This window comes from Mesoplodon densirostris, chromosome 12 (genome assembly GCF_025265405.1).
Source record: "Mesoplodon densirostris isolate mMesDen1 chromosome 12, mMesDen1 primary haplotype, whole genome shotgun sequence".
Lineage (NCBI taxonomy): Eukaryota > Metazoa > Chordata > Mammalia > Artiodactyla > Ziphiidae > Mesoplodon > Mesoplodon densirostris.
The window spans coordinates 539,235-609,622 of NC_082672.1; the positions used below are offsets into that span (position 1 = coordinate 539,235).

The 70,388-nt window shown below is 45.1% G+C and overlaps 3 protein-coding genes across 18 annotated transcripts; 2 read left to right on the forward strand and 1 right to left on the reverse strand.

The window, feature by feature from the left end:
• Positions 1-3,869: 3,869 nt before the first annotated feature.
• PDCD2 (programmed cell death 2) lies at positions 3,870-12,645 on the forward strand. Of its 3 annotated transcripts, XM_060114831.1 has the most exons (7): positions 3,870-6,131; positions 6,700-6,942; positions 7,311-7,442; positions 8,853-8,932; positions 9,398-9,501; positions 10,722-10,835; positions 12,095-12,207. In XM_060114831.1, exons 1-7 carry the CDS (start codon positions 5,837-5,839, stop codon positions 12,120-12,122), a joined length of 996 nt encoding a protein of 331 aa, XP_059970814.1. In that variant the 5' UTR covers positions 3,870-5,836; the 3' UTR covers positions 12,123-12,207. The 3 variants fall into 3 exon arrangements, with proteins under 3 accessions (XP_059970814.1, XP_059970815.1, XP_059970813.1); XM_060114830.1 differs by lacking the exon at positions 8,853-8,932 and having other exon boundaries at positions 4,560-6,131; positions 12,095-12,645; XM_060114832.1 differs by lacking the exons at positions 7,311-7,442; positions 8,853-8,932 and having other exon boundaries at positions 4,536-6,131; positions 12,095-12,645.
• A 4,086-nt stretch (positions 12,646-16,731) lies between these two features.
• Positions 16,732-32,793, reverse strand: TBP (TATA-box binding protein). Of its 14 annotated transcripts, XM_060114768.1 has the most exons (11): positions 31,146-31,462; positions 30,613-30,649; positions 30,459-30,524; positions 29,151-29,248; positions 27,706-27,909; positions 24,883-25,268; positions 21,920-22,007; positions 20,081-20,172; positions 18,872-19,039; positions 17,573-17,667; positions 16,732-16,876 (listed from the first exon to the last, which is right to left on the reverse strand). In XM_060114768.1, exons 5-11 carry the CDS (start codon positions 27,757-27,759, stop codon positions 16,797-16,799), a joined length of 963 nt encoding a protein of 320 aa, XP_059970751.1. In that variant the 5' UTR covers positions 27,760-27,909; positions 29,151-29,248; positions 30,459-30,524; positions 30,613-30,649; positions 31,146-31,462; the 3' UTR covers positions 16,732-16,796. The 14 variants fall into 14 exon arrangements, with proteins under 14 accessions (XP_059970751.1, XP_059970753.1, XP_059970754.1 ...); XM_060114770.1 differs by lacking the exon at positions 30,613-30,649; XM_060114771.1 differs by lacking the exon at positions 30,613-30,649 and having other exon boundaries at positions 30,459-30,527.
• Positions 32,794-32,862: 69 nt separating this feature from the next.
• Positions 32,863-50,634, forward strand: PSMB1 (proteasome 20S subunit beta 1). The gene is made up of 6 exons (XM_060114779.1): positions 32,863-33,040; positions 36,712-36,819; positions 39,906-39,987; positions 42,373-42,502; positions 49,202-49,308; positions 50,351-50,634. Exons 1-6 carry the CDS (start codon positions 32,928-32,930, stop codon positions 50,534-50,536), a joined length of 726 nt encoding a protein of 241 aa, XP_059970762.1. The 5' UTR covers positions 32,863-32,927; the 3' UTR covers positions 50,537-50,634.
• The last annotated feature ends 19,754 nt before the right edge of the window (positions 50,635-70,388 follow it).

Here is a 70,388-nt window from a genome sequence, read left to right on the forward strand (position 1 = left end):
AATGCAGAGTCAGGAAAACAAGACAGTATATACCCCGCTGTCTGTAATTTCCACCAATTCCAGTATCTAGAAGAATCCAGACAAGCCAGCATGGCTGTGTGCGTCTGGAAAAGTGGATTCTCTGCCCAACATGGCCTGGGGAAGCAGCTGTGGTTCTGCACAGAAGAATACACTCAAAATAATATGGGCTGGGGGACCAGAGACAAAGCATCAGTCCCAAAATACTCATCCTTCTGCTTTGCAACAGGAGCCAGTGATGACATGCACAGCCCGAGATTCCGATTTTAATTATATCCTATTTGAGTAAAATACTCTGTTATTTTAAAGTTTCAGAGTGTTGTGCTTTCAAGTAAGGAAATTCTATAAAATGGTTTGGTCACAATCATGCTCAAACCCTAGAACAGGTGGCGGTCTTGTGTGTTTTATTTCTAATAATAAATGTGTGTCTTTTGTTGCACAGCCCTATGGGTTAATGGCATCCACTCACGGGGACACACAGACACGCACACACACACACATCACACTCCAAGTTTCTTTAGGAGAATCATGGGGTAAAAGCCAATGGGAACACTCAAATGATCCAGCAAAGAGATCATCTCACATTTCAAAATATGGAGGACACACCAGAATCTACTCATCTAAATGCTCCTTTTGTTCACAAAACAAAGGGTCTCCCAGTGTTTTATGCACCACGTCCTAACAGTGGTCTTTCTCCTTTGAATGTGGCCCTGAAGCGGGACTTCGTTTGGCTGCCTGCTTTCCCACCTCTTGTGCCAGAAAGGGTGTGGGCTCAGATGCCCAGCTCAGCAGCTGCAGCTGAGCTGCTCCTTCCTCCGAGCTCCGGCCTCATTTCCGTTTGGTTCCCAGCTGCCCTCATCTGCTCAGACGCGGTCGCTCCGCCTGTCCCCACCCCATCCAATCTCCCCCGCTTCCCACCAGCCTCTCCCCGATGAGTCTTCTGTGAAAAGAAATTTGCACAACTACAGAGATTGCGCCCTGCCTGTCAGGCACCCCGTCCCTGAGAATCGCGTGTAGAAAGACTGACCGGCCCACGCGGGCCATGCTACACGTGCCCAGCAGCCTCTACTGCTTCGAGGAAAAAGGGCAAACGGCCGCTGCATTCCAACTACGACGGACCTACTGGATGTTTGCTGCACGTTCTCCATTACATCCGCTTTCTACTCAGTTGCTCTTTGGAGTAGTTTCCACAAAGCCCACTCGCAGTTCACACAGGCCTCCCGTCCCGCCCCCGGGAGCCTGCGCGAGGGGCTAGGAGGTCAGGCACTTGGTCGAGAGCCGCGGGAGCCGGGGTGGTCTGGTTGGCCGCCTGGACTGGACACAGCATCTCCTCGAGCAAGCCGAGAACACACATCCTGAGAGGCTGAGATCCTCCTATAGGTTTGATGTTTCACAGTCATGTTACCATTCCCTTCCCCGTTATTCTGGTTTTTTATTTTTATTTTCTGATCAAGTATATAGAGTCAACAAACGAGTGAAGGGTGTCGTGACTAAAAATCAAAACCAACAGCAAGAACGTGGTCCAGATTTGGTCCCCGTCAGGGCTGACCGTGTCTGGGAGGACAGAGCATCTGCGTGTGTTTCTAGCGCCTATTTGCCATTTTAGGTGCGAAGGGCGCCACCGGACTGCCGGTGCGCGGGGGCTGACGAGACCTGCTCGGTTTACCACCGACTCTGGCCTGAGGTCTCGCCCGCTCCTCTGCACCGCACGTTTGGATAAAGGATGATCCGCACAAGATCCAGCCCTCCTGCAAAACGTCCCCAGCACACACCTCGGATGCTGGGCCCTTCACCCAGTGCGGCTCAGCACTCACAGCCGCGTCCTGGGTAGGCTCTGAGCTCTGAGACCCAGGGAGGCAGCGCGGGAGGGGTAGAGAGGGAGCCACAGCCCTCTACAGACCGCTCCGCCCAGCGCGAGGGAGGAGACACAGGGGCGAGGCTCTCCTCCCAGGGCTGCTGCCCCCGCCTCAGCGCCCGAGCGCCCCGGAGCCCAGCGCGGATGATAAAACTCATCACCTGGGACGCGCCCGCCGGTCGCGGTGCGGCTAGCACCAGTGGTCTTGGTCGGGGTGGTGGTAGCTGTGCCGCCCGCGGCCGCCCCCGCCAGAGCTGAGCCCCAGAGTGCAGTGGTAGCCGTTGGGCACCCGGCGGAGGGGGTGCGACTGGGAGGTCAGGGAGCACACGTAGGAAGTCCGAGACGAGCGGCCCGAGTTGGTGGCCACGGCCTCCTCGAAGGTGAGCGTGTCCTCAGGCTGCGTGCGGGCAGCAGCCTCGCTGTCCAGACGCTGCCCCAGGTACGGGTCGGAGCCGATCCGAGAGCTGGGGGCCAGGGGCTGGCTGAGGGGGTCTCTCTGGAGCAGGGCGTTGTGTTCTGAAAGGCCACGGCTAAGCCGGCCGGGGGAGAAGGCAGGGAGGCTGGTCTGAGCCCCAGCAAAGTGGACGGGTGAGGAGTTGGCCGTCTTATAGGTGATGCTGGGACGGGGGGTCAGCGGGGTCTGGGGCAGCTGCCTCCGCCCGCCGGGGCCAGGGGTGCTAGCACCAGATGTTGGCAGCAGGGGGCTCCCGTTCGCTGAAGCACTGCCCTGCAGGAAACGGGAACACAGCAAACCCCAGTCAAAGGACAGGGCGAACAGAGCACAGCACAGGGGAGAGCCACGGCTGGGGGCGCGGGCGGGCAGCTGCGATGGACCCGGGGCAGCCCCAGGAGGATGGGATGGCAGTCTGGGGATGGTGGTGACAGCAAGGGATAGGCACAGGGCCAGGGACCAGGAGACCACAGCCCAGCCCACCTCTGTCAGAAGGAAAGCAAAGAAGGGACTGGACAGCGGGAGGGCCAGGGCTCCGCCCGGCGGGACGGACGGGCCCGGGGAAGTGAGGAGCACAGGCTTGGGCCTAGGAACCAGGACGGCAAGGGGCTCCCTCCCGGATCCCAGGGAGGGCGGGTGAGGCGGGGTCCTCAGGCCCACGTACCTGTCTCGGGGGTCCTGGCTCCTGCCCAGTGGTTGGCGACGCAGGGTGACCCTAACCCTAACCCTAACATGTACACTAACACTAACCCGTACCCTAACCCTAACCCATTGTCGTACCCTAACCTGTACCCTAAACTGTACCCATTCCCTAACCCTAACCATACCCGTTCCCTAACTCTAACTCTAACCCTAACCCGTAGCCGTACCCTAACCTGAACCCTAAACCGTACACTAACCCTAACCTGTACCCTAACCTGTACTCTAACCCATACCCCAACCCTAACCCGTACCCTAACACTAACCTGTACCTTAACCCATACCCTAACCCGTACGCTAACCCGTACCCTAACCCTTGGGTAGTGCGAGCTCAAAGCTCTCTCCTCAGGCAGGGCTGAGGTCTCTGGGGAAGGCAGAGCTGTGGTCTAGAAGATGCAGCTGTGGGGTCTTTTCCTCTGCCTGGTGACAGGTCCCCAAGGTGACTGTCTCAGGTTCAGGGCCGGTCTATGGGGATGACTGTGGCTGCAGGTGACTAAGAGGGACTTATTCTCCTTGTTCTCAGGTGTCCTGTCTGATCTGACACTGCAGAGTCTGGCCCAGGACTGGTGAAATCCTCACAGACCCTGTCCCTCCCCTGTGCCGTCTCCGGGGGCTCTGTAACCAGCAGTTACTACTGGAATCGGATCTGCCCACGCCCTGGGAAAGGGTTGGAGTGGATGGGGTACTGGACAGGGAGTACAAGCTACAACCTGCTTTCCAAGGCCGAATCTCCATCACTGCTGACACATCCAAGAACCAGTTCTCCCTGCAACTGAGTTCTGTGACCACCGAGGACACAGCCGTGTATTACTGTGCAAGAGAAAGTGAGAGGAAGTCAGTGTGAGCCCAGACACAAACCTCTCTGCAGGGAGACAGGAGGGGCTGGGCTGTAGGGGGAGCTCAGAGACTAGGCCCAGGAGCCGGTGCAGCAGGTGGCAGGGAAGGTGCTTTCGGTTGGGATCGAGAATTACCTCTCCACAACATTCAGCTGCCCCAAGGGACATTTCATGTTTTTTCTGTCTCTGAATTCTCGTATTCTCAGTGCAGCCAACAAATAAGAAAGTTACATTGTCTATTTGCAGATGGGAAATCATCAGTCACTAGGGATCTGTCTGTCAAGTTCCTATATCTTATTTATTTTTCTTGACAAAGAGAACATCCAGAAGACTCTCAGCTTCCCTGTGATCTGAAAACATTTCCACAAAGGGAGGTACCAGCACATTTCATCAACCCTGTGTCCAAACCCAACTTCGACCCCCCTCACGCACAGGTGGCCCACATATAGGACCTCCTGTCAGACAGGCACATATGACCTCAGGGGGTTATGATCAGTGCATCCCCAGGACCTCTCTCCACAGGGTCTCTCTCCCCCCAGGATATGTTAACCTCCTGCTTCTGATTTACTGGGGTGGATGTTGAACCCACCCCAACATAACGCTCTGCCTTCTACCTTTTAAATTCTCCCTCTACCTGTCCTAGACCCTGATCACTGTGGGGTTAGGGTTAGGGTTAGGGTTAGGGTTAGGGTTAGGGTTAGGGTTAAAAAAAAGCACACAAGATCTCAGAAAACCAAGTAGTGTTTCCCTCTGTGAGGGGAATTTATGAGGTAAATCTCCATTTGAAAGGGTGTCTCCCTCTCTGTACCAGGAATAGGGTAACTGAAGCTCAAGAAACTTTTACCTATGGAGAAGGCCTGGACTTAAATCTACATAACAAACATACCCTTGTATACTATGCACTGCCTGATGACCTCCTTTAACTGGCTTCCCCCCTCTCCCAACACCTTTTGTTTTTTTAACTGAAGATGGTATATAAGGGAGATTAGGTCATTTCCTGAGTTAGTTTTCCTGGTGTTGACCTGAAACAAACAGACGGCCAGATATTTCTCCAGCAAATATGGGTTTATTCTCAGGATCGGGAGAAAATCACAACTTGGAGGTCTGCAACCACAGCAAGGCACATGAGCATCCCCATGAGTCAAGGGAAGGAAAACACCTCTGTAGAAAGGAAGAGGACCCTGGAAAGGCTATAGCAAACAGAGTACACAACTTTTTATTGGCTGAGTCCTTGAGTCCTGGCTCAGTCCTTTCCTGAGGCCAGGAAATGAGAGTCTTTCTTTTCACTGTGGGGCTCCGCAATTGTGGTAACGCATGAGAGCTCTCCGTTCTGGTCTCCCAGTCCTATTTAACTGAGGTTTCTGCTTATTAATTTTTACAACACTAACCCCTAACTCTTAGCCCTCGGCCCAATCCCTAAACCCAAACCTAACTCCTAACCCTTAACTCTAGGCCCTAACCCCTAAGCTTACCCCTTCCCCACCGTCCTAAACCCTCTCCCTAACTGCACCCTTCATGCCACTTTCCTGGACCAACTGGGCCAATGACATTTCTGAATCCTTCAGCATCTCCACCCTGCCTCTCCCCGCCACCCTACAGCCCCGCCTCCAGGGCTCAGGAGGCGACTGGGGTCATCCGCCCCTAGGTGAGCGGATATGTACTCCCAGATCTAGAGCGCTCAACAGTGTCTGCAGGACGTGCCCAGGCCGTCAGGAAGTCAGAGGACCCGCGCTCCGCTGCACTTAGCTCACCTAAACGCCCTCCAAGACCTCCACGTGACCCCCGGGGACTCAAGCGGCTTCGCGCCCCTGCCCCAGGAACCAATCGGAAGTCAGGGACAACGAAGCGGGCCCACGCCAGGCCTCCCCATGGCCCCGCCCCCTCTCCACTGCCGTCCAATCGCTTCTGGCCCGCCGTCCTCCGCGCTTCCGCGCCGACTTCCGCTGTCGGCGGCGGGGCGGCAGTTCGAGGGGCCTGATGTCTGCGCCCATGGCAGCCGCGAGCGTCGGGCTGGCTGAACTGGGTTTTGTGGAGGCGGCGCCGGCGTGGCGGCTGCGCAGCGAGCAGTTCCCCAGCAAGGTGGGCGGCCGGCCGGCGTGGCTCGGCGCAGCCGGGCTGCCGGGGCCCGCGAGGCTGGCCTGCGCGCTGTGCGGCCGCCCACTGGCCTTCTTGCTGCAGCTGTACGCACCGCTTCCGGGCCGCGCCGACGCCTTCCACCGCGGTCTCTTCCTTTTCTGCTGCCGAACGCCACCGTGCTGCGCCGGCCTACGCGGTGAGCGGCCCGGGGCCCGGGTAGCGCGTGCGCGGTGAGCGGCCTGCGGCCCCGGTCGCGCGTGCGCGGCCTTGCTCGCGATCAGGGTCCAGGAACCGTGCAGCCTCCTCTGCGACCCTACCGCGGGCCTCTCCCCTGTACCCCGCGAGCGTTTCCGGGGGTGGGGGGGGGCGTTCCAAGGGCTCGCGCCTTCTTCGCCCCCAGTTTTTTGTTGTTGTTAATCAGTCGGTAGTAGGTGTTCAGATAATAGAACCTGTAATTTTTCGGAAACCTCGGTTCCAACACGTTGCTCATATGTATGTAGTCTGACTTAATGTTACTTTTGTTACTAATTTGAACAAGCTCAAAGAGCCTACTTAGTTGTATGGACTTTAAAAAGTTTATCGTTTTCACTCTTATTTTTTTCTTCCTTTCCAGAAAATAAGCTTTTTGTAAGCAAAAACTTTCTTCTATTTTTCTTTTTAAAAAATGACTGTCTTTTCAGCTCTGTGTGGAGTGAAGGCTCAAATACTTGAATTGCTATGTTGTTTTATTTAAAACATGTATAACGTTTCTCCTCTCTCCTTAGTTTTTAGAAATCAGTTGCCCAGGAGAAATGACTTCTACGCCTATGAGCCACCTTCTGAGGATCCTCCGCCAGAGACAGGAGAATCCGTGTGCCTCCAGCTCGAGTCTGGTGCTCATCTCTGCAGAGTTTGTGGCTGTTTAGGCCCCAAAACATGCTCCAGATGTCACAAGGCACATTACTGCAGCAAGGAGCATCAGACTCTGGACTGGAGATTGGGACATAAGCAGGCTTGTCCACAAGCAGGTCAGTCAATTCTGTTTTTATTTTTAAACCTCAGTTTCATAGTGTCTGTCAGGCCAAATCTTTCATTTTGAGGATAAACGTTAACATTAGAAAAGGAAAGGTGTAATACTTTTCAAAGCTTTGGTTAACTAGTGACTTAAACACCTTTATGAAGAAGGAACTGTGAGGTCTTGCCCACTCGCGTCCCAGCCTAGCTTTAGTGTAGTCATTTAGTTTATGAGCTATAATCTAAAATGCTGGAGCTACATATGTTACTTACTAAGGAAAACTGTTATGACATGGAATAAATACACTTCAGATACAGGAAATTATTTGACCTTCCAAACTAAATGATTACTAATGATGCTAGTTACCTTACTTTGTTTCAGGTGATTTGGACAGTACAGTTCCAGACCACAGCTTCCTTTTTCCAGAATTTGAAATTGTAATAGAAACAGAAGATGAGATTATGCCTGAATTTGTGGAAAAAGATGATGAATCAGAGATTATAGGTAGCATGGGTAAGGAATCAGTTTCAAAACTCATTCATTAAATATACACTACTATGTATAAAATAGATAACTAATGAGAACCTATTGTATAGCATAGGGAACTCAGTGCTCTGTGGTGAACTAAATAGGAAGGAAATCTATAAAAGGGGATATATGTATAAGAAAAAAAGGAAAAAGGTGGGGGGAAGAATAGTGAATCTAGTTGAAGCAGAGAGAAAGTAGAGGGTCAAGTGTCCCAACATTCCAGCCTCAAGGGACATGTTCTCACCCATCTCAGGGGACACTGAGGACCTGCCATGGAAACCTAGGGATTAGAGAACCAATTTGGAGACACCTGTCTTAGATCATTGCTAAGACAAAAAACGTTTTTCTTTTTAACTAATATATGAGAAGATTCAGTGCCAGATGTTTAAAAGCACCTAGGGAGAGGGATGCTATGTTTGTTGGTGGGTAGTAGTGTTAGAGAGTGTGCTTTGGGGAAGAATTCACTGATGAAGGAGTCTGATAGAAAATTTCCAATAACAGGTGAGAGAGAACTCCCTGTATTGAGTGTCCAGTGAAATGAAGCCATGCTGTATCTAGTCTGGACAGTGCATGCCATTGATCCACACTGTCTCTACTCCTCAGACATGGGGCCAATAAAGTAATAAGCAATAGAAATGTAAAAAAAAAAAAAAAGAAAACGCTTTCATTAAGTGATTAAATATAATGCTTGAAAGGAGGGGCTCAAAATGCCAAGAAGAGAAGCACTGATAGGAAAAGGCAACTCACTTGGGAGGCTGCAACCTATACTTTTCAAATATTGCCTCATTTGAAGATATCCTTTCTGTACTTCCCTCCTTGGTATACATAAGGTACGTTCTGGTTCCCGTAAAGGTGTCAGAGGAAGTATCCAGGTGGTCAGTTGGGTGGGGCTGCACAGGATGCTGGAAACTTGGAAAGTTTATCTGGCTCCAGGATTTGTTTCTCTGATTGAGATGGTGGACATGAGAGTGCCTAGCAGTGTTCGGTGGGCAGCAGGGGCCCTTTTATCTGGCAAGTTTCAGATACTTGATTTTGTCAGTTACCTCAAGGTTATGCTCTGGAGCAGTGCCTGTGCTGAGACTGAGCAGTAGCCAAAATTTATCCAACACTTACTCCGTACCACGGGCCTTTTGGGCATGATCTTACTAAAATCTTGACATCAGAACAATATGTTAGAAACTCTGCCCCATTTGGCAGTGAGGAATTTGAGGTTCTGGGTATAACTTGTTTGGTCGTATAACTGACTAAAGTTGTTAAGTTCTAGAACTGAAGTTTGAGCTCCTGTCTTATTGACTCCAAAACTTGAGCTCTTAACCACCACAAAATGTAGATTTCAGAATCTAAATTAAATTTTAGATTAGAATGTCAGCTTACTGGCTTACATTTCACATTCAGGGTATCAGAAATATCTTCTGAGTTACAAAGACTCGATCCTGTTGGGGATGGCGGTGTTTCAGGTGGCTGAGATTCCAGAGGTGAGTGTGAAGGAGTGAGCTGGTAGGGTTAGGGCGCGTGATAACTGAATGAGTGTAAGGGAAAGGAGAGATGAAACATGAAGAGATTGGAAATAAGAGTCCAGATGGGTGAAGGACACTAGTGATAAGCAGGGCTCATATTTTTGGGGTGCCCTTTTGTGTGCTGGGCACAGCAGTCCTCAGACTGGGACTTGGGGTCTGTTCTTTTAATTTGGAGTTTTAAAGAGAAGCTCTTACTAGGAGCCGGCATAGTAATAATGCTTCATGGAGTACCTGCAAAGTCAGATGGTCTTAAAGCACAAACATTAATGAATTAAAATAGGAAAGGCTGTGGAAACATCTGGCCTTCACTGTCTGATTTAACACTAAATTGGTTGTTTAAAACTGGCCTCCCTCAGCATGTGTTTATTGTCAAGACATGGAGATTATTCCTGTTGCATAATAGTTATGTTGATAATTTTTTAGGTGAAGCACCTGAGGAAGAATTGGATTCCATGGCAAAACATGAATCTAGGGAAGATAGAATTTTCCAGAAGTTTAAAACCAAAATATCCCTTGAACCAGAACAGGTAAAATAGAGTTCATATACAGCTCCTTCTGTTCTTTTCAGGTGGTGTTTTAGGGGTATAAACCCTGAGTAGGGAATTCCCTGGCAGTCCAGTGGTTAGGATTCTGCACTTCCATTGCTAGGGGCCCAGGTTCGATCCCTGGTTGGGGAACTAAGAAACCAGCCTGCCACATTAGCACAAAGACCACTGGGGTTTTGTGAAAAGAATAATGGGTTTTGCTGTTATGAAGAATTCTGGCTTCTTCAAGTACATATTGACCTTCTGATGTAATTGTATCTACAGTGTGGGGGAAAAAAAAGAGTGGTTTTGAGGATTAAGGTAGATTGTAGACTCACAGTAAGTATTCAGGAAATGTTTCCCTTTGCCTCTTTTCTTCCATTAACTTTATTCCCCTTAACTTCCCTCACCGTAAACATAAATCACTAAAGAAGACAGCTAAATTCCCATAAGCCAGTCGCTAGAGCAAATAACTATCCAGGGGCTTATAGGAAGAGTAGGTCTAGGTCCTAAATACTGAGAAGGTAGTTTTTAGCAACGCATATGCTTTTAACAAGAAATATTGAGGAAAGTCACTCATTTGTTGTATAAGATGTTATTATAACAAAATCTACTTGTTTTATTTATCTAAACACTGTGGCTCACTTGGTATTTGTTCCTTTAAAAATTGTTAACTTAGGTTCCTTATATCTGTGTGAAGGTAAGCACAAACCCTGGGCTGCATGTTAGATTGACAACCTGATAATGGGGAAATAGGATTATTGTTAGTCTTTTCACAAAATAGTCATAGGATTCAGATTCTAACCATACTGACATCTAAGAAAAATCATCTGGATATCCTGAATCAGATAAGCTGAAACAGTCCCTTTGATCAGGGGTCCCCATGTCCTGGGCCGAGGACTGGTGCCGTGAAGCTTCACCTGCCACTCCCCGTCGCTCGCATTAACGCCAGAACCACCCCCCTTCCCCCTCCCTGTCCGTGGAAGAATTGTCTTCCACGAAACGAAACCGGTCCCTGGTGCCACAAAGGTTGGGCACCGCTGCCTTTGATGACACTGAGAACGGTATTAATTGTGCCCAGTGGAGGGGCGCAGGGGGACAGACAGTAAAGTGGTTTTCAGATGAGCGTATCATCAATTCTAAGAGTATGTACAAAGCTTCTCTAGATGATCCTCAGATCACATGAGATGTTGGTGATTTAAACTGATCCTGATTGATTTTAGATTCTCAGATATGGCAGAGGGCTTGCCCCCATCTGGATCTCTGGTGAAAATATCCCTCAAGAAAAGGATATTCCAGATTGCCCCTGTGGTGCCAAGAGAATATTTGAATTCCAGGTATGACCTTAAATAAGTACTATTTTAGTATGTAATTACCCTGATTTATAATTTTAAGCATTAAAAAACTTTGCCAAAGTAAACTATGTGTATGGATCCCTATGGTATTATGGAAGGTTCCCTATAATGAAAATCAGTAGTTTCCTGCCCCACCTTAGGGCTTGTTGCAAGGAGGGAGTTATCTTTTACTGGTCATCTGGTAGTTATTTCTGTCTTTAAATAGCGTGCTTTTTCTGAGATTTATCAGTTTCCTCGTTTTTTAGACATTACCTGCTGACTGACTTCTGCAGTAGTGAGGATTTAAATGTAGTCACTAACACCATCTAGACCATCGCCCACTTCCCAGTGTGGTTAGGGTCAATATTATTTTAGTGCCTCTATCGTTACCTTTATAATTGAAAATAATATACCTTTTTTACGATCTTTGGCTCTCTCCTTTGTGAGAGTGTTTCAGAATGCTTACTCTGTCTAGTCTTGGTTTGTAGATTTGTTAGGAGAACACATTAACGTAATCATTAAAATTTTTTACCCCCCCCCCCCAAAGAAGTTGTTAGCATCAAAATCCATTTGGGTTGGGCGGAAATGCTCTTGAATTGTGGATTCACTAACCTTTTAAAGTGATATTTGTTTCTTAGGATAAAAACAGGACTTTTGTGGGCTGATGCAAAACGGCTGGGTTCTTAGTGCCGGAGCCCTGCCTGACGCCCGAGAGGAGCCGCCGGCGGTGGCGTGCAGCAGTCTGAGGACAGTGCCGGCACTGCTGCCCCTTACTCTTCCCAGGAGACCGCTGACTCCTAAGGCCCATTTCTAGTCGCTACAAACACATCAGTAGATGTCCTTTTTGTACTCTGCTAGGTTAGTGTTTCTTCAGAGTCAGAGAAACAGCATCTGCTATTCAGGTTGTAAATAACCCCAAATAAAAGTGGCCCAAATAGAAGCCTCATCCCTATTTTGTGGCATATTATTAATACAATACAATTAGGTTAACAGCCAGGTCAAATAGGTCAGCTGATCTTATTATACTTAGGAACTTCTTTCTTAAATGAAGAAGAAAGACACCAAATAGAGAGGGACTTGAAAGAAATGTAGAGTTGCAGAGTATTTTTAGATTGTTAAATATGTTAACGCCGTAATGTCTGTAATCTCGCTGTGGAGATGGAGGTGGAGAGACCAGGATCCCCAGGAAGGTCTGGTCTGTTGAAGGCGGACTGTGCTCCTCACTGCCAAGGAGCGCTCTGACTGTGCCATCCTTTCCCCAGGTCATGCCTCATCTGCTCAACTACCTGAAGGCTGACAGTCTGGGCAGGAGTGTCGACTGGGGCGTCCTGGCCATCTTCACCTGTGCTGAAAGCTGTGGCCTGGGCACTGGCTACACAGAGGAATTTGTTTGGAAGCAAGATCTGACAGATGCCCCCTAAAGACAATGGTGTAAAGCCTTAAAATATTCATCATCTCTTAGACTTTCCAATTCCATTTCTAGGACTTTATCCTAAGGAAATAATTATACCAGAGGTACACAAAGATGTTGTTTTAGGTGTTGTGTATCTGTCCAGCAGGAGGCTACACAGTCTTAATGATACAGACTTATATGCACATCAAGTAAGATAAAGATGCCAAGGTACCACTGTACATGGTACTCATAGTATGCTGTTTTTGTAAAAATATACATGTGTATGTACACCAAAAATATCTGGAATGATATGCACTAGATGTGAACCGGTTACCAGTGGGACTAAGTGACATGATCTTTTTACTTATATGTAATTTATTTCTATAATAAAAATGGGTTATGTGCCTGATTAAATCAAACCATCACTCAGAGCATTTCTCCCCTAAAATTTGCAAAGTTAAAACAAGGAGAAAAATATTTGGGTAAAACCCCAAGAGTCTTCCTGAGTTCAAAGAGAAGCTCTACTTCAAGACTGACTTTGGTCAGCCAGTGGGACTGCTTATAGACCAGAGACTGAAAGGTCTTCTCTCTCCATCTCCCCATCTCACAGCACTGTCCACATGGCAAGTAAACCCAAATAAGGACAGGGAATCAGCCACTGGAATTTCCCTGGGTCAGCCTGAGGGAAGGCTCTGAGGTAGCTTTCAAGTGAGGGATATTGTTTCCGATGCCTCTGTTTACACGAGCGGTTCCTAAATCAGTGCCATCAACCATGCTAAGGCTCCTTTCAGCCCCAAGTGATTTATACTTACCTTGTAATAATTCCCAGTTCTCTTAGTGCTGGGCAGGCTTCACTGCTGCGAAGGCAAACCTAGAGACATTGCTGTTGATCACTGCTTGAAGACCAGCAGCTAGTTCTGGTAACATCCCTGCTAACCCTGAAATGCACTGCCACCATAAACACATCTTTTTGGAGGTAATATCAGTTGCTAATATCACTGACTTGGCTATTTCACCAGTTTTATATCAGGAAATCCTGGCCTTTTAGTCCATATCACATGTGTGTGAATATGTATGTAATTTATATAAAGATACATAAAATACTGGACTAGTGGGGCCTTCATAGCCCAAACTATAAATCAGAAGTTTGCCCCAGTAGGACAGCATCCTGACTGCTAAGGACTTTTTAAGCAAATTGATTAGGGTCTGTCTATTTGGAGAGATCCCCAGATTATGTAGACATTCTTGCAGGCATGTTGGTAACCCGCCAAGCTATCCTTTAGGTGTGTATCCCTGCCAAGGTCTGGAGATGACAGCAAGTTCACCGGGCATTTCCATTTGGAGACAGACTTCCAGCACTGAGTTGGCAACCATGTCCAAAAAAAGCAACTAGTTGAAAATAACTAAAAAATAAGAAAATTTAGATAAATAAATAAAGCAACTCAGTTGCCTCTAGATATGTCAAGACATTTAAAAACCTTCATACCAACCATGAAATGATCGACACATCTCACCCAGCAACTGCTCCTGCGGAGGACATCAATCACTACTGCCAACCCATGCATGCTGTCCCTCAAACCTCTGCTTGGCCCAGATACTGCCTGACCAGGCAGCTCACCCTACTGGAGAGAGCAATGCATTCACCTGTCCTTTTTTATTTGATATACTGAATGCTGGTCATATCATCCTTTGACAATTCAGAGATCACAGCAAAGAAAAAATGTTTCAGTGCTTTTGATATTCATATTAGTGGTAGTGTTCTGTTATTCTAACTAACTCATCATCCCACGTGTCTTTAAAAATTAAGGGTTCTCAGCGTAAAATACTTACTATAGAACTGATCAACTAAAAAGCCTGTAGTCTGAATCTGGATTGGATATACTAGTATGAACTCATGAGGTATTTTATCTTGAAAACTTTTAAAGGGAAAGAAGCAAGCACTTATCCTGCTATGTGAAAGAAGTATATCACTATATAAATAAGTATTCTAACAAATCATGAAAATAATTAGAATTTTATCTTTTGCAACCCACTAATGAATTAGTGGCTCAATCAGAAGACGACAATAAGACATTAAGTTCCTAACAAACACTACTTACAGTCTTTACAAAGGGATCAAGCCTTCAGATGCAGTCACCCACCGGCGGGAAATGCAGAGAACAGAGGGATGTGCTGGCTGCACCATCCTGAGTTTGCAAACAGCACGATGGACTGTAAGAAACTACTAGCCAAACAGCCTCTAAATCTCCTTAAATGAGATGGCAGGGGAACTTAAGGAGTAAAACAGACATAAAAACGTATCAATTTATTAAAATGGAAGGCTAACCTATATTGGTGTTTAGGTAATTACTGTAAAAAGATAATGGTTATTTGGGTGGGTGGTGTGGCTGGACTGGTGCATAAGGAGTAAGAATAATTCAGTAAAGTGACTGGAAGTAAATCTATCAGCAAGAATTTTAAAGTCTTATTAAAAATGCCATTAATAACAAACTAAAATACTTAGGAATTAACTTTTATGTAATGTAAAGCCCTATAGAAAAAAATTAAGAAACTCTACTGAAGAACCTAAGACTCACACGTGGGGAAACAATTCTTTCTTGAATAGAAGGAGATCATATTGGACTGATGTCTTTCCAATTCATCCATACATTACTGACATCACTGATGATTGGAAAATGCAAGAAAAGGGCACTTAATACACCATGTTCTCTCTGGACTGTAATCTGGTATGGATCTATCAAAACCTAGAATGTATAAATGCTCTTAATACAGTGACTCCTCTTCTAGGCATGTTACTATAGAAATACCTGTACTTATCCACAAATACACATAAAAGGATGTTCCCTGCAGCACCTGTTTATAATAGTAAAACACTACAGATAACGTAAATGACCATAATTATGGAAATGGTTAAATACATAAACTTGTGTAACCATCAGATTACACCATCAGACTACATCATGTGGCACCATCAGATTCCATTTCATGGCAGTATGTTTGTCATGGAAAAATGTGTATGATATAGTGACTAAAAAAAGGAAGCTATAGAGGCTTCCCTGGTGGCGCAGTGGTTGGGGGTCCGCCTGCCAATGCAGGGGACACGGGTTTGTGCCCCGGTCCGGGAGGATCCCACATGCCACGGAGCGGCTGGGCCCGTAAGCCATGGCCGCTGAGCCTGCATGCCCGGAGCCTGTGCTCCGCAACGGGAGAGGCCACAACAGTGAGAGGCCCGCATACTGCAAAAAAAAAAAAGAAAAAAGAAAAAGAAAAAGAAAGGAAGCTATAAAATCAAACATATGCTTTACAATTTTTTCAATAGGATAACAAAAGCACCCCAAAAAGAAAAAAATCTGAACAGAAGAGGGCTGGGGAGGTACCCACCAATCTGGTAGTTAACCTGGGGAAACAGACAGACGGGAGAGGAAGGAAGAAACTTTCTGGTTATATACCTCTGAGCCATCTGAAAAAATATTTTTACAATTAAAAAGAAACACACACACCCGAACAATGAACCCCAAGAACTTACACATGCTCACCTGATGTTCATGAGAAAAACACACCTCACCGGTCGGTGGACGACCCCAGCTCTAACACTGAAGGCCTTTGGCTTAGAGCCCGTGTTTGCCACTTACGGGCTCTGTAACCTTGGGCAGACCCTCAGCTGGGGCCTACCTTGCCCTACTTGTGAAAGCGGAACAAAACCTAACTGCAGCTTTTGTAAGAAGGCAACGTATCTGGGAAACGGGAGGTGCTCAATGTATAGGACTTAATAAACACGTTTTGTGAGCAACTTAAAATTTTCAGACAATTCTTCCATTTTCACTGCAACATACAATGAAATGTTGATTGAAACAAACAACAAGCAAGCAAGCAAGCAAACACACTGAAATGGTTTCAGGCATTATATCTAAAATACAACATTTTAAACAGTATGATCACATGAATCTTACAAAGTTTCATTTATAACATCAATCTAACACTTTTATAAACAGCATTTAATGTACAGAGTACTCTGAAGGAAGAAAAATATGTACAGCCATTTGTTTTCATTAATACATTTCTATTCTGTCCTGCAATACTGAAAAGGTGGAATGTGGCACAAAAATAACCCATAGGAGTTACAAATTAGAAAACAACACTTTTAAAAAAGATTTTTACTTTTCTGGTAGAAATATAAAAACTGTGGTTTATGGGGAAGAAATTAAACAAAATAAAGTCCAATGGATTGTTGAGGTGGCTTTAACACTTAAAGTTTTGTCCCTTAAACCAACTTGTCAACAGCAGTAAGTGTTTAAAATCTAAATATAAATAAACGGGCAGCGCTGCCCAAATAGCAGCACAGTTCGAGCAACTTACAGTAACACTTCGGTGTTCTCTGTGCAGAAATAATACCCCCTCCCTGGTATCCCTACGGGGTACACATGCAGGAGAGCTTCACCTCGTGCTGCAACCTACAACCAGACATCCATCCTCTCATCACATGGGGCCATCCACAACACCACTAAATGTACCAGAACTGATTTGTTTTAATAAAACAAGTGGGTGGGGGAGGCAGGAGTACATGACAGCCATTACGTTGTCTTCCTGAAACCCTTTAGAATAGGGTAGATGTTCTCAAAGGCTTCATAAATTTCTGCTCTGACTTTAGCACCTATGAAGACAAGTTGGAGTAGAGAAGAGTCTGAAAAAACGGCATTTCTTAACATAAAACCACAAGCACAATTCTCTCCACACCTAGTAAGACAGATGCATTAAAACATTAACGATGGACCCTTGTCATAATCCTATTTTTGTTTTTAAGGTGGTTTTTTTTAAGTTGGCTTTTTAAAAAAATTACAAAAGTAGCGCCCCAGGTGACTCCAGCCTCCTTCCGCAGTCTGCCCACGTGACTGGTGCTGGTCTCTGGACTGGGTCAGAACCCAGCAGGGCCGCAGTGAGAGTGGCTGAATCTTATTCTCCCAATTGCTGCCTTCAAACAAGCTCTTTTGAATCTTCCTTTGTTGTCGCAAAATGATAATGGTGATGAACCCCAAAGTTTTAGACAATGGTACCCAACTTAAAACGCCACCTGTTATGTAATGTAATGCCCCCCTACCCCTCCCCCACCAAGGTCATGCTTCAGCTGGAGAACCAGCCGGGCTGCGCTCTGACTTCCCTTGGCTCACTTCCTCTGGTGGGTGTGTTCCCCATCAGAGTGTCAGGATCAGGGGAAGAGAAAAAAGGGGCAAAGCTGCTTTACAAGTCACCAGTCAACTGTCCCGACACTGCGATATTACTTCTCAGCACTGAGAAAATGCCATTCTTCACACTTTCAAAACTTCGAACACTACTTCCTGTTGCAACTTACCTGTTAATACAACTTTTCCAGAAACAAAAATAAGGAGAACAATTCTTGGTTTGATCATTCTGTAGATTAAACCAGGAAATAACTCTGGCTCATAACTAGAAGGAAAATGGCAAAAACAGTTTAGAAATTAACAGCTACTCATGCCTTTAGAAAAAACGGGGACCTGAACAAGGGAAAGTACTGGGTAAGCAGCAAACTGATGAGGAGGTGAAGCCCAGTTCTTAAGGAGCATCACAGGGGAGAGTGCTCAAGGCCAGGGAGGCCAACTTGTAACTGGCACATGAAGACCAACTAACTCTATTTCTAATGAATCTGGATTTCCTGACATAAGAACAAGAGCTTTATAAATATGTTCTATAGTCTCTGACCTTTATCAAGTTTCATTCTGGACAAGTTTACACCGACTTACAAGAGCCCAATAATCATTTATTTATAAGATCTGACAGTCACACAGTTTACCTTCTAATCATTCACATCTCATCTCCTTAAACTGAAATATCTCTAGCTGTTAACTTTGTTCAGGCAATTTAATCAAAGTGACTGCAAAGATACTAGTTGGAGACTGAATCTTTCCCTGACTATGTTGTCTGACTAAATGCACTATTGGTATGTTTTATTCTAATCCTAGTAATTTCATTTTCTTAGTTAGAGAGATTGAAAACAGGATGTGTGACTGTGTTTAACCTAGTGGAAAATTCAAGATAGGCTTCTCTGAGGAAGAGATGCTGGGGTGGATATGTGAAATGCCAGTGGGACTTTCCTAGGTGAAAAGTGAAATAAGAGTGTGCCAGGTATAAAAGTGGGATGTGCAAGGGCCCTTGTGCAATAAGGGCATGATAAGCCTTGGGGGTGCTATGAGCAGAGAGGCTGGAGAGGTGGGCAGGGACCACCTGCCTTCTAAGTCTTCATCAGGAAGTAGCAGGGAAAATAAATGTTGACTAGCACAAAAGATTCAAACAACTGGGGAAAAAATTGATACAAGAGGTTGTGGACTTTGTTCATGTATTTAAAATGTATTTAGTGAGCAATAAAATGATAAAACATACAGAAGGGAATCAATTTCATCCCAGTAAAGGGGAGTTTTGGGTGTCGTTAAGCGAAATGACAGGGAAGTAGGAGGCTGGTGAGAATAGGTGTTACCAAAGACATCAGGAAGAAACTTCAACGATAAATATACCTATAAGTATATCATTTGTTCTTACATACTAATTAGTTTGCACATGTTTTATCATGAACAATGTTTAAATAGATTATAAATTAATTGTTGCCAAAAGCAATCACAATCCATTTCAGACTCACCTACTGAACTGTTGGTGGGTAAGCACAAGGCCTTCTAACCTTATAGGGAACTTCACGTCACAGCTCCCCACCATGTTCTGAATCTTGAAGTCCAAGAACTTAGCTGGAAAACCCAACTTCTGTACAACCCTGGCATATTTTCTTGCTGCTAGTCTGGACTGTTCTTCACTAGGGAAAGAAAAAGTGAAATATTCATACGCTAAGACAGCTAAAATAATTATTTAGATGAAAAGCTTATAAGAAGTCCAAATTAGGAAAGATATTTTATAAAGTATAAAGTGGTCACCCCTTCCAATAAAGAAAAGCTCAACAGACATTAAGAGTTTTATGTACAAAGTATTCCCGTGTCCTTGACAGAAAGCTTAGGCCTACCAAAATGAATCCCTCTTCAATTCACCAAATTACTGATAGCCCTAGATTTAAAAAAAAAAAAAAAAGTTATTTATTTATTTGGCTGTGCCGGGTCTTAGTTGCAGCACACGGGATCCTCATTGCAGCACGCGGGATCTTTAGTTGCAGCATGTGGAATCTTTGTGGCATGCAAACTCTTAGTTGCCGCGTGTGGGACTTAATTCCCTGACCAGGGATCGAACCCGGGCCGCCTGCATTGGGAGCACAGTCTTAAGCCACTGGACTACCAGAGAAGTCCCGACAGCCCTAGATTTTATACATGTGAAACATAATATCATCATCACCATTATCATTAATATTATTGTATTTTAGCTCACAAATTTCTACTGAGATGAAAACTAACAAGCTTCATTTGGATAGGAAAACAATGATGAGACTTATACTCAAAGAATGCATACACTAATTCCTCTTTTATGTCAAGTCTTTCTTTATCCATTCCTAGAAGTCATCTCTTGGACAAAACTATGACTTAGCAGGGCAGGGCTCATGTAACAAAAGCATAATGAAAGCAGTATCATCGTCGACAAGAGGCTCTCAAGTGCAGGGTCATGAATGACAAAAATGAGGCATGCATACATGCTGAACTGTATGGAAATAAGGTGATAGCATACACCCTAAACTAATGCCTGATTTTAAGAAAATGAAGTTACTGCTGTCTAAAAGTGATGAGAATCAACTATTTTAATAAGAAAGCAACAATAACATTTTATTAAAGTATTAGCCTAACACCTAGAAACCATGACACAGCCATTTCTTTCGTAACATACAGACCAGGACAATGAACTCCTTTAAACCCACCTCTTGGCTCCTGTGCACACCATCTTCCCAGAACTGAATATCAGTGCAGTGGTCCGGGGCTCTCTTATTCTCATGATTACAGCAGCAAACCGCTAAAACAGCCAGAGACAATAGTTAATGATGTCATACCAGACTGCTGACTTCTGTCAGAACTAGACAATGAGAAAAAAACACCCCAAATAGTAAGAAGGACCTGGTACTTAGAAAGTTATCAAGATATCTGTCATGTGTTTCCATACAGGGCTCCCTTACATCACCATGTGCCACACGTCTTTTGCATACGGAGCAAACACACAAGTTGTGACTGCTCAGGCGGTTGGACCAAGATCTCTGTGTTCTGTCATACACATCCCAACAAGTGAAGACAAGGAATATTTGCAAAAATATCTTTAACTATAAATTTTGTTTTATTAATTTTTTTAGGCAAATCTACTGATAAACCTTTTCCACCTCCAGAAGGAATTAATAAATCAGATTACAAGCATATCAACGCATAGTGATGTTACCTCCTGTTTCCAATAGACTTTTAGAAACTGAATTGGTGGATCGGCATTTATATAAATGTAATGGCCTCAGTGACTAGGTTACATGATATAAGGCAAAAAATTAGTTTCAAAATAACTGAAATTTTAATATCTGCTATCTAATTACACATGAAAAAATTCATATTATTTCTAATCAAGATCATTCTTTGACAGATTAGATTGCTTTCACAATTTTAGTTTAAAAACTACTATATGTCTTCTGATTTTACCACCATGTAAAAATGCTAGCATTATATTCTAGTTTATACAAGTCCCAGGAAATGCCTAATTATTTTGCATTTCCTAAATTCCCTCTACTGGTTTTATTGCTTGGATAACTAATATAATTTCATTAGAAAAAATTATGTAAAATCATGTATTCAACTTAATAAAATTATGACAAAAGATTAATTCTTATAATGCTATATTCATATGGACTTGCCATATGCATTAGGCTGTTTTTTTTTTAAATAAATTTATTTATTTTATTTATTTATTTTTGGCTGCATTGGGTCTTCATTGCTGTGCACGGGCTTTCTCTAGTTGCGGCGAGCGGGGGCTACTCTTCGTTGCGGTGCACGGGCTTCTCATTGCGGTGGCTTCTCTTGTTGCACAGCACGGGCTCTAGGCGTGCGGGGCCTCAGTAGTTGTGGCTCATGGGCTCTAGAGCGCAGGCTCAGTAGCTGTGGTGCACGGGCTTAGTTGCTCCACGGCATGTGGGATCTTCCCAGAGCAGGGATCGAACCCATGTCCCCTGCACTGGCAGGGGGATGCTTAACCACTGCGCCACCAAGGAAGCCCTAGGCTGATATCTTAAAATCAGAAAACTTGTAGGTATTTTTCCCTTAATCTTTTTATTATTAAAAAATCGGCAGTTATACAAAGGTAGAAAATATAATAAACTTCTTGTACTTATTATCCAACTTTAACAATTATTAACTTTTGGCTAATCTTGTTTCATCCATATGCCCCTTTCCCAATTCTCCAACTGGACTATTCTGAAGTAAATTCCAGGTAGCATGGCATTCTGTTCTATATAGTTTTCAAAACATAAATGGGATCATACTATATATTTTCTTCTGTAACTTCACATGATCCCCTCACAATGGATATGTCAAACTTTATCTTGTGGACTGCTGTATTCCTAGAGTCTCTTACTTGGCAGCTATTCAATAAAAATGCTGCATATTTTGCTTTAAATCCTTGTTTTGCTGGTGTCAACAAACTTAAACACAACATATTCTTTTTGATCTAGAGACCTTTGGAAGAAAATTCTGTATTATTATAGTCTGAAATATATTAAAATTGTTCTGACCTTGGGATTATATTCAGCATTCCGGGCACGAAGTGCAATGGTCTTTAGGTCAAGTTTACAGCCAAGATTCACTGTGGATACAATATTTCTGTAAGAAATTAGAAAAGAAAACATGATTATTTACTGTTGGTGTTAGATGATTACTTAGAAGTTGTATTCTTTCATTAGAACTAATTTAATGAAATTTAATGAGATTAAATTAAACTATCTTAATTTTTTAAATTAAAATTTTAAAAAATTGCTGACATTTATTAAGTGTTTAAACAAGTACCAAACACCATGCCAACATTTTACAAAGATAATCTCACTTAATACTTACAATGCACTATGAAGTAATAACTATTAATACTGCCATTTTCAGATGAAGAAGCTGAGGCTTAAATGGGGGTAACTTGCTCTGTATACACATGGCTCCTAAGTGAGGTATGACTTTCTCACTTCTCTCAAAATAAGTATCTTTTGGAAGAACAAGAGTTCAATTATCTTTGACAAAGGAAGAAAACCAGCTTTTTCCTCTGATTAACCCTCAGTAAGTCAAGAAAAACAAACATCACCATTTATTACCTGGGTCCAATGAACACATTTCATTTTTTAATATTCTTATATAATTTTATAAATAACTTATAAATGAGTTGTAACATCACTCTCTTGTGAATACTGATCCCAGATTGCAAATACATCTCCAACTGTTCCAGCTCATGGCTGCTTCTGGGTCTTTTTTTTGCACTGTCAAAATGCAATACCTTTGAAAACTTGATGGCTCGTAATTAGGTTGAAAAGAGGGTGGGTGTCTTCTTTAATACAGTTGTAACGCCAGTTAGGATGATCAGCTCAACGTTCGCATTTCTACATCACCTATTTCCTTCCAATCAATTTTACATACACAAGTTCACAGAACTTTCTTATAATCTATTTTATTTCTGTAGAATTGGTAGTAACATCCCTACTTCCTTTTCTGATTTTAGTAATTTGAGTCTTCCCTTTTTTGTTAGTCTAACTAAACATTTGTTGATTTTTTTCAAAGAACCAACCTTTTGTTTCATTGATTTTCTCTACTGTTTTTCTTTTCTCTATTTCATTTATCTCTGCCCTAATCTTTACTATTTCCTTCCTTCTGCTAGCTTTGGGATTAGTTTGTTCTTTTTTCAGTTGTAACGTTAAGTCATTGATCTGAAATATTTTTGTTTGTTTGTTTTATTTATTTTTGGCTGTGTTGGGTCTTTGTTTCTGTGCGGGGGCTTTCTCTTGTTGCGGTGAGAGGGGGCCACTCTTCATCGCGGTGCGTGGGCCTCTCACTGTCGCGGCCTCTCTTGTTGTGAAGCACAAGCTCCAGACGCGCAGGCTCAGTAGTTGTGGCTCAGGGGCCTAGTTGCTCCGTGGCATGTAGGATCTTCCCAGACCAGGGCTCGAACCCGTGCCCCCTGCATTGGCAGGCAGATTCTCAACCACTGCGCCACCAGGGAAGCCCTCTTGTTTTATAATGTGATCATTTATAGGTATAAATTTCACCTATAGCACCACATTTGCTGCATCCCACATGTTTTAGTATGTTGTATTTTTGTTTTTATTTGTCTCTAAGTATTTTCTAACTGCCCCTGTGATCTTCAATCCATTGGCTGTTTAAAAGTGTGTTATTTGGACTTCCCTGGTGGCGCAGAGGTTAAGAATCCGCCTGCCAAGGCAAGGGACACGGGTTCGAGCCCTGGTTCAGGAAGATCCCACAGGCCATGGAGCAACTAAGCCCATGCACCACAACTACTGAGCCTGCGCTCTAGAGCCCAGGAGCCACAACTACTGAGCCCATGCACAGCAAAGAAGAGTAGCCCCCGCTCGCCGCACGCAGCAATGAAGACCCAATGCAGCCAAAAATATAAATAAATAAGTTCATAACAAAAAGAAATTAAGAAAATAAAAGTATGTTGTTTAATTTCTACAATCTTGTGAATTTTCTGGGACGCTTTGTGGAATATCAGAAATATTATGGTGTTGGCAAGAAACAAACACCCCATCTGAACTGGGTAGAATTTACGATTTAAACCAAAGGTGCAAACTTAAATGCACATAAGAGCCAGGTAAGTGTGCAAGACAATAGGGTATGGTGTTTATAGAGGTGAACTAACAAGTGCTTATCCTTCTAAAATCATTAAGTTTAAAATTATTTTGTTTTTTAAATTGTTTCAGATCAAACAAACACCCAAGGCAAGATTTAGGTCACTGGATAACAGTCAGGATCCATGGTTAAACATTACTTAGTTCTAAAAATGATCAGGAATGACTTACAAGAAAACTGGGTAACATAGTTGTTACAGATAACCCCTGATATGGCCATAAACTTCCTAAAGGCAAAAGCATATACTTCTCGGTGACAGATATTTAAGAATATTTGTTTGTTTTTCAGGCAGGAGAAATTTTCCCTACCCGTCCCCTACCCCCCAGTTCTGTTACATACAGGACCTAATTCAGTTAGATGGAAAAATACATTTAGGACAAGAACAGCCATCCTCAGCTTGTGGGAAAGGCACAGTTCTTCAAAAATTTACATGCAGCCCTTACAATAACCAATGAAGGAAAACAAGGACCACTATGAACTATAATGATTCCGTGACTAAGTAATTAATCTTCCCAAAGACTAAAAATATCACAAGGGAAGGAGACTACATAAAGCTTCATTTGGTAAATCAGCTACAGCGAAATGTCTATAATAACAATAATGCAATCTAAATTGGACTTCACTGGCCCAAACATATAAGCACAGCTACTAAATTTCTGAAGATGCTATGAGAGCCTTTTACTGGGGACACGGACTCACTAAGACAGCTTTCCTTTTCTTTTTAAAGCAAGTTTTGATGCATGATCACCATTAGTGCTACACAAATAAATCAATCCATCTGAGAACAACGAACAGCAGCACGGTTCCAGGAGACGCCTCCAGGGCAGGGAAAGGACATACAACAAGTACTCACTGCAGCTGCGGCACAATCCCAGAGCTCTCCGAGGCTGGCGTGGCAGGGGTAATGGGGGTCATGGGGGTCATGGGGGAGGGATACAGGGGAGTGGTGCCCGGCAAGGGTGCGGTCGTAAGAGTCTGTGAGTGGAAAAGCTGTGGTGTCTGGCCGGACGCCCCCTGGGTTGCCTGCTGGGAGGTCGACTGCTGAACGGCTGCCACTGCCGCCTGCTGCTGCTGCTGCTGCTGTTGCTGCTGCTGCTGCTGCTGCTGCTGTTGCTGCTGCTGCCTTTGCTGTTCTTCCAAAATAGACAGACTGTTGGTGCTCTGAATAGGCTGTGGAGTCAGTCCTGTGCCATACGGCATCATCGGACTAAAGATAGGGATTCCAGGAGTCATGGCACCCTGCGGGAAGTTAGGAGAACAATGGGTTAGGCTGGCTGGTGTGAGTGTCTGTAGGACTTGGCTGGTAGAACAGCAGGTGAGATTTGCAAAGACAGGCACCTTGCGAGCACAAATGGGGTTATTTAGCAGTAACGGGGAGGAACTTGCTCTTCTTACACACATCACCTTCTTCTTCAGCATAACACAGTAGGTAAGAGTTTAGGGTGTGGAAGCAGACCTGGGTGTGAAATCCAACTCTGCTACTTACAACACGTGAGAATTTAAGGAAGCTCCTTAACCCTTCAGGCTCTAGAGGATAACAATGCTCTAAGACTTAGAAAAAATCGAGAACTTCTACTCTTTGAAAGATACCATTAAGAAAATTAAAACTTGGGACTTCCCTGGTGGTCCAGTGGTTAAGAACTTGTCCTGCAATACAGGGGACGCCGGTTCAATCCCTGGTCAGGGAACTAAGATCCCACAGGCTGCAGGGCAACTAAGCCCATGTGCCACAACTGGAGAGCCCGAGTGCCGCAACTACAGAGCCCATGCGCTCTGGATACTGTGCACCAGAATTAGAGAGAAGTCCGTGCACCACAACTAGAGAGAAGCCCACGTGCCGCAATGAAAGATCCCATGTGGCACAACTAAGACCCTATGCAGCCAAAAAAATAAATAAATAAATATTTTTTAAAAAGGAAATTAAAAATTAAGCCACAGACTACGAGAAAACATCTACCATACATATATCTGAGAAAGAACTCATATCCAGACTACATAAAGAACAATCAAAACTCAATAAAAGATGAAAAAATAGACCAATAAAGAATGGGCAAAAGATGTGAAGGACACTTTACAAATGAAGATCTATAAATAGCTAATAAGCACTTGACAAGATGTTCAAGATCATAAGTCGACAGGAAAATGCTTGTACTGCTAGAATGGCTGAAGTAAAAACCCAAGGGCTGGTGAGGATGTGGAGCAACTAGAACTCCCACATGTCGCTGGCAGAACTTCAGAACATGCTTTCTTATAAAGTTAAACATGCACTTACACAATGACCCAGCAATCCCACTCCTGAGTACTCACCCAAGAGAAACAAAAACATAGCAGACACGGAGAAATGTACACAAACGTACAGCACCTTTATTCACAATGGCCCCAACCTGGAAACAACCCTAATGTCAGCAACTGGAAAATGGACAAACTGTCGTACACCCATACAACAGAGTGCTACTTGGTGATAAAAAGGAACTTGCTGATATACAAAGAAGACAGACACAAAAAAAGCATATACTGGTATGATGCCATTTGCATGATATTCCAGAGTAGGCAAAACTATCTCTAACTCTGGAAAGCAGATCAGTAGCTGCCTGGAGCTAGGGGAGTGACTGCAAAGGGGCAGGAAGGGATTTTTAGGGTGATTGAAATGTTCTATAACTTTCACAGGTGCATACACTTATCAAAACACATACTTAAAATGGGTGTTTTTGGACGTCCTGGTGGCACAGTGGATAAGAATCCACCTGACAATGCAGGGGAAACGGGTTCGATCCCTGGTCTGGGAAGATCCTACACGCCGCGGAGTAGCGAAGCCCGTGCGCCACAACTACTGAGCCTGCGCTCTAGGGCCCGCGTGCCACAACTACTGAAGCCCACACACCTAGAGCCCGTGCTCTGCAACAAGAGAAGCCACCACAAGAAGAAGCCCGCGCACCACAACGAAGAGTAGCCCCCGCTCGCCGCAACTAGACAAAGCCAGCGCGCAGCAACAAAGACCCAACGCAGCCAAAAATAAATAAACTTAAATCTTAAAGAAAAAAGAGCGTTTTTATTTAAGTATGTAAACTACACTTCAACAGAAGTTATTTAAAAAATTTAAAAGTAGCTACATTATTTGGAACCTTAAACATAAAAATGAAAAGATAAAACTAGAAAATAATTTGGTTAGAGTTATCTCCAAAGTCAAACACCCTATAATCACTCAGACCACTTTCATAAGTGCTTATCAAAAGATTAAGTTTTAGGGCTTCCCTGGTGGCGCAGTGGTTGAGAGTCCGCCTGCCGATGCAGGGGACACGGGTTCGTGCCCCGATCCCGGAAGATCCCACATGCCGCGGAGCGGCTGGGCCTGCGAGCCATGGCCGCGGAGCCTGTGTGTCTGGAGCCTGTGCTCCGCAACGGGAGAGGCCACAGCAGTGAGAGGCCCGCGTACAGCAAAAAAAAAAAAAAAGATTAAGTTTTACAAATACACATTTTAGCTTCCAAACAAACTCCCCAAATCAAACACTATCATGCTTATTCAAAGCCTAACAGAACTTCTCAATGAAATAAAGGAGGCTTAAAAAATATAAATCCATTTTCAACAACAGATGGTTAAATTCCCTTGCTTCCCTTTTATACTGTCTCTAACAATGCAGATTCTGTCCTACGTGTACCCTCCCTCCAGTTGTATTACCTGAGGGGAGGCCAGGCCCTGGGCATAAGGTGGGAGGCTGTTGTTCTGATCCATGAGGTTCACTTTCTTCTTGGCAAATCAAAAACCTTTGGACTGGGAATCACCTCAGCATTCAGTCTTTTCCTAGAGCATCCCCAGCACACTCTTAGCGACTTCCTCAGCTCTCTGGGTTATCTTCATGCACACCAAGAAACAGTGATGCTGCTTTGAAAAAAGTTTGAAGTTTAATGTAAGAATACAGGTAAGCTATACAGTCTTATAAACCAGTTTCATGGTTAAACAAAAAAACAAACAAACAAAGAATGAAAAAAAACCAACGAAACTATTTTGGAATATATTTCTTTTTACCTTACAAAGCTGAAATCCTATTCCTTCCACATTTCCTGTGACTGCATGCAAAATTGCCAACAGGACAAAAATTGTTTTTTTATGTGTTTAATTTATAGTCTTTTTTTTCCTTGAATTTTATTTTAATCTCAATTCCCTTAAGCTCTTGAATCTAATTTTAAGATGCTTCCTATTCCACTGGTTGTTTTGTCTATCTAAAACAAAATGCTACCTTAATTATAATGTAATTATAATATAATAAATGTAATTAGTAAACATAATACAATATATAATAAATAGCATATATATTATTTTTTTTACATCTTTATTGGAGTATAATTGCTTAACAATGGTGTGTTAGTTTCTGCTTTATAACAAAATGAATCAATTATACATATATATATGTTCCCATATCCCCTCCCTCTTTAACTTATAGTCTTATAATGTTAAAATTAAGGTACATAATCAGCATTAAAAACTTTTGGGGAGGGCCTCCCTGGTGGCGCAAGTGGTTGAGAGTCCGCCTGCCGATGCAGGGGATACGGGTTCGTGCCCCGGTCTGGGAGGATCCCATATGCCGCGGAGCGGCTGGGCCCGTGAGCCATGGCCGCTGAGCCTGCGCGTCCGGAGCCTGTGCTCCGCGACGGGGGAGGCCACAACAGTGAGAGGCCCGCATACCGGAAAAAAAAAAAAAAAAAAACTTTTGGGGAAAAACACCCAGGGAAAACAAATTCCTAAGGAACCTGTCATATCTGAGTAGAAATATTTATTATGCATTGTATACACAGTGCTATTAGGCTAAATTCAAGTTTTAAAATATTCCATTCAGCATTCTATCCTCTACAATGTCTTGGGCATTAAGTTTAATAAATTTTGAATTGGATCCAATACACTTTAGTATGCTCATTTATTGAGCAACTACTTTAAATAAAACACTGTGATAGAAACCATACAGACATAAAAATAAACATCATGTTTTTATATATGTAATAATTTTACTTCTTCAGAACACATAAATACAAACTATGCCTGTATCTGGCTTTCCTTAAATCATGTCTTTACTGGCTACACGTTTGAAATTTCTTTTAGTCAAAAGAACCGAGTGACTGATGAACTACCTTTTATTGTTTAGTTCAGATGGACTCCTACCGTGCTCAGGGTTGCTGTGAGAACTGACCGATTCAAACAGGACTGATTAACACCTCAAGAACAGCATCTAATTATCACACAGTAAGCACAGGATAAATGTTAGCTATTATTATTAGATTTCAGTTTAAACATTACCATCTAATAAGATAGTCTCACACAGAACTTACAGATCTTAAAGTTACAAGTTATACGTCAAAGACACACATGTAACTCAAGCATGTACAAAATAAGCACTCAGAAAGAATCTGATAATGACTTTGAAAGGACAAAGGACTCCAAAGACTATATATCCTACATATTCATCAATGGAAAACAGACCAAAAAAAAGAGAAAACTCTGCTTCAGAAAACATCAGACATATAAGAAAATTATGCTCTTTCAGACACTGTTACCCTCTTACAACAACAGAAGTGCTGCAAATATAAAAATGAAGAGGCATTTGATCCTTGGCATCAAAGAGTTCAATCTGAAGGGTTTGTAAATAATCACTGCAAAACTTAAGTGCTATAATAGCAGATATGCACTATGCTAAGCCCCTTGAGTGAAGAAATCAGCAATATATGTCTTTGTAATCTCTGTACTTAGTACAGGGCCTGGCATATAGTATGTGATCACGAATGAATGCATACATGCTACACAAAAGAAGACAATATAACTGTTAAGTGTTCTGAAGAGTATGTTTCATAAAGCAGGGACCATATGACTTGGGTCTAGCAAGGTGAGAAGGAATTTACATTCAGCATTTCAGGCAGAAGAAAGATCAAGCAGAAATTGACAAACACTGAAAGAGCATGCAGTATGCAAGCAACAAATTTAGCATGACTGCATGGAACGTTCCTGCAGGGGATGAGACAGCAAATATAAGTGGGGTCACATTATCAGAATTTTAAGTCATTATTACATAAGCAATATGGGCAGTGACAAGGTTCTGAAGTGCACCATGAGTAGATCTACTTTGGCAAGAGTGTGGATGAATTCCAAGAGATAAAACTGGAGGCTGGAAGTTCGGTTTAAGACGCACTGCTGTGGTTCAGGCAAGAGCTAATGAGGGCAGGATTTAAACCACTCATTAATATGACCACAGATTATCCAGAAACTGGTGGCTCCCAGACCCCTTTTTACAAACTAAGTCTAGAGAAGAAATCTGTGGAACTAGGTTGAGGCCTCATGTTACCATTTTCAGAGCTCATCTCTCACTCCCAGTGGTGGAACTGACCATCTTTCCTCCCCTGTGTCATTAAAACCGCACAACTATTACCGCACTACTTTATCCTCACAAAAGAGAGTTGTTTGCAGAATCTCCTCATTTTTTGGTCAAATTCGGTATTTTTTGGAGATAATCACTGCTAAGGGAAAAGACTCAATTAATTCTGCATAGCCTTCTAGTGACTGCATATGTCAATCAAGCATAATCTTTTCAGAGACGCCTACCTGGAGTTTTAAACGAGAAAACCACACAGTCCAGGCCCTAGGGAGGGAGACCTCGTAAGGAAAGTGGTGTGTATTTGTATCTTAACGCTCTAGCGTGCCTGAACTCTCCGACCTCTGACAAAACGTTAGAAAGTCTCAAGCGCAACTTTATTACAAAACCACCACTGCTGGTAGCAAAACAGGTGGGCACAGGCCAGGGTGAATCTGCCTTTCAATATCGAGGAGAATTAACGGATGGCAGGACATAAAGACTCCGCGTCTTGGATGCGCGGGACTGTCCTGTCCCAGGCCCCTCCCAGCACCCTGCACCCCACGCTCGTACAATGGGAAGCCGCTTTCGAACCACGGCAGAGGAAGGCACCCGTTGGGGTCGGCAGCCGGTACAGGCCGAAGCTGCGGCAGCACGAGCGGGAGGAACAGCCCCCGCGCGGTCTCCCCGTCCATTCCGCGCCTCCTCCCACCATCACCCCAGGGCCCCGCTGCAGTGGTCACCTCTACACGAAACCTCAGAGAAAAGCTAAAAGGTCTGTTACCTGGAGTCACTGCAGAGACAACTACCGGCCGGCGAAAACGAAGTTAAGTCGCAAACGGCCGAGGCGCCCGCTACGGCGACCCTTCCCGACCCTACAGAACTCCTGGCTCGCTTTGTTAACGTCACTTCCGCCAGTTCCGCCCTCGGCTTCGGCCGTCTGCCCACCGTGGAGCGCGGGCCATGGGAAGTGTGGGCGTTGCGTCACTTCCTGTGATTTGCTGGGTATTCGGCTTAAGGGAAACAAGGGGCGGGGCGGAGCTCTTCTGCCTTCCGGGCGAGGCCACCCTGCCAGAGTATTTTACGATTGGTTGTTGCTGGATGTAGTAGACAAGACATTGATTTTTAAATATTGACTGCTTAAACCGACTAGCGGTGTTACATTTAGCAAGTTACCAGACCTCTCCGCCTCAGTTTCTTCGTCTGTAGGATGAAGTAATAATAGCACGTGTACTCTAAGGATTGTGAGATGGATTAAGGAAATGCATGAACAGTGCCTGGCACATGGTAAGCATGTTAGCTATTCTCAAACATGTAGAATGATAAAAAACAAACAAACAAAAAAACACCTGGTTTACAAATTCGATTATATTTTAATTCTGCTGCTACCATCTTATGCACTATTTTCACATTGGTCACAAAAAGACTATAGGTAGTTGGACCCCAGAGTACCTCTCCTATGGCTCATTTAGGCATAATTACATGTTGTAATGCTTGTTAATTTGCCTCCTTTGTACTTCATATAATCAATGAGGTTGTGAGCTCCTTAAGGATAGGAAATGTTTTACAGAATTTTTGTATCCAGGCCAGTACTTGAATAAGTACAATACTTCTCTGTCCATAACCATCAAAGAAAATCCTTTGTTTACAGTAAAGTATGGGGAAAGTTTTAATTAAAAAAGTACTTTTCAAAAATCCTCTCTGCCTCCAGAACTGCATGTATATATCAGACAGTCCATTCTATATTACCCAGCTGCTTGCTTGCTTTTTTACATAACATTTTTAAATTGTAAAATATAATATTCATATAAAGAAGTACATAAACCCATATACAGATTAACAGACGGTATTAAATCAAGTAAAGACAACCAGTACTGCCAGCACCGCGACCCGTCCCCAGCCACACAGGCCCTTCCTACTCACTGTGTACTCCTAAAGTATATAGTATGTATTCTTTTGCTCAACGTTAGAAGACTCATCCATGTTGATTGATGTGCCTTCGCTCTAGCTGAAGTAGGTTAATTTTTTTGCTGTGACATCCCTCAGTTGCTTTATCTATTCTGCAGTTTATGGACATTTAGCTCATTTCCACTTTGGGGCCATTAAGAACAATGTTTTATGAACATTGTTACACGTCTTTCTGGCTAGGGTACATACCTCGGCGTGAAACTGCTGGGTCATGATGCGTGTGTATTTTCAACTATGCCGAGTAATGCCAATCCCTGTTCGAAATATTGCTGTACCAATTTACGCTCCAATAGAGTCTTCGAGCTTCCGTTGCTCCATAGTTTTGCCAATTTCTTTGTAAGGTCAGACTTTAAAATTTTTATCCATCAAGAGTGATTTCGAATGTTTCCTTGGGAGAGAAAGCCTTTACCTCGCTGTCAGCTCTCTTCGAAGAGCGGGCGCCGGCTACTCTCTGAAAGGCTACGGCGCTTGCCTCTGGGACCAATGATCGACCGGCGTGATACCGAGCGGCCGTAGGCAGCGCCGCGCAGCCGGAAGTGGCGCCATTTCCGGTAGGGGCCGCCATCTCGCCGTGAGACAGCAGGAGCGGAGCAGAGGAATGTTGTCCTCGGTAGCCGCGTACTCGGGTCCGGGCAGAGACCCGGCCATGGAGCCTCACAGCGCCGCGGGCCCTTTGCAGCTGCGCTTTTCGCCCTACGCTTTCAACGGAGGGTAAAGCCCGCAGAGCCGCCGCTTCCTCTTTCTCCCCCCATGTCCCTGCCTAAGGCTGTCGGCATGGCTACCCGGCTTTGCCCCGCCAGCCGCAGGCCTCCCTCTCCGTGGTTTCTCGGTTCGATCTTGTTCCTCAGGGCTTCACCTTACAGTCCGGTCACTGGGTCTCGATGTGGACGGGCAGGTTTGCATGGACAGGAGGTAGAAATTGATATCTGGGCTCTGCTCTGGAAGAGCTTTAAAAATGGACCTAACCTTTCCTTACTATCTGAACGTGTTTCTCGCGCCAGCAGGCAAGGGGCAGGTTGAGCATCTGCGATGAAAGAGTTAGGATTGATTGGCCGTGTCGTTAGGTGTAGTTGTGTCTGTAGCTAAATCAAACTACTTCATCATTTTCTGTTATTTTAAATAGTGGGTAGGATTAGTCGGCCAGACTTAGTTTCATAGATAAGTGTTTATTTTTAAGGGTTAGCGTAAGTTAAGGAAAAAAAATACTCAGAAGGGGGACCTTTGAATATTGTATTCTTGCGTGTTGCATTCAAGTTGTCTTTTTTTTTATAGTTACCATCCTTATCTTAAATAATACTTTTCCTTGATAGTACACTAAAAGAATCGGGGTTGTGGAAAAACACTCTGTTTAGGACTCCTAACAAAGAAAAGCTGTATATTTAAGCACTGATTATAGTTTACCGACCAAACTTTGTACTTTAAAATATCCGCTCCCAACTGGAACAAACAGAGGGTCCTTTAAGGCAACCAGGTTAATTAATCAGGTCCTTATGGATTTGAAATTTTAATGCAGATTTTTGCGGTATGTTGCAAACAGGGTGGAAGGCTATGAATTTAGCCTTGTTTCTGCCACTGAAGAGCACTGTGGTCTTTGGGTACCCCTCAACTTCTTGAACCCAGATTTCCTTGTCTTTCTTAGCTACTCATATTTTGGCGAGGGGAGAATCAAAGGAGAAGCATTTTGTAAATTGAAAGCAGTTATCTTTTTTAATCCTCATGATGACTGAGTGTTAGATGGTATATGCCTCAATTTTACAAATGAGCCTGGGCGCTTAGAAGTTAAATTTTTTAAGTCACAGAGCTGGTGTGAAGTTGAGCCCCAGGATTTGAATCCATAGCTGTGTTGCCATGGAGTTTATGTATGCTTTTATTATTGCACTTCCAAATATTTCCTATGACAACTAATGAAGTAGTTATACCACAAAATGCGTTAATAGACCCATTTCATGAGGCTGTTGCAGATTCTATATAAGACTTATAAGGTGTTCAGTGTCCATTACTCACTTTTTAACCTTTGTAATCCAATTACTGCCCTAAAGTTAGTTGCTATGGCTTTCTCATGATTGAATTACCTTTTCTCAGTCTTCCTTCTTTTTCTTTAATATTTACTCCTGCTGGCTCTTGGGCAGCCTTTGCTTCTACAAAATAAAACTTAGTCCTATGTCTTTTTCTATTCTGACTAAATGTGGTTAAACTCCAACTGATTAGCCTTCACATTTGTCACTGAGTACTCTCACGTGTTTCATTTATGGGAAGATACTCCCGGATCTGTTTCTTCAGTTTTACCTTTCATGAGCCCCTCGATTCTGGCTTCTTAAATACAACTTTCCACCTGGATTTTCTGCCCTCACCATAACTTAAGATATTAAAACAAAAAGCAAACAAATTATTCCTCTCAATCACTTCTCATTTACACTGCTTATAATTAGGCCATCATGCTGCTTGTCAGAGTTTAAAATCTTGGATGTCAAAATTGGCTCTTCCAGCTTCTAACACATTTTGGTAGTTACAAAAACCTGTACAGTTCGTGTGTTTATATTACCTGTTTCTTCCTGTTCACGTTGCTACCTTCCTACTGCATTAGTCTTATTGAAAGAGTTTCCATCCTATTTCACATATAGTGTTATCGTCACAGTAGTCTTCTTAAAACTCCACTTTGCAGAAGGAACTTTTCTCATTCTGCTTGTATAACCTTTGGTTCCTCACAAAAATTCCTAGATCTGTGCTTTTCCATGTGAGATTTTCTGCTGTTGGATCTGTCCATCACATAAGCCTTATGCCACTCCACTTGTATACACAAAAAGGGACACCTGAATAAGTTGTTTGAATGTTTTATTTGAATTATACCGGTTTTCCTTTATTCAGTGTTCATGTTATCTGCAATACCATCCTTTTCTACTTGAGAGTTTTAGTGCCATCCCACCTCGGTAAGAATAATGGCCTAAGTTTTCTGAGCGCTTATGTTCTGTGAGGCACAGCGCAGGTGTTCTATGTGGGTCATGCCGTCTAATTCTCACAGCCACCCTTTAACACAGCAGCTGCTGATATCATCAGCTTGAACTTGGATGATTTGTCCAAGGTCACAGAGCTGTTAAGTGGCAGGGACGGGTTTCGGGCAACTCCAGAGCCCAGGTTCTCAGTGATCATACTCTGCTGCCCATGCTTATGCCACAAGGATCATAGCTGACACTTACTGGAGGACCAGTTATGTGTCAGGCACTGGTATGAGGGCTTAACAATTATTAACTCATTTTATCCTCTAACGCCCAAATAAGATAGCTACTGTTATGATCTCTGATACGCATATGAGGACATTGAGGCCTTGAGAAGTTAAGCAACTTACCCACCATCTCATTACCTGCTAAGCAGGAGAGCCAGACTTAGAACCCAGACGGTCTGCTTTTAGAGCTCATGCTCTAGGCCTCCACTAAACTGCTATCATGAACCACACAGCCACAAAGGGAAAAGTTTGTTCTTTGTTGGTCCATTTTCCAACAGATATTTGGCTGTCTTCCTGAGTGCAAGACATAATATAAAGACTTGGATATAAAGAAATGAAAAACATTAAGCCTTTTGGACTTCCCTGGAGGTCCAGTGGTTAAGACTGCACTTCCAATGCAGGGGGCAGGGCTTCCATCCCTGGTGAGGGAACTAAGATACCACATGCCGCTTGGCGTGGCCAAAAAATAAAAAATACAAAAATAATCTTACGGGGGTGGGGGGTGTGTGTGATGATTTGGGAGATTGGGATTGACATGTATATACTGATGTGTATAAAATGGTTGACTAATAAGAACCTGCTGTATAAAAAAATAAATTAAAAAAATAAAAAGTGGGATAGTTTCTTAAAATGAGCAAAAATATATATATATTTATACATACGTGCTTATGACTTTTATGTGCAAGAGAATATAAATTTTTTTAAAACAGAAAAATAAATATTTAAAAAGAAAAGAAAAACACTAAGCCTCTCTTCCCTGAGCTCAGATAGTTTGTGTTGTAGCACCACTATCTACACCTAACTGCCCTCCCACCCCACGGCGGGCAGGGCCATGGCCTTTGGCTGTTTTATAGTATCGGTAGATATTAACTTTTTGATGATAGTGATAACTTAGTGATTTTTTTCTGTTACCTTCTGCTAAGGAACCTTTGCTCTGATTTAGGCTTGTGTCTTTTACGGAGTACTTCATATTTTTTCCCAGATGACCTGTAGCCAGGGATCCTCTCCCCGATCTTTCCTCTTCCATCTGAATCCTGCACTTGCTTACATGTAGTATATTTTATCCCAATATATGCTGTGGAGCATTCTCATTTTGGGAAAGGTGTTATTACCATTCAGAAGAATTCATGAATTTTCTTTTTTGTCTTTCTTTTCCCCTCAGTACTGTATTGGCAATTGCTGGAGAAGATTTTTCAATTGTTGCTTCTGACACCCGATTGAGTGAGGGGTTTTCAATTCACACACGGGACAGCCCCAAATGTTACAAATTGTAAGTAAATATTTCTAAGGACACATTCTCAGCATCTTGTGATGATTTAATACTGCAGGAGATTTCACTTCTAAATGACTTGTTTCATGAATTTTTAAATTGCCTGTTTGGAGCTTAGCTTGCATTTTTGTTAGGAAATTGTTTTCTAATAATTCAGTATGTTGTCTTCATGATATTTGCCATATCTAGGTACCAACAGTGCTTTTGGTAACTTAAATATTTTTTACCTCAGCATCTTATGAAAAATTTCAAATATACGACAAAGGTAGGATAATTTTGTAGTGAACACTCATATACTATCATCTAGATCTTATCAGTATTTAATTATTATTACTTTATTATACATACTTTCATCCTTCTATGCATCCATTAATATATTGAATTTTTTTAATCACCTTAAAAAAGAAAATAACCTGAAACATTCAATTTAACCATATCGTAAGCAGTTATATCCATGATTCACAGTTTTAATGGGGTGCTTATATTTTTTCTAAAACATAAGAATATAAAGTCATGTGTACAGGGGGAGAAAGCCTGCATAAATTACCTAAATGCATCTTGCATGTTAGCAGTGGTTTGTATTTAACATTTTTAGACACAGTTAAAAGTGGTGGTTATGCCTACGTTAGTCCACAAGATCATCTTAACCTTGAATTGTAGCAGGAGTGGACTGATGAGGTTCGGGTCCTTTGGGTGGGCCTTGCGGTGCTGCAGGGCATGAGCTAGCCCACATCTTAACCTCAAGAACAGTAAACTTGTCTTCATCTTCCCAGTTCCCTTTCTGTCCACTTCTGTCTTTTGATACCCCTTTCTCTTCTCCGATTGGTAGTGTACCCATGCTATAATTTTTTCTTCTAAGTTGTAACTTTTATGATTTGAAAGTAGTAACGTCATAAATAAAATTTAAATACGTAATTTGATATATATTATCCTTGTGCAAGATTCTGCTCATCTTTGTAATGTTCTGTTTTAGTTTGTGTGCTGCCTAAGTGAATGCCCTTTTTTTTTTTTAATGAAATTCTTCAGGTATATAGAGACAGAACATTAATGACTTCCTGTGTTCCTGTCACGCATCTTTTGCACTAGACCTTACATGCAGTTGAATTGCCTGCGTGCCTCTGATCCCATGCCCTTTGGGGCTGGCCTAGAGCCAAGTCTGCCTCTTGCCCACCTGTTTGAGACTTACATTTCCTCTTTATTCTTTGCATAAAAACGCCTCTTCATTTATGTACCTGGCTATTTGGCGAAAGCAGTTTTAAGCTCAGATTTTGTCCTACCCTCTTGGTACTGTCAACTCTTCTTAGTAGTATAGGCAATGAAGCCTTGTGTGTATTGGGGGTCTTAGGCTCAGTGCAGTGCGGTTGGTTATGGGGGTAGATCAGGAAATGCTGGTGATGCCCCTGGACGTGCCAGTGGTCTCCCCAGCTGGACAAGTATGTTTTGTATGAGTCATTCTTAAATTTCTGAGAGGAAGGGTATCATGTGGCCTCTGCTGATTATCTCTTGATGAGATTGGTTTGTGTTTCCTTATACATGTCAAGACTTGGGAATTAATTTTTGAGACATAGATGTACCAAAATTTTATCAGTTTCCCTCTGGTGGGCATTTGGGTTGTTTTTGTTTGTTTTGTTTTGGAGAGCCATTAAAATAATATGTATACTTACACACAAGTGAACCTAGAGTATATCTTTGCAAACTTGCATAAGTATGTTGACTGGATGAATTTCTAGCAGTGGAATTATTGAGTGAAAATGGTGTGCAGTTAAATTTCTACTAGATACTGTCAAACGAGCCTTCTAAAAACTTGCATCACTGTATACTCTTTACCAGTATCTGAGAATACACATTTCCCACAACGTCACCAGCATTAGGCATTATTAGTCTAATAGGTTGAAATCGTCTCTTATTTAGATATGAATTTCTGATTGGCATGGAGGTTCTTTTATATGTTTACGGTGACTTGTGTCTCTTTTTATGTGACTTTCATATAAGTTACCCATCGTTCCATTGTGTTTTTTTTTAAATTGAGGTATAATTGACATATAATAGTTTCAGGTATACAACATAATGATTCTGTATTTGTATATATTACAAAATGATCACAATTAGTCTGGTTAATGTCTTTTACCACACATAGTTATGGCATTTGTTTCCTTGTGATGAGAACTTCTAAGATCTACTCTATTAGCAACTTTTAAATACGCAACACAGGCTTATTAACTGTAGTCACCATGCTGTGTATTGCATCCCCGTGAGCCATTGTGCTGTTAATGCTTTTCATATTTTTAGGAACCCTTTGTAGAATAAGGAAATTAAAATTAGACTTTGGTTGTATGTACTACAAATATATTTCCTTAGTTCTTTTTCTTTTTCTTTTTGGCTATGCCGAGCGGGTTATGGGATCTCAGTTCCCCGACCAGGGATTGAACCTGGGCAACAGTGCTCTCGGTTCTTTTTTTTTTAAACTTTGTTCATTGTATTTTTATAGAAGTTTTATTTATTTTATTTTATTTTTTTTTTTTCGGTATGCGGGCCTCTCACTGTTGTGGCCTCCCCCGTTGCGGAGCACAGGCTCCGGACGCGCAGGCTCCGGACGCACAGGCTCAGCGGCCATGGCTCACGGGCCCAGCCGCTCCGCGGCATATGGGATTCTCCCAGACCGGGGCACGAACCCGCATCCCCTGCATCGGCAGGCGGACTCTCAACCACTTGCGCCACCAGGGAGGCCCAGAAGTTTTAATTTTTTATGTAATAAAATTTATAAAGCTTTTCTGTGTGGACATTGGGTTGTATCATATGTAAATTGGCTGCCCTCAACCTAAGGTTGTAAAAAAAATTCAGTCATATTTTCCTTAGTCCATTCATAGTTTCATTTATTCTTTTGAGTGACGTGTTGGGATACAGGACCTCCCCAGCCCCCGCCTCCCCCCAAAAAGAGCTAACTAAATAGTAGTTGTCCCGTTACCATTTGGTGAATAATGGGAACGGGAGTTTTCAATTTAAAATTACCCAAGACATGTTTTCCTTTACTGTCAAACCAACTCCGTTTCCTGAAATGTGTTTTTTTTTTTGTTTTTTTTTTACAGAACAGACAAAACAGTCATTGGATGTAGCGGTTTTCATGGAGACTGTCTTACCCTGACAAAGATTATTGAAGCAAGACTAAAGGTAGATGCTTTTGTATATGTCTACACTGTTGAAAGCTAATAACAGTTCTTTAGATTCTTTTAAGCATACATCATGACTTGCTCAGAATAGCTGGAGAAGAGCTAGTTTAGCAGGTGAAAGTAACCTATCCTGGAAATGAAATGATAGTGGTAATGCAGCATCATCAAAGTAGCATAATGTGAAACTACAGCAAGTTCCTCCTGTTAAAATATATGTACAGTATAAAGTAAAGGATTATCTGCCTTTTTTGAGGCAGACAGGGAGGGGTTTCTTCTGAAGATACTCTTCCCTCAGAAATGAAACAAATCGATTTCTGCAGAGGAGGCAAACTTTTAGGCCGAAGCTTGGTCTGGAGCCCCGCCAGCTGACACGCTCTCTTTAATGGCACTGCACTGTTAGCAAGAGCAGGCGAAGAAGGAACAAGCCAGCTGTTTGGGCCAGAGGCACAACCTGCGCCATTGTCACCTGCCCCTCAACAGGCTTTAGTTAATAGCTAGCTGAGGAAGGAGATTTGACGCAAGGTGGGTGAGGGTGGAAGAGACAAAAAGGGTGGTATTCGGAAGAAGTAAGAACGCGACAGACTAAGCTGTTGTACAGTTTTTAAAGGCTGACATTGCCTGCATGTCTTTTGTGGGAGCTGGGGAGGCATAAAGAACAAAGGAGTGCTGACCAGAGGAAAGCAGAGGCCCGTCTGGATTCTGATTATCGCCCGTATGCATTAGCAGTATTTGCTGCAGGTAGTTTCAGGGGGAATAGGATAGGTGTAATTTGGACTGTACTAAAATGGACTTTATCTGTGATAATAACCAGTAACTACTCTTTTCTTAGTTGGTAACAGTATAGGGTTGGAGTAGGGTTCTCAGTCACCATATGTCAATATTCAGAAATGTAGCTCTGTTTCTTAATCAGTTATAGCCTGCTGACATTTTTTAAACTGCTGATATTTACAGTGTCAATATTATATGCTGTTAATTTTCTTATTTAATTTTGTGGGCTACGTGTCGTAATTTTTTAATTAGTAGTTGGTAAGTCCAGCTGGTACATGAAGAAATGAGCCGGGTTGGTCGCGTTCTGTTTTGCCTATTTGTAAGATTATGAGTGGTGTCACTGGAGTATATAATGAATTTGCTTAACTGATACTTGCTTTTTGAATGTGTAGAAATGATTTCATTCACTATTTATCAATTATTAACATTTACTTAAAACCTATTTATATTGAAAGCTTTAGTGACTTATATTTATTGATGTATTTGTATGACTCCTAATGCATATTTTATAAATGGCATTTAGAGGACAAAAATAAACATGACATGGAGAGTAGTGTTTTGTTAATAAAATAAAACAAGCAACAGTGAGTTCAACTCAATGTACAGTCCTTGAAATTTTTCTTTCATATATTATTGTGTAAATGGTGAGGTGAATAAATATTGGTGCTTGGTTTTGAAATGAAATTAAGAATTTTCTTTATAACTGTGGAAAAAATGTTTCTATACACTGATTTATCCAAGTAGCTCATTTCTCATCTTTCTTCAGTATTTGTCATTGTTTGATTTTATTGTACTTCTTAGGTTTCTGTTTAGAGATGTAGCTGACAAATTGGTGAACTTAAGTTTATTTTATTGGATAATTTGGGATTCCTAAGGATGTAGTAAATCTAAGATTGGAAATCACTGTATAAGATGCTCTTTTGGATACTTCTGTTCTCCATGGTAGATGCTCTAAGGATCAAGACCACTGTACTGTATTCACACACAGTAAGGGTGCTGCCCTCAGATCTCACAGGTATCTACTCTGCAAAGGGAGGGACTTATATCTGAGTCTGATCAGGAGTTAGCATAGCAGATATCTTCAACTTTATGAGCCATTTGGTTTCTGTGGCAACTGTTCAACCCTGCCCTTGTGCAAAAGCAGACATAGACAATATGTAATGAATGAACGAGACTGTGTTCCAGTAAAACTTTATAGGAACAAGTGGTGGGCTGAATTTGGCCCATGGACTTTCCTGACCACTGTCTGTTTGCAGAGTGGAGAGCTGGATTTGGAACATCCTCTCCAGGTCGCCTCATATGCTCTGTTTGTGTATATTTGCTCTTGAGTTAGCAGTGCCTGGGATAAGGATGGCATGGAAAGTAGCCTTCAAACCAAAGAGCTGAGGGCAAACTTAGCATTCTTTCTGATAGGAGTGTTTGTAGCCCCCCAAAATGATAGGACATAATAAAGTATTATTTTATTTTAGTAGTATTGTGTTGTTTGATCATGAAAGAAACAGACATCCTTTCCCATTTCACCAAGATAGGCTTTCATTCTTTTCAATTTACTGTTCATTGTTCTAGGCTTTCATATATTCTGCCTCTACATGCCTGTTATTTTTGTTAATAATTGCAGATGTATAAACATTCCAATAATAAGACCATGACGACAGGGGCGATTGCTGCAATGCTGTCTACAATCCTGTATTCTAGGCGCTTTTTTCCCTACTATGTGTACAACATCATCGGGGGACTCGATGAAGAAGGTAGGATGTTTTCTTTCTGGATGATGAATAGGGTGGCATTTCTTAGATGTGTGTGTTTCCAACCAGAGTTGAAAAGAACCGGATACCCTGTTGCCCAGCAACTTCATTTTCTCATAATTAAAGCAGTGAAGAAACTGAAGCTAGGGCTCCCCTGGTGGCGCAGTGGTTGAGAGTCTGCCTGCCAATGCAGGGGACACGGGTTCGTACCCCGGTCTGGGAAGATCCCACATGCAGCGGAGCGGTTGGGCCCGCGAGCCATGGCCGCTGAGCCTGTGCGTCCGGAGCCTGTGCTCCGCAACGGGAGAGGCCGCAACAGTGAGAGGCCCGCGTACCGCAAAAAAAAAAAAAAAGAAACTGAAGCTAAAAGGGAAATAAATGATTATCCAGAGACACACAGCAAGTGGTGTATTAAGTGAATGTTGGGCAGTCAGTTGTTTCACTATTTTCTCAAGATCTTGCATGAATTTGATAGTATATTTAGCATTTTAATCTTACAGAAAGAAACCTGACTTGAGAAGCTTGACCTAAGTATGATTCTAAGTAAGACAAACATACGTGACCTCAAAAGGTTTTTTTGAAAGTAATGTGTTAAAGAAGTGCATTTCCACCAGTGTTTTTGGATCATTTTTAAAATCCCTCTTGGATTTTCTGTCAGAGTCGTACCATGAGGGCCAGGGAAAATCAGCATTGTTACTTGACATTTCCATGCTGTTTTTGATCCAAAGCATGGATCAAAGGGCAGCAGTGTTTTTCACCAGGTCTGATTTGAATTGACTTTTAGTTGTTTCCAGAAATCAAATACAATCTCCCAGGACAGATCTGTGATGCCTTTTAGAGTAGTCCATTGTACAAAGAAGTTACAGAAATGTCTTGGGTATCATTGAAACAAGTCTGTCTTTCTGAGAGGGAAGGTTTCTGGGTAGGATGGAGTCAGGTTCTTCTCATCTCCTTTCTAGTTTTTACTCCTGTCCGTTTCTGTTCCATGGGTTTTTCCTTTGTTCTCTCTCTCTCTCTCTCACTCACTCACTCACTCACTCTCACCTCTGCCCCTCTATGTGACCTCTGGGAGCATTCTGATCATTTTACCTACCATGGTTTACATGTAGACAAATTAGGGTGACAACAGTTTTTTCAGGCTTTCAAACTTGCTTGAAAACTAAGAGAAAATATAAAGCACAGAAATGGTACATAGAAATTAATTACACTTAACCTGGGTAATTAAATTCTAGCTACAGGTTAGCTTGCCTTACCCAGCATGCTGGACACTTCTGGTGCCTTTTTTGACTTCATTTATGTCTGACTTGAATGTCAGGTTAATAAATTCTGATTTTAGCAATATTAATAATAGCTACCATTGAATTTCAGCAGGCCAGACAATGTCCTTTGAGTTTTTCTGAGCATCAGACTGATTGGAGAAACCTCATGTGTACTGAATGGCAGAGCTAAGGCTTGGATCTGTTTGACTTCAGAGCCCTATTCTTTGATTTCCACGTGATTACACTCTTGCTTGTTTTGGTGGTATTCTCAGGCATTTCTAACCTTTTTTCCCCCCCTCTAATCTTGTCTGGTTTGATTTGATTTTTATTCCTTAGAGCAATTTATGTGTGTAGTAAAGCAGTCCTTTGCCTTCTTTTTGTGTTTCCCAGGACAGTCTTCAGCTCTTTCACCCGTGCTTTCCTCTTTCTTGGTTTATTTCCTTGTTTAGTGGTGTGCATCTCTAGAGAAATTTCTGAAGAAAGGAATCAGGAGACCTTTTTGAGTCTTCGTTTTTTGAGTCTTTTCTTTATCCTGGTGTTCTGAAAGGTTACAGCGAGGCTCCTCGTCCAGAGTCTTTTCTCGTTTATTTTGTCTCCTCTACCTTCCTCTTGCCTCTCCTCCTCCTCTCCCAACCCTGCCTTCTCCACAGCCACCTGGGTTATGATCCCATAGTTTCTCATTTTTTCCCCTGCATGTTGTCCACCTGTTTATTTTTTTGTTCTGCTCTGAAGATTTCCTCAACTTCAGTGCCTCATTCTTTACTGAGCTTTCTGTTTTTGCCATCATTAATTTCCAAGAGCTTTTTCTTATTTGTTAGCGCCTTTATTTTTAAGTATCCTGTTACTGCTAGATTTTTTTTCGTACTTATTTGAAGTTTTCTTGTGTTCTCTGCATTTCATTCAATTGCTTTTTTTTTTTTTTTTTTTTTTGCGGTACGCGGGCCTCTCACTGTTGAGGCCTCTTCTGTTGCGGAGCACAGGCTCTGGACGCGCAGGCTCAGCGGCCATGGCTCACGGGCCTAGCCACTCCGCGGCATGTGGGATCTTCCCGGACCGGGGCATGAACCCATGTCCCCTGCGTCGGCAGGCGGACTCTCAACCACTGCGCCACCAGGGAAGCCTCAATTGCTTTTTTTTAATGCATAATTTGATAAGTTTGGAATATGTATATACCCACTGAGACAATTTATTCCTTTTTTAAAATTTTATTTATTTGTTTTTATTTTTGGCTGTGTTGGGTCTTCTTTGCTGTGCGCGGGCTTCCTCTAGTTGCGGTGAGTTGGGGCTACTCTTCATTGCGGTGCGTGGGCTTCTCGTTGTGGCTTCTCTTGTTGTGGAGCACGGGCTCTAGGCGCACAGGCTTCGGTAGCTGTAGCACTCGGGCTCAGTAGTTGTGGCTCGCGGGCTCTAGAGCGCAGGCTCAGTAGTTGTGGTGCACAGGCTTAGTTGCTCCACGGCATGTGGGAAGAGATCTTCCTGGGCCAGGGATGAACCCCTGTCCCCTTCATTGGCAGGCAGATTCTTAACTACTGTGCCACCAGAGAATCCCTCAGATGGCTTTCTTCATCTTGTTTATTTTTGGCTGCTGCCTTCTACATTGGAGGTTTCCTTCAAATTTCTTTTGAATTTTGGCTGTCCATTTGTACTGAAGATTGATAATCAAAATCTGGTCATAAAGGTCTGCACTGAAGGAGCACATCAGCTCTCCATTTAACACTTCTGTTTTTGTACCTGCCTTTTACCCTGTCCATGCTTAAGCCTGGTGCCTCCAAGTCCAGAGCCTCTGCTGAAGTTTTGAGATTTTTAATTTTTTTAAATTTTTTTATTTTTGGCTGTGTTGGGTCTTTGTTGTTGTGCGCAGGCTTTTTCTAGTTGCAGCGAGCAGGGGCTATTCTTTGTTGCGGTGTGCGGGCTTCTCATCGCGTTTTCATCTCTTGTGGCGGAGCATGGGCTCTAGGTGCGTGGGCTTCAGTAGTTGTGGCTTGTGGGCTCTAGAGTGCAGGTTCAGTAGTTGTGGCGCACGGGCTTAGTTGCTCCACGGCATGTGGGATCTTCCTGGACCAGGGCTTGAACCCGTGTCCCCTGCATTGGCAGGCAGATTCTTAACCACTCAGCCACCAGGGAAGTCCCTGTTTTGAGATTTTATTTCCTGGCTTTTGTGTTGGTGGAAGTGGGGCTCTGTTCCTGTGGAGACCCTCAGGACACTGGGTCAACAGCTGACTTTAGCACACAGTCAACAGCTATCTACTTTGACCTCTGTGCCCTTACCTCTCCAGTTGCAATTATGCCCTCTTTTAAAAAATTTTCCCTAAGTTAATGAGGGCTTTAGTTTTTCTGTAATGAAAACAATAATGCTTATAGAAGTCAAATAGTACTGGAAGATACAAAGGTAAAAGTAGTAATCCCCCAAAGCCTGTCCCTAGAGATAATTACTACTCAACTTCTAGCGAACATGCTTTTAGGTATTTTGGTGTGCCTACGTGCTTGTACACTACATAAGTAGGATGTAGTTTATACGTTTTTCTGGGACTATACAGTGGATGTATTATCACTGAGGTAGTTTTATGCTGGTGGATAAAGACATGCATAATGATTTCAGGCTGACATATGGGATAAAGTGGCACCATAGTTTCCCCACCAGTCCTCTGAGGGTTATTTAGGTTGTTTCCAGTTTTCTTAATATAAACAATATGACAACTCCTGTACATACAATTTTGTGTATTTCTCCGACCTAGCTTATCTCCCTGGAAAAAATTCCTAGAAGTCAAGCTTCTGGGTCAGAGGATATCTCTATGTTTTGCATCCTGCTGACACCATGGGCTTGCCCTTCAGAAAGAGGCCTCCTGCACTCCACCAGCAGGGGTGTGAGTACCTTCTTTGGTTTTGGGTTTTTTTGGTTCTGTTTTTGCATCCTAACCAGTATCAGAATTTTAACACATTCTACGTGTTTCCTAGTAAATACTTTGTTGTTTTAATTTATATGTATTTTTTGTTTATAGAGGTTGGGTGTCTTCGTGTTTATTGCCCTTTTCATTTCTTCTTTGGAGACTGACCCATGTGTTAATCTTTGCTTACTCCCTTATTCGCAGGTTAGTCTTTTTCTTACTGATTTATAAGAACAGCTGTGTTAACCCTGTGTAATGTATGTGGTAGATACCGTGCAAGAGTGTTCTTGGCCTCTGACCTTTTGGGATGTGTCTTTAGCTACACAGAAGTTTCTGAGTTTCATACAAATCTGTCAATCTTTTCTTTATGGTATTGAGTGTCTTAACTTTGTTAGAAACGCCTTCCCCATCAAAGACTTACCTGTGTTTTTTTCTAGGACTTGTCTGGTTTTATTTTATTTTTTACTTTGAAATCATCGCACTTTTTAAGAATTATTTTGATGAGGAAAATCACTTTATACTTACAGTCAAGATTCATGCCTTCTGCACTCATGTTACAGATGTCTCTTGCTTTTTCTAAGGGAGTCTTTGAAGCTGTGGTCTTGGGTATATTCCACTCTTCTGTTTTCCTCAAAGCTGTTGGGTGTGGTTTTCTGAGATTGGTTTACCCTTGGGTAAATCTTTTGAGCCTCATTTTACCTGTGGCCTATTGGCCTCATGAGCGATACAGCTGTTCTTTTGGCTTTGTACCTCATAGCGCTTCTTTATGTGTTGAAGTTAGTGGCATTGCTCGCCGTGACCTTGTTTCTTGTTCTAAGCTCGCTCCCAGCAGAGCACTTCTCCAGGTTCTTTCAGGTGCAGCCTCCTCAGCCGGGTTAGGGTTACGGTTATATCTCCATAATTCTGCGGTGGGAAAAATACACACACCTAACGTTGGCGGTTGTCCATGGTAGTAAGAAGATTATCCTTATCTCGCATCTCCCAGGGTAACTACTGGAGTGTTTCAGTTATGGCATAATGTGTTTTAAAAATCAGTTGTGTCGGGCTTCCCTGGTGGCGCAGTGGTTGAGAGTCCGCCTGCCGATGCAGGGGACACGGGTTTGTGCCCCGGTCTGGGAAGATCCCACATGCCACGGAGCGGCTGGGCCCGTGAGCCATGGCCGCTGAGCCTGTGCGTCCGGAGCCTTTGCTCCGCAACGGGAGAGGCCACAACAGTGAGAGGCCCACGTACCGCAAAAAAAAAAAAAAAAAATCAGTCATAAATGATAAATGATCTGTAATTTCTCACACTCAGAACACAGTTGTTTTAAAAGGCCTTTTTAAAAATTAGTGACATGTATTCTTTGTAATAAACTCAATACCGAAGCATATAAAGTGATTCCCTTCTTTTCTTGTCTGTAATCCCACAAAGATGAATAACTACAGTTTGCTTATTAATCTTTCCATACGTTTTGTGTGTATATATAAATGTGTGTACAGTTTACTTAGTGCCTTTAAACAAAAATAGGACTGTACTCTACATAGCACAGAGCTCTTTATTTTACATTGTCCTATGGATGTGTCCCACAGACCTGTCTTCCTCTTCCCAGTCTGCACATTGCTATGTTGACATACCATTTTCTGCTAATGGATTTGGTTGCTTGTAAATTTTTGCTCTGTAAGAGATACAGAAATGATCTTGTACATATTGCTTTGTGTGTTTATGTAAGCATTACTTGTAGGTGAATCTTAATTCTGTAAGTGAAATTATTACTGGGTCATAGGGTACGTACTTTTTCTCTAGTTGCGGCGAGTAGGGGCTACTCTTCGTTGCGGTGCGCGGGTTCTCATTGCGGTGGCTTCTCTTGTTGCGGAGCACGGGCTCTAGGCGCGTGGGCTTCAGTAATTGTGGCTCGCGGGCTCTAGAGTGCAGGCTCAGTAGTTGTGGTGCTCGGACTTAGTTGCTCCGCGGCATGTAGGATCTTCCCGGAGCAGGGATTGAACCCATGTCCCCTGCATTGGCAGGTGGATTCTTAACCATTGCGCCAGAGAATTCCAGGGAAGTCCCTGGAATTTCTTCTTAATTAAATTGATTTTTTTATGGTGCTGATGCTAAAGACTGTGCTTACTATTAGTTTAAAAATACACAGTAAGTTTTTTATGCTTCTCACATTTAGCACCAGGAAAATCTTACACTTGTGTCTATACTGCAACTACACCAGTTAGTTTTTTAGGAATGTTGTGAGGAGTTTGGTGCAGAACTTAGAGCAGGACCTGTGATTGTTAACTAGTGAACCTGTGAGACCACATACATAGTGGGAGCCACGGCGTGGTAATCGGTGATGGTAGCTTGAAGAGAGCATGAAGCTCCTGGTGGCAGACGCCATAGTGGACAGGAGTGGGCAGGTGGGCCTCCGATTGTATTCTGAGGGGAGGGGAGGGGAAGGGCAGGCTGCACTTCTGAAATTTTAGCCAAGTTGATAGTCCATTTTGTATCACATTTTGATTAGATTTATTTTTACCACAATTTGGGAATGTGGTCAAGATGCATCCTTATGGAGACTGTTTTCTTCTTTAAGGGAAGGGAGCTGTGTACAGCTTTGATCCGGTGGGGTCCTACCAGAGAGACTCCTTCAAGGCTGGAGGCTCAGCCAGTGCCATGCTGCAGCCCCTGCTTGACAACCAGGTAATAAGACTGCGTCCAGGGGGTGGTGGCGTTCACACGAAGTGCCTTTCTCTGCATTCTCTTCATTAGCTTAGGGGAGTGCAGAAATCAACGCTTTTTTGTAATTCGCTGCTGAGCTTGCTGGGCTGATTTGCCCCACCCAGCCTTCTTGTCTCTGTTCTACTGGCTCTCCTGCTGCCGCTCACTTCCATGGCTCCAGCTTCTTCCCTGTTCTCACGGCTTTGAAGGCGCTTCTGTCTACAATGGTTGGTCCATGTTTTTGGTTCTCCTCTTGCCATTTTTACCTGAAATCATGAAAATGCACTTCTCCCCCAATCTCACCGTTCCTGTGTCACCTCATTTTTTATTCTAATTTCCAAGTATATTTTTAATTTGCCCCCTTTTCTGTTACTGCCGGCTACGTTCAGGCTTGCCTGGCGTCTTGCCTGGATCATTGTGTTTATTTCCCAACACCCTTTTTGCCTCCAAGCTTACTTCCCTGTTTCATCCTTGCTTGTCTAAAATGTGTTATGTAGTTACTTCTGCTTATTGCTTATCTGCCTCCTCTCCTGTCACTCCATATTCCACTCAGATCCTTGAAATGACGTGCCTTCCCATCTCCATCCCTTTGGAGATACCACAGCCTCCATCTGGAATGTTACTCCATCCTTTAACTCGTTTATCCTTTAGCACTCCTCTACTCAGATGTCTTTTCTGCTGAAGCCTTTCTTTTCTTCTCCCAGGAGATTTAGTTATGACAGCTTGGGGCTCTCCTGGCTCTATTTTCTTCTTAGTTTCAGCAGATTCTGTAACGATAGTTTGCTTACCTATGTTCACCCCTCTACTGCGTGCTTCTCAAGAGCAGGGGCTTTGTCTCCGTGGATATTTGCCGGGTGTTAGGTATGTGTAATTCAGCCAGGGCTGGAAATACTTCAGTTGAGGGACATTTGAAGGTTGTGTGATGTATTCATTTTGAACCCTGAGACGTGTGAAAGCTTTGGGGGAGACTGGACTGCCTTTGTATGGTCACGTGATGCCTCATCCAAGTTTTCTGTCCCATCAGGTTGGTTTTAAGAACATGCAGAATGTGGAGCACGTCCCACTGTCCTTGGACAGAGCCATGCGGCTCGTGAAAGATGTCTTCATTTCTGCTGCCGAGAGGGACGTGTACACTGGGGACGCGCTCAGGATCTGCGTCGTGACCAAGGAGGGCATCAGGGAGGAGACTGTGCCTCTGCGGAAGGACTGAGTTCTGTGCCACTGTCCTTGATCAGTTCAGAACTGGTTAGGTTTGTACCTTGGAACTGTTGGACTGATCTGTTTTATTAAAGAATAAAACCCCAAGCACTTACTTTGTTATGACTTGTTTTCTTCCAGGACAGAACTAGGAAGTAGAATTTCTTTTTCCTTTCGTTTTCTTCATTCTTCCTGTATTTTTCTGTCATCCAGAGCTATTTTTGTATTTTAAGGATACAAAATCTTTTAGCTTTCATCTGTCTGGAAAAGTGCACTGTTTTGATCAGCTTATCGTCTTATGGTAGTCAGCCCATCTTATGAAGAGAGTGTTTGGAATTTATTTAGTCCACCCAGCTTGCCTTGAAGGGCAGATTACCTTTAAACCATCTCAATTTTATTAAGACATTAATGGATATAAATAGAATATGTTAAGATTTATCATCCCTGGGATTGTTAAACAGTCTGGAATGACTGTTTTGAAGGAAAATCTTTAAATCAACCAGAATAGAAGAAAATTGTAAAAGCAAATAGCCCTTTAAACAGACTTTAACCAGAAATCTGGAATAATTTTTATAAACACTTTGGAAATGTTAAAATTGATACCTAAATTTCGATAGAGTTTTTGTTTTAGAACTATTAAGTGCATTTTGACTTCATCAAAATGGGATGGAGTCAACATTGGATGTTGGAGTAATTTTCTTGATGTCGAACAAGTCAAATTCTGTGCTACGTAGCGGTGTGATTTGCCTCGCGGCCACTTTTACTGTTGACCTTCCATGAAGAATTTAAATGATCAAAACCCCGTAGAGGATACATATTTTAAAATTTGCTCGAGAAGTATTTGTCGAATACTCTGTCACAGGCACCAAGGATGCAATGGTGGCATCTCATTCGTTTCTCTTACAACATCACAACTGGAAACTAGACTATCCCATTCCAAGTACACATTTGTCGTCTTTATTATACCAGTTATCCAGAGACACAGAATCAGTAGGATACAGACGGAGATTTATTATTGGTAACTGGCTCACACGGTTATGGAGGCTGAGGAGTCCCCAAGGATGAGGGAAGACGGCAGTCCCAGCTCAACAGGGAGCGAGAACAATTGGATGACGCCCACCCCAACTGGGCAGGGCAACAACCTCCTTACTCAGTCAAGTTCAAATGCTAATCTCACCCAGAAACCCTCACAGACGCCCAGAAATAATATTTAGCCAAATATCTCAGTACCCTGTCATCCAGTCAAGTTGACATTAAATTAACTGTTATATAAGCTACAAGTGTATTTTACGTTTTGTTTCAAAGGTTTTCTGTTGATTTGGGATTCAGTTTTTCACTGCTTAAAATTATATATATTGTGCCTAAAATGTTTCTATAGGGTCCTCACCTCCCAAGGTTTCTAGGACCATTTTTTCCCCCACCCTCAGGTGCAAATTATTTTAGCATAATATTCCTCTAGACCGTGAACGTGGTCTCATTTGAAGGCCTAGTCCAGAATGTGCTAGATATGGACCCTTCTGGAGCTCCCTCTGACTCCAGTTGTTTGAGTGGCTTTTATAGGTCATTCAGTCACAAGTGCTCACCTTAAAAAGGAGCCTTTTAGCACTTTGCTAGATTGGAGGTGCCAGCCTTTAAGGTCCTGATTAGAAAGCTGCCATTATGTTGTGACTTTGCTTTATAGGTGAGTTACATTCCCGCCTGTAGCACGGAATTGAAAGAATCTGATAATATTAGAAATTGTTGGAAAGGAGCACTTACTCTTTGGAGGTATTAGCCATGGCTTTGATTTACACACACACTGAGTTGGAATGTTGTGTAGATGTTTGTTTTTTCTTTAATTATCAGAGCAGAAATGCTTTTCTGCCGTCTGCTCGGCAGGGCTGCCCAGTGGGGTGGTGCTGGCTCAGAGCCGAGCCTGTGACGGGCAGGGGCTACTCTTGTGCCTCTGAGTTTCACACGCAGCCACATGGCCTGCTCTAATTGCAAAGACAAATCAGGCTGTGAGACAGTGACTTTGCAAGCCTACTTGAGAGGAACATGAACCACTTAGTAGGAAAATCGTCTTTATTACTAGAATGTCTCAATGATTACCCTGATGGGTTTTCCTACTTCTTTTCTGTACCTGTTACCTAGGAGAGCCCTTCAGTTTTCTGACTCCAGGGTCTACCATTCCCTCTGTTTGTGACTTTCACGGTGTGACTAGTGGGTCCCCTCTATCAGAATTATGTAGAGCGCTTGTTAAAAATGAATTCCTGGGCCCACCCCGGACGTATTGTCCTGGTTTCTGGACTAGGCCATGAAAATTTGCATTAGGAAACAAATACCCAATCTGAAAACTCCCTTAACTCTTCAGGCAGGCCCCATCAGAGGAACAACCCTTAGGAGACATATAATGAAGGACTGATTACAGGTTTGACCTTGTGCCATTAAGAGGGGCCGGTTAGATGTGTGTGTGCTTGGTGCCGGAGCCTAGTCCACGTGCAGCCTAGGCTGTTGGGAAGGGACAGTGGGTGTGAAGGGAACACACGGCCAGTCTGGAAACTATGAACTGGGGCGTGAGGACATTCTCAGCAGCCCCGCTACCCCCAGGGATGGCTACAAGGGGCTGAACTAAACACTCACCCGGCACAGCAGTCGGGAGAAGCTAGAGGGACGCTGGCAGGAGCTGAAGGCACCACCACGCCCACCAGCTGGGCACGAAGGGAAGACGGGTGCTGCCCCACCTCGCCGGCCAGCCTCCTCCTCCGTCGGCGGCAGCAGGCCACACCTAAACGCAGGAAGTACATTCAGGTTCCCACCCCACAGCAGAGGCGGCAACTAGGTCCATGGGCAATTGGGACTGAGGGCATGGAGAGCTGGGGTACGAGGGCCTCCTGCTACCGTTCTGGTTAGGCCAGAGGGTAGGAGAGAGTTGTCTATTAACATCCGGGGCTGGTTTACTCTCTTGGCCGGGGAGGGGCTCACGGTGTGTCTGTAGTGACTCTGGGCACGTCCAGACGAGGAGGAGGCCCTGACCACCACGGCCAACGTCACCCTCTCTGCACAGGTGCCCAGCGTCTCCGTCCTGAAGGCACCTGCTCTCGTCTCTCCTCCAGCGTGAGATCAGCTGCCCACGTGGCTCTCCCCGGTCCGAGTGCCTCCTTGGAGTGTGTAATCATCTTTGAAACATGTTTTTTCTGTAATAGGAAAATCTTTTCAAAAAACAGCCTGGGAAAACAAAAAGCAACAAAAACCAACATGGGGTATGAATTGATATCCACAGGGCTGACTTAGAAAGTGTGGGTGACCTGGAGTGTGGTCTCACACACTGTCCTGAAGCAGACCCACACCCTGTGCCTCTTCGGCCGCGAGATGCTGCTGGAGGGGCCCTGCTAGAAGTTGTGGGTTTGGAGGAGGAGTTGGCCGCGGTCCAGGGAGGCCATCGGACCCTCACCTAACGGACGTCAGACCTGTGGGCCGCTCCCCGAGGCCACTGGATGGCGGTGTTGTCTCACCCGCTGGCCGTCCTGCAGCTGGGGACCTGGGGTTCGGTAAGGAAGCGCGTTGCTGGCCCAATTCTGCCAGTGCAGACTGCTGAGCTCCTGTGCGAGCCCCGAGCCTGGTGGTAAATCCTGTTTGGTAACCTGGAAGGAGGGTTGCCTTGCTCTGCGCTAAATCCCCCTCATCTTCATATCAAAGTGGAAAGGACAGGAGATAAACGCAGAAAAATCGGTAGTAATCGATACTGGCGGAGATAAACCGAAAAGTTGGTAGGTAGTTATCTATACTGGAGGTCCCGTGTATGTGTATGGGTGGGAGGGGAGAGAGGGAGAAAGAGAAAGGAAGGGAGACAAACATCAGAACACAGAATTTCTTTGGAAATGGGGAAATTTACGGGGTTTGCTCAGGAAGCTGACTGGTGGTAGAACTGAAATTAAGACTCAGGATTCGTTTTATGCTACTGGGCTCTCTCTCTGGGTTTTCTTTGTTTTCTGCTACCAGTAAATCCTTTTACTTCTTGTACTTCAGTATGTTCCTTTCAAATGAAATGTGATGTTATGATGCTCGAAGGACCCAAGGCTACAAATGCCACTGAGATTCGTGGGTAAAGATTTTGTGCAGGGACTCATGGTAGAAAATACCCACAAAGTCATGAGCACAACCTCCATTTAATGAAGTTCTAAATCCCAGTGAGTGGGCTGCTTACTTCAAGTAGTAACTACACCTCCAAGAAAATGCAAGAAGACTTGCTCTTCTTGCATTTAACTTAATGCCTTTTTTTTTTTTTTTTTTTTTCGGTACGCGGGCCTCTCACTGTTGTGACCTCTCCCGTTGCAGAGCACAGGCTCCGGACGCGCAGGCTCAGCGGCCATGGCTCACGGGCCCAGCCGCTCCGCGGCATGTGGGATCCTCCCGGACCGGGGCACGAACCCGTGTCCCCTGCATCGGCAGGCGGACTCTCAACCACTGTACCACCAGGGAAGCCCTAAGTTAATGCCTTTTGATTTAATAGGAGTTGGCCTCTACTGATTTCCTGTGCCACTGGCAAGGGGTACGTGTGTTTTCCTTATATATCACAGGTAATTTTGCCTTTCTTCTCTTTTGCTCAGAAGAGAAATCTGGTAACCCCGAGGCTGACCTGCCCTAACTGGAAAAAGTTTAAAAAGGAAAAAGGAAAGCTTGCCATTATAATGACCACATTTTCTAAGCCAAAGGTTGAAACATGCTGTAATATACGGTCTGACCAAACATTTCAATTCAAGGCTGTCTTTCAAATATTAACACTTGTAATAGACGTGTTAACAGTACCTGTTTAGTTTTGGTTTTCTTTCCTAACATTTATTTTTAACTATTTCAAAACCTGCACCTGGATTCTGTTTTCTTCCTGCTCTGATAATCTCATTTACTTTTTGAATTGATTGTTGAGAACCATGGGGCTGGCCTAGAGGGTGAAGACACGCCTGGTCCGTTTGTGACGATGTTGCTGTTTTTCCTCTTCATTAAGAGGCTAAGAACGTCCACCTACAAACCCGGAAATGTTGGCTAGCATCTCAGGATGTCATCTCGGACTGCACAAATTCTGCTATCACTGCTTCCTGGGAGGGGTGCTGTGCACGAATCTCTGGAAGCTTGTAGGCTTGGGGAAGGCCTCCAGGAGAATTGCCAGCCATCCTGCTCCCAGGCTCTGAGGCTCTGAAAGCCTTAAATGTCATAGAACATTCCCCATTTGTAGGATCCTTGTGAAACTTCTCAGAGGGAAGGGGAAGGTGTGAACGGGGAGAAAGACACAGGGTCAGGGACAGGAGACCCTGGGTAATGTCAAAGAGCCAGGGTGGTTGGTCATATTCCTTTCTGCAGGCTCTGAAAAGAGTATGAACCATGTGAGCTGGGACTTGAGAACAAAGAAAAGCCAGGGATATGAGGATCTTGGGGATGAGTTTGCAAGGCTCATTTGTTCCCCCAAATACCAGCTGAGCACCGTCTCTGCGCCAGGCCTGAACAGACACCAGTCCTCTGGAGAAGCTCATCTTATGTTGGGGGAAGGGAGACAGTCAACACAGAGGAATATAGGTTCTAGAGGGAGCGGAGCAGAAGGGAGACTGTGCTGGCGATTCTTCCTGAGAAAGAAGCCAAGCACTTAGTGACTCTTGTGTTGTGCCTCAGAGGGAGGCTGGGATCCTAACAAGAAGGTCATGTGTTGAAGCCTCAGCTTCTTCTTGTGCGGTGTTCCTGGTTCCCTTTGAGAAAAGCACTGGAACTCGGCCCATGTGGGCTGTTGCTGGTGGGGGTCCTGACATGCAGCACATCTAGATAAATAAAAACCTCATCCAGACGGTGTTTCTGTTTTAAGTTCCTTAAAAACTAACAATTGGGAATGATTGAGCAATTTAGGAAATACTGACTACCTAGGAACTCTGCAGCCCTTAAAAGCAGTGCCCGTGAAGCCCTTGTGGTAACACTGCAGAATATTAGGGCAGAACATTACATGAAATCCACAGAAAGAAAATTGTCTGTGCGCCATGACCATAGGTATATGGAAACATGAATATAATAATGCAGAAGAGGGCTTCCCTGGTGGCGCAGTGGTTGGGAGTCCGCCTGCCGATGCCAGGGACACGGGTTCGTGCCCCGGTCCGGGAAGATCCCACATGCCGCGGAGCGGCTGGGCCCGTGAGCCATGGCCGCTGAGCCTGCATGTCCGGAGCCTGTGCTCCGCAACGGGAGAAGCCACAACAGTGAGAGGCCCGCGTACCGCAGGAAAAAAAAAAAAATAATAATAATGCAGAAGAAAAAACATCCAAATTAATACAGTGGAGTGGCCCAATATGGGTGGTTTTCCTTATTTTATGGACCTCCATAATGATATTTTGTCATTAAAAAAAAGTTTTAGGTAAAGTTTTGTAGATTTAGAATTCTACATTTAATAACTCCTCTCCCATTTTTGCCAACCTCCTCAAAATATTTTATTTTCAGTGTGGATGCAATCTAGTAATCAACGAACTTAATGAGAAAAATCCAACTGGTAATTTGGTTTGAGTTGGTAAAAAATTAGGTTGTTTGACAGAGTATCTCACTTTTAACCAGCCATGTTGACATCAAGAGATATACCTGATCATTTCCTAATTATTAACTGATAAAAACTATTGTTTTCATGGTGCTGTTTTCATAAGCCACAAATATTTTGGGGGTGGGTAGGTGGGGCAAGGACGGGGCTAACTGCAGAGCGCATGCCTGCTGTATTATTTCAGGACTGTTGGGCAGTTAGGCAATGGCATGGCCACAATACTAGTCTTGCTTATCTGTCGAATTATGAAACTGAAACCCTAGCCTTTTTAGAAAGAGGTGTACAAAGTCTCTGCGTTGTCTGGAGAAAATCACAGAGAATTCTGATTTCCCTCAGACTTCATGAAGGTGAAAGGAGTTTTAACCTTTAGCAAACATTACAAAATTCTAACAAAGAAAATGATATTGAAGGGTGTAGAGTTTCCCTCAAAAAGACACGCTAATAAATTCTTAGAGGCAATATGTCCCCCACAAAAAAATTAAAGAAAAACTCCAGGGAAAATCACCAATGCCTTTTTTATTCCATTGGAAGTTTGGAGTAACGTCAAATATCAACACTTCAAAAACAAGAAAAAAACACATTCTTTCTTACAGTTTTCACAAATTGGAGGGAAACAGTTACTGGTCAAAACTTATCAGGAGGGCCTCCCTGGTGGCGCAGTGGTTGAGAGTCCGCCTGCCGATGCAGGGGACACAGGTTCATGCCCCGGTCCAGGAAGATCCCACATGCCACGGAGCGGCTGGGCCCGTGAGCCATGGCCGCTGAGCCTGCGCGTCCGGAGCCTGTGCTCCGCAACGGGAGAGGATTTGTATTGTCCCATATCTCTCGTAATTCTATGAGAAAAATACGTATGTGATTTTACACTGGAGAAAACTTTAATATGAGATCTTCATTTGCTCAAAATTTACAGCCAGTTTTGAGCCCTCCTGATACTTCAGTGCCTCCTGTATCTTCTTTTTTTTTTTTGCGATACGCGGGCCTCTCACTGTTGTGGCCTCTCCCTCTGCGGAGCACAGGCTCCGGACGCGCAGGCTCAGCAGCCATGGCTCACGGGCCCAGCCGCTCCGCGGCATGTGGGATCTTCCCGGGCCGGGGCACGAACCCGTGTCCCCTGCATCGGCAGGCGGACTCTCAACCACTGCGCCACCAGGGAAGCCCTGTATCTTCTATTAAATAGAAGAAAGAAATCTTCTATTTGATTCTAAAGAATCTATTTGATGTGAAGAAATCAGATGAAATCCTATAACTTCATCTGTAAATATTTCAACCCTCTAAAAGGTAATGATCATATTTTAAAATATAATCACAATTTCATAATCATACTTTAAAAGATTAACTCTAATTTCTCAACGAAATATCCAGTCTATGTTCAAATTTTCTCGATTGTCTCACAAATGTCTATTTACAGTTCATTCAAATCTGGAGCCAAATAAATCAATATCTCTCTTTTCAATCTTCCTCTCTCTCACCAATCTCTCTCTCTGTATTACTCTCTTTCAATCTCTTGAAACTCAAAGGTCAAAGAAGCCAGGTGCTTTGTACTGCAGAGTTTCCCACTTTCTGGATATTGCAGATTATATTCCTGTAGTTTCTGTACTTGTCTTTTCCTATAAATTGGTAGTTAGATTTAGAAGCTTGATCAGATTGAGTTCAATTTTTCATCAACGGAGCAATCTAAGTTTATGTCTTACCATTGCTTAGATCAGCAAATTTGACCTGTTTCTATCAGTCAAACAATAATCCACTGTGACGTGACACATATCTAAGTACCATTGATTGTTTTAGTTTATGCCGTTGTAAGATAAACTTCAGTTTCTGAAAAAGCCACAACGTTCTTTCAATCATAGGTTCCAAACTCAGACAGGGCAGGGCTTCAAGCTTCCCGCTTGCACAGGTCAGCTGTTCCTTTCCCCCTGCCCTGGGGGAGGGTGGGGGCACCTGGCTTCTGCATGAGCATCTCCAGGGATGGGGGCTCGTCCACCCAGCCCATCCCCGGGGCCACATAGGAAGCTCCCTCACAAGGTCACAACTTCTCCTCCAGGGCAGTATATTTTCTTCCAAGGTTTTTGGTTTTTTGTTTTTAAACGGGGTTTCTATCATGTCACCCTGCTCTGTGTTCATAATGTAAATATCACTTGCTTTCTCAAATAACACACTTTCCAGACTATCTGGCCCACTAACTGAGGGAGTTAGGCTTGCTCTAGTGAATCCTCTTACAGTTTAGCCCCTGTATTCAACACTCTATCTCCTATGCCTGCTTGTGGCTAACACCTTTGTTCATATTTTATTCTAGGGATCATAGTAAGAATGCACTGCTATTAGTCTCATTGTCACCTCTGCCTTTATCTTTATTGCTCCTGTTGGGACTGTTTCTGGGAGAGGGACTCAGGGAGCCTACCAGCCAAGGGTCTGTTCCAGCTCAGCTCAGCTCCAGATGGCTCCTCTGGGCACCGGGGCAGAGGGTCTGTGTGACCGGTGCCTCTTCTGGGAGGCCCAGGCTGTCAGGCTCCCTTTTAGACACTTCAGAGTCAAGCTATTCGCAGGCATCCAGCTGCCCTGCCTGCTCTCTGCCTGCCGGGCTCAGATCCCTGATGGCCTTAAAAGGAGAGTCAGAGGGTGGGCTGCACAGGCGCAGCTTCTCTCTGAAAGCGCCCAGGGAACAGTTTGTGGGAGTGAGAGGGTGCCTCCCAGAGCTTGGCCTCAAAATAGCCTGGTCGTCTTGAGCTTCCCTTAACAGCCGACCATGAATCAATCACCCACAATCTATGTAAAGCCTTTGTAAACCTATTTATATTTTATGTTTGTGCCACTCTGAAGAATAATTGAATCCAAACAATTATTCCTGAGCATATTCTCTCCTATTTTCCTTAAACTAAAGCTATCTTTAAGTTTCAAGGGTGTCCTCTTGCCTCTATGACCTGGAATTGGGTGGCGTGTGACATGTCACATCCACTTGTGAATGTGCTGTGGGGAGGTCCAGCTGTGTCTATGATACCAATTCATTGTCACTGTCACCTTCAGATGGAATGCTGTTGCCCTAGTGACATCAGTTTCTGGGTGGAAACTAAGTGCCTTGCCTTTTGGAGTAGATTCCATCTCAAGCAATTGTCCAGAAAAGGAGACACTTATTTATCTCAGCTTCCTCCATGACTCCATTCCAAAATCAGCTTCTATAGGGACAGTATTCCTTGCAAACGTGGCAGATGGTCAGGGCAAGATCACAGCTCTTCTCCTTCCTTTACAGCTGTGACAAATGTATGTGCCAGGAGGTTGAATTAAGGAAAGTTACAGATAGGAAGCAAATCTACGTGGATCTCCACCCAGAAAGAGTCGGAGCTGGGCTCATTCAGCAGCCGAGACAGACTTGGATGCCAAGAGGAAGCCAGGGTGTGCCATGAGCCCCTGGGTGTTTACAAGATGCCAGCTTAGAGGGGGCGTCCACGGACACTATTTTGGAAAATCTAACATGAATTGGACATTAATGTGAAATAAGGCCCAAGAAGAGGCTCCGCTTTCCCTACGTTTGCAGGGCGACTGTGCAGCGGTGCAGTGCGTGGCTCTGTGCTCGGGTCTGCACTGCACTCTGCCCACTCCCTGCCGGCACCGGGGCAGCTCTGCAGACCAACGTGGCGCAGCCGAGCCGCACCAGCGCCCTCAGGTCCTGGCCTGTCTTCCCACTGTCCCTTTCCAGCGACGACAAGCTGCTTGCTGTGGGCCAAAGACACTTGCAGAGTCGGTGGCTGTCGGCCCTGGGGCCCAGTTCCCTCACTTCCCAGCCACGCGGCCTCAGACATCCTCACCTGTGAAATGTGTGCAGCGTTAGGAGGAGTGGATGAAGTGATGCGATGAAGTGACGCGTGTGCTCAGCCCGGACCCCGACGCGCAGCAACTCCTCAGTGAATTGCAATTATTTTCTTTAAGCCTCGGGCTGTTCCCGTTCTCTGGAGGGTCCACAACCGAACCCCCTTCTATCATCTGCCTGGAAACTTTTTTTTTTCTTTTTTTTCTTTTTGGCTGCTTTGGGTCTTCGTTGCTGCACGTGGGCTTTCTCTAGTTGTGGTGAGCAGGGGCTACTCTTCGTTGCAGTGCACGGGTTTCTCATTGTGGTGGCTTCTCTTGTTTTGGAGCACAGGCTCTAGGCACGTGGGCTCAGTAGTTGTGGCTCGCGAGCTCTAGGCGTGCAGGCTCGGTAGCTGTGGCGTATGGGCTCAGTAGTCATGGCATGCAGGCTCAGTAGTTGTGGCTCGTGGGCTCAGTAGTCCACGGGCGCACGGGCTTAGTTTCTCTGCGGCATGTGGGGTCTTCCCAGACCAGGGCTCAAACCCGTGTCCCCGGCATTGGCAGGCGGATTCTTAACCACTGTGCCACCAGGGAAGCCCTACTTGGAAAGTCTTATTTGTCCTTCTTCTCCTTCAAGTCCCGGCTCAGGGGTGCCTCTGGGAAGCTGCCTCTGACCCACCTCTGCCTCCTCTTCCTTCCCCGCCTCATCCCCGCTCCCCTCTCCTCCTGCACAGATGTCCTGAGGAGGGTAACTCCTCACTGCATGGTGACTTCTTGCTGTTACCCTAGAGGGCTCGACATCCATGTCTGCCATTACTGATGAATACATATTTGTTAAAATAATTAATTAAACAAACTCAGGGCTTTATTCAATAAAACTTTGGCTGGAAGCTATAAATATCTTTGATTCTTGAAGAATTCATTGTTACTAAATGCAATTTTGTAAGAAAAACCTTCCCGACACAGGGTGGGTCAATGGAGGCGGGGTGGAAAAGATAAAAAGAATTCTTGGTGGTAGGAAGTTTGAGGAACCGCTGCGCTAGCTTCTCCTCCCATCCCAGCAGGAGCTTGATCTCCAAATTAAGCATTAGTTTCTGAGCTTAGGCGGCAGCAGCTGCCACTGAAGGTAGGATACAGTGCTTTGCAGCTGACCAGTGCCTTTCCTGGGTCACTTCCGCCTTCTGCCTGGCATGTGCCCCTGTTGGCCTTCTGTGGGCTGGCCTCCAGTCCCTGGCCACTCCCTAAGGTCCCTTGGGGTTAGTTAGATGCAAACAGTTGGATGGGACCAGCTCCTCTCACCTCCTGCCATTTTGCAGTTAAAACTCTATGCATGCAAAATTTTGTAAATGACCCAGCATGATATGGTGACTATATTTTCAGACCCCAAAACTGAGTTTGTTAACCAAAGATTGATTTCAGACTTGTGAACTCTTTTATATGAGAAGTCTTATAAAGTTACAAATATTAAATCATATTTTATGATGTATTCTTTTTTTAAATAAATAAATTTATTTATTTATTTTTGGCTGCGTTGGGTCTTTGTTGCTGCACGCGGGCTTTCTCTAGTTGCGGCAGGCGGAGGCTACTCTTCGTTGCGGTGTGCGGGCTTCTCATTGCCGTGGCTTCTCTCGTTGCGGAGCACGGGCTCTAGGCGCGCGGGCTTCAGTAGCTGTGGCACGCAGGCTCAGTAGTTGTGGCTCGCGGGCTCTAGAGCACCGGCTCAGTAGTTGTGGTGCACGGGCATAGTTGCTCCTCGGCGTGTGGGATCTTCCCGGACCAGGACTCAAACCCGTGTCCCCTGCATTGGCAGGTGGATTCTTAACCACTGTGCCACCAGGGAAGCCCCTGATGTATTATACTATCATCGTACTCTCCTCCCAAGTCTATACTCCTATGTGCACCTTTCTCTCTTTATTCCATCCAGATACAGCTGGAGAAGGTCTTTCCCCCTAACAAAGCTCAGTTATTTCGCAGGAATCTCGGACCCGTTTTCCTCTCACTGTGTACGTCTTCTTTCCTCCTATTACACCCTCCTCCACGGTGAATTACTGGTCTTTCTTTAGGACTTGGTCATCCTCACTGGTAAACTGATGTGCTTTAGGGTCTCCCACATAAAGAAACAAGGGAACCTCTCTGGCCTCCTAACCCCCCTCCAGCTACGGTTCCTGTTACTCTGATTCTCTTTACAGTCAAATTCCTCAAAACACTTTCTGTCAACGCCGCTCGCCATCCTCCCCTCCACGTGCCCTCCTGCACTCTGACACACCGAAGTGCTCTGGTCAAGGCACCACGGATGTACTCAGGCCTAATCTAAAAAAGAATTCTCTTGCTTGGACTCCCTTCTGTCTGTCTCGGCTTTGTGACAGCGCACTCTCTGGAGCTTTCTCCTGTTCCGTTAGCTGCACCTCAGACTTCTGTATGCTTTCTCCTTCCTTATCCAAGTTCTGGTTGTGGGTGTTTCTTAGGGCTCTAGAGGCCACTCTTGAAGGAACTTGAATATGCTTGGTTTTTGTTATTTAAATTTTTGTTGGTATATTATGCTACATGACTATACCTTTTCATTAAAAACCCACAATTACATAAAGAGCCAAAATCCCACTAACCACTCCCACCAGCCCCATTCTCATCCACAGGACAAACTGCACCCCAGGCCTGGGGCTCTGGAGCCTCGTTGGCCACTTCGGGCCTCCAGGCCACCAGCCACCTCGCCTTCTCCCCTCCCCAGACGTCATCATGCCGTTAGGAGTGCTTCCCTAGGCTCTTCAGGTGCCAGCTGGCGTCTCTCTCATCTACCCTGTCTGAGTACTTATTCTTTGCAAGAGCAAACTGATTATTTTGTTCCTAGTAATTAGCATAATCTGCAACTATTTGTTCACTTGTCTTGCGTTTACTCAGTCTCTCCCGTTAGAATAAAGCCTCTGGGAGCAGCAGCGGCTCTGTGTCTCTCAGTGTTTCAGTCCCAGTGCTTGGAGCAAACGGGGCACACGAAAGTAGCACCATACACGGATGGCAACTTCAGTGCAGCCTATGTTTGGTGCCCATCTCACATGTACATACCCTGAGACTACATGTATGTGTACATATGTGTGCAGTCAATCCTCGTTACCCATGGATTTCATACTTGTGAATTTGCCTACTTGCTAAAAATTTCCAAGAAAGGAGATCGGAGATGCACAACCTCCCAGAAAGAAAGGCAAGTGAGCAACACAACACAACACAACACAGCACAACACAACACAACACAACGCAACACAACAATGCAATGCAACACAACACAACACTACACAACGCAACACAACACAACACAACGCAACACAGCACAACACAGCACAACAAACACCACACAACAGTCATCAACATTCGGAGCGTCGGAGCACGAGAGCCTTCCTCCCAGGTGTTAGCTGAGCTCTATTTCCCAGAGTCGAGCTGTCTCCCCAAAGCCTTTCCCAAATGAAGAAACCTTCATTTCTTTTAGCGTCAACAGGCCATGTGTCCAGAGCTGTTTGTTGTCTTTCACATTCTTTAATAGACTTACTTCATTTAAAGGGGAAAAATTTGCCTAAGAACCTGGCTACTAGAGATCTAATCCAGTGCCGTGTTCCTCTGGAATCTAGAGGTTCACAGATGTGGTAATGATAGTGAGGGCAGGCACAGCAAGGCTTGAGGACAAGAGGGGGTCACGGCTCTCTCCCCCGCTGGGAGTCCCTGTGCCTCGATTATAACCCTGTTGGTTACAATCTTGTCCCCTATCGGCTACAGCCAGGAGGGCAAAGCTTCACACGTCTTGCTCGCTTGGGCGGGTGCCTGGCACTCAGGGTGCACAGCAAGTGGTTTTGGTGAACGAGTGGATCCAGCCCCTGCTTGACTGGTGACCGTCTGTACTGCACAGCCTGTGACACGGGACAGACCACTTCGGGCCTCTGACCCGCCGCTCCTTCGAGAACACGGGTTTTGAGGGGACTCTGTGATTCTATGTCATGAACGTGAAGCCACACTGGGAACCAGCAGACACAAGCTGGGGAGTCGCCCTGGACAGAAATGGGTAGGCAGGAGGGCTTCCAGAACCATCAGAAAGCACTCCGTGGGGTAGAGGTAGGAGGGCGGCAACCGAGGGGACAAAGGAAAACTCCTGCCAAGGAACAGTCCTCAGACTCCGCCCTCACCGGCCCCTCTCAGCCTGGAGGCTCGGCTCTGACCAGGAGGGCCGTGTCTTCTGTAACAGAATTCATGCCATTTAATCCTGACAGTAGCCCTACTTTGTCACGCAGATGAGGAGCCTGGGACTCAGAGAGGTTAAATCCTTCCCTACAGTCACGGTAGCTGGAGAGGCGAAGAGATTGCATCTGACCCCAGAGCCCGAAATGCTACAGATCTCTTAGCTTCTGACAGTTCCCTGAAAACTGCAAGGACAGCGGTTGTTAGGAGTTCAGGCTCTGAAGTGAGGACGCAGGGTGAGACTCCTGGTGCTGCCCTGTCTGTCCCTCAGTTTCCACGTCTGTAAAATAATGGGGATGATGGTAGTGTCTGTGCCACAGGGTTCAGTGACTTAAACTGAAAACACACCTGACAAGTAATCCGTGACCAATAAGCATTAGCTATTACTATGGTTATTATACTTAAAGAATTACTAGAATGAGGAGAAAACCTGCTTTTCCAGGTTTATCTCCTGTTGCTTTTGAATCCCCTCCGACTCTGTTCTAGATAAGAAATCCGTGAGGAGAAAGTACTCAGACAGTCCATGCTCATGGCCCAGACCTGTCTGAGGTCCCCACTTACCAGCCTTCTGGGCAGAGGAGAGGGAGAGCCATCATCTAGGTGACATCTGCCTGACTGCTTTCAATGGTGCCTCATTTCTTTCAGGTTTGGGGATTAGCTCGTCAAGCTAGCTTGTGTGGCCACTTTGAAGGAGACGTGATCCTGGGAGAGCCAAGGACTGGGGATGACAAGGGGTCCGTGTGCGGCCGGGCCCCTCGAAGGCCTGGCTGAAGAGAAGACACACCCCCAGACACGCAAGGGCCATTGTGGCCGTGGCTCGGGCCGACCCTCCCACCTGGGCTGCAGGGGCTCATGTGGATGCAAAGGGGGGATGCAGCCTTCGGATCAAGAGGGATCAGGAGAGGGAAGGAAGATGGTCGGCCCAGGACACGCAGCCCCTCTTAGGTGGCCCCTGTGCCGACCCCGCTTCTCGTTACCTGCTCTCTGTGTGTCTTCTGGCTTTGGCTTCAGCTGCCAGCTGCTCAGTTCCTGCTGCCTGTCTGTCTCAAGTTCCAACTCCTGCAGAGAAGCTGGCCGTCCCCTCAGTTTCCCATCAGCCCCCTGGGCCTTCTGCCTCTCGGGCCAAGGGCAGATTCAGACGCTACCCTTGAACTAGGAGTGACTTAAGAAGGGCAGTGAGCACTGCAGGGGCTCCTATGTGCATCTTCTGGACGCCCAGGGCTCAGCGTTGAGGCCAGGTAGCCAGGGCATGACTGTTAGGGGTGGAAGCAGAGACAGAGAGAGAGAAAGACACAGACAGAGAGACAGGGGCAGAGACGCACACAGAGAGGAAGGAGAGGCGTCTGGCACCTGCTGGAGGTGAGCACAGCCGCCTCTGGCTCAGCCACACCTCCTGGAAAGGACGCCCCCATTTTACGGACGAGGAACTTGAGGCTCAGGGAGATTCAGGGGCGCCTGGGTTTTGCTCAGCTTGTCTGACCCCCAACCCTCTGGGCCTCCTTCCTCCCAGGGAAGCTGTGGAGGAAATTTAAAAGGAAGAGATGGACAGAGCAAAATTACTATGTTTGCACTGGGCCTGAGGGCAGTTTGCCGAAGGTGGAGGGAAGCCGCACCTGTGCAGACCGGAGAGGCTGTGCGTCCCCACGTCAACTAAGAGTTGCCGGGAAGGGCCACGATGGCAAGCACGGCAGCTCCCCTCGGGGAGGAGGGAAGGCAGCTTGGCGTGGGGGGAACATGGAGGCGTCTGTGTTTATTAAATCACACAGCGGGGTCTGGAGGGGGAGGTGGGCCGCAGGACTCATCGGTGTGGAAGAGGTTCCCTGAGTGCATCTCACGGGGGCCTGGCTGGGAACGCAGCCGGCAGAGCTGAGCAAGGGAACAGACACACAGGACTAGCTGTGGGGCGGCTGGGGAGGAGGGTGGAGATGGCGGCCCAGGAAGGCTTCGAGGGGCTTCCGGATCCCCCTCCGTCTGGGGCCACTGTCCTGGTGGGACCCCGCCCCACCTGAGGTCGTAGAAGAGCACCCGGAGGGTAGGGAGACGCTAGGGAGTTGCCTACAGAGCACAGCGTCTGTGATCAGACCCTCGCACGGTCCTGAGATGGGTGGAGGGAAGAGAAGAACCGGGGAGAAAGGAATCCCCAGCAAATAGCTGGCTCTCAGACACCAGCAGAGACTGTCAGGAGATGGTGTCTCAACGATAGTGCGCGCGTGTGTGAGACACATGAAACTGTCTAATCTCTCGTTTTATTCTCAACACCGTGCTTGGATGCAGTAACCAGCTATCGCTATGACAACACTGTTCCCCAAGTCATCACCCCAGTGCTCAGTGGCATTGGACAATAAGCTCCCTTTCTCACTCAGAGTCTGTGGGCCGCTGGGCTGTGGGCAGAAGGCCTGGCAGGTTCCCATCTTGGACGAGGGGGGAGCTCTCCAGGCCTGGCTCAGGGGTGGCAAGTCCTCACTATCCTCCCATGAAGGGGAGGGAGGGTTGGAGGTGAGGACTCACTGAGCAGTAACTCAGTCGACCGGCTTGTTTTATAGCTAAGAAAGAACAAGGCTCCAGGGTTGACTTGTTCATCAGTAGCATTCTTCACCTCCAGAAGGAGGGCAAGCGTAGGCCCAACTGGGGGCAAATACAGGATCTGGGGGTCAGAGTATAGCTGCAGATACCCGCATCTACGTGAGCCAGTTCAAGCAGAGGAGGACATAACATAGGGAACAGGCACTTCCAGAATCTGACGCCGAGGGGCGGGCTCTAGGTTGGACTTCCAGAAACAACCCCTGCCCCACCCTCTCAGGACTAGCCCCGTGAGAGGGCTGGTGCTCCTGCTTCCAGGATTAGAGTTCAGGACGGTCGGAGGCCCTGCAGGCGTGCAGACCTCAGGAGAGGGTGCTGGTAGTTCTGTGGGCTGCCAGGCCCCACCTGCCTTGTTCTTTAAACAGTAAAGATTGATCTGTGGGGACTTAGGGCTCCTCTGCTAAACGACACTGACAGTCTGCAGATGGGACCAGAGACGGAGCAGCTCTTCCCACAGCCCCAAGCCTGACCCTGGATGCTCTGTGGCCGCTGTGCCTGCGTGAAGGTCCTTGGGCCCGGGCAGCCTTCTGAGCTGCCCTCACCAGCGTGTGCAGGTGTGTGCACACTTGTGCCTGCGTGTGCACATGCCTGCCTACTTGAGTACAGACCTGGGTCTGGATTCTGGTTTGGAACCCTGGACCCACCACTTGTTAGCTGTATAGTCTGGGGCAAAGGCACAGCTTCTCAGACCTCAGTTACTCACCTGGGAGGAGGGCGGCCAGCACCAGGCTGACTGCCCGGGAGCCTGGGAATTTCCCCAGGAGCCAGAGGGAGCTGCTGGGGTCTCCGAAAGGGCCCTGACAAGGCGCCCTCTTCTGCATCTGGGTCTCAAGCAAAATGAGACCCCCCAGTCCCGGGTCATCATGCAGCTCCAGCCGGACCGGCGACTCCCTTCCGCGAGAAGACAAACCGCGTCTTGTCCAGACGCCGCAACTGTGCTTTCCAGTCACAGGCAGTGGCGCTCGGGGCCTCACTGATAAACATTCACTGCCCAGAGTTACTGCAGACAGCGAAGGACATCATAAAGTCAAATGCCAAATGAACGTGGCTTGTTTAGGACTCACTGGCTTCCCTAGCAGGACTTGGGAGGGTCTTTCACGGGAAAAGAACTGCGGCGCCATGCCAAGCAGGAGTGCAGACGGCCTGTCTCAAGACCACTCCCTCCTCCATGCCCCACGGCTCGCCGCGTGCCAGGGCCACCTTTTCCAACCGCAGCCCAGGGGACAAACCCCGCCATGTGGCCCCCGGCGGGGCTCTCGCTCAGCCTTTCTTCGGACGCACCACTGACTGTGCTTCGGATCTCAGCTGAAGTTTGGGGCTGACCAGTGAGACCCTGCCTGACAGAAGGGTGGTAGGCGGTGAGTCTGCGGTTCCTGACTTTCCTTTCTGGCTGCCCGGAGCCTCCCGGAAGCCCCGCCTTGTTTGGTCACCACACCAGCCTCCCCTGAACCTTTCTCAGTGGGACGAGGGGCCAGGGGAAACAGTCCCCTTCCCTTTTTGCTGTCTCAGGCAACTGGTCACCGATCAGCAGGACGGCTGCAACCTGGGCGGGGTCTGGCTGGTCGGGGAGGCGTGAGAGGGACTGACACACCTCGGAACTGCCCAGATCATCTGTTACTGAGGGTCACAGCAGGTATTCAGGCATATGGTCACTTGAGAAAAGAAAAACAAAACAAGACAAAACCAATGAGCCAAAACAATTAAAAGGTAAAAGGAAAAACACCAAAGTTATTTATCTAATTTTCTTTCTCTGAGGTTGTCAAAGCTCATTCCCCTACCATAAAAAACCATGAAAGAGACTTCCTTGAATTATGAGCATTTGTGGCAAAATCCACTTTTAATATATGAAGTGCCACACTGAATCAGTCGCCATGGTGAGCGTGTCGTTACAATAACTAATGTTCGTGTCATGTTTAGACAGTTCAAGGACTTTTACATAACTTTCCATTGGATTCCATGGTAACGTTCGCAGTACAAGTTGTTGAAAGTATCATTCAGCTTTTTAAAATGAGGAAACTGAGAGGATTCATGGTTTGTCAAGGCCTCTTTAAGGAACTTCAACACATCTGGGGAGACCATGAATTCTTAGTGACAGGGATGTGGTTGCGGGGAGGGGAAGGCTGTGAGGAGCGGGTGGGAGGTGAACTCCAGGGGGAGAGCCCGGTGGCAGCCGCTGCGTTCGCGGGTCTCTGCCCCTGCTCACCACCCTGAGAGGGAGGCACCACATTCCCGCGTTGGAAGAGGACCCTGAGGATCAGAGAGGCTAAGGCACTTCTCCAAGGTCACACAGCTCGTGCCTGCTCATGCCAAGCCCCTGTGCTTTCCTCCAGCCGCCCCGTCCCCCACCCCCCTGCCCCTGCCAACCCTGCACCAGGAAGGGCCAGAGTTTGAGTGGGGTCCTGAGCCCAGTAAGGTGGTAGGACTTTGGGGCCGAGGGCCTTAGGGATCATTAAGCCCCTCATCTTAGTCCTTTTCTCCTGGCTTGTGGGCTGGGAAGCGGATCCCTGAACCCCTGTCCACATCTTGGCCTGAACTGCCAACGAGCACTGGCGTCCGGTCGGGCGGCTCAGGGCAGCCTCCACTGGCAGGAGGGGACTCAGCACCACGGGCCCTGCTCCTCTGCGTCTGGTCTGAGGTTCACCTGCCCGGGAGGGAAGGACAGACGACGCACCTTGAGATTCAAAGTTTCTATTCATAACAAAGTTCTCCCCAGAAGAAGGAAGGGGGAATTGGATAGCTCTGGGAA

Excerpts from the sequence above, each read along its gene's own strand:
- PDCD2 (XM_060114830.1), top strand. The coding sequence starts at position 5,837 with ATGTCTGCGCCCATGGCAGCCGCGAGCGTCGGGCTGGCTGAACTGGGT. Across the intron at positions 6,132-6,699 it reads GTGCTGCGCCGGCCTACGCG|TTTTTAGAAATCAGTTGCCC; the intron begins GTGAGCGGCCCG and ends CTCTCTCCTTAG. Across the intron at positions 7,443-9,397 it reads AGAGATTATAGGTAGCATGG|GTGAAGCACCTGAGGAAGAA; the intron begins GTAAGGAATCAG and ends ATAATTTTTTAG.
- TBP (XM_060114777.1), bottom strand. The coding sequence starts at position 27,759 with ATGGATCAGAACAACAGCCTCCCACCTTATGCCCAGGGCCTGGCCTCC. Across the intron at positions 25,269-27,705 it reads AGGGCCTGGCCTCCCCTCAG|GGTGCCATGACTCCTGGAAT; the intron begins GTAATACAACTG and ends AACTTCCCGCAG. Across the intron at positions 20,173-21,919 it reads ATGCTGAATATAATCCCAAG|CGGTTTGCTGCTGTAATCAT; the intron begins GTCAGAACAATT and ends TGGCTGTTTTAG.
- PSMB1 (XM_060114779.1), top strand. The coding sequence starts at position 32,928 with ATGTTGTCCTCGGTAGCCGCGTACTCGGGTCCGGGCAGAGACCCGGCC. Across the intron at positions 39,988-42,372 it reads TTATTGAAGCAAGACTAAAG|ATGTATAAACATTCCAATAA; the intron begins GTAGATGCTTTT and ends TAATAATTGCAG. Across the intron at positions 49,309-50,350 it reads AGCCCCTGCTTGACAACCAG|GTTGGTTTTAAGAACATGCA; the intron begins GTAATAAGACTG and ends CTGTCCCATCAG.